The sequence below is a fragment of the Ixodes scapularis genome, unplaced genomic scaffold (assembly GCF_016920785.2).
Source record: "Ixodes scapularis isolate PalLabHiFi unplaced genomic scaffold, ASM1692078v2 PGA_scaffold6__148_contigs__length_123643588, whole genome shotgun sequence".
Taxonomy (NCBI): domain Eukaryota; kingdom Metazoa; phylum Arthropoda; class Arachnida; order Ixodida; family Ixodidae; genus Ixodes; species Ixodes scapularis.
Genome location: NW_024609881.1, coordinates 10,348,907 through 10,420,995, shown reverse-complemented (window position 1 = coordinate 10,420,995; position 72,089 = coordinate 10,348,907). Strand labels below are relative to the sequence as shown.

Sequence of the window (72,089 nt, the reverse complement as noted above, 5' to 3'; positions counted from 1 at the left end):
GAGCACCTTTTGGAGCAGCCAAAACAGTGTTTCAGAGCAGCAAAAAGTGGCTTTTGGTGCAGATATTCTTAGAAAAATAAAAATATTTGTTTTAAGTGCTGGATAAATGAAGGGCACTTTGCTCGCTGCAATAAACAAATTAAATGCCAATGACATGACACATTTTGCAATGCTTCAGTTAAATGATATATGTATATGTACCCGCTATAGATAAATAAGAACCATACGGCACATATTATATTTATTTGAAAATGACCAGCATAGTGGTAGTAAATACCAAAGCAAGAAGTTGACTAGAGTATTTATATAATATAATAAAGGGAAGCAGTCTCTGACTGATGAAACACGTAACTACTGCAGTGCAATGCGAAACTGTACACAAGAAAAAGGTCCAGTACGACTAGCGGGTGCTTTTCCTTTTGCTTTTCGAAACTTTCTGGAAAGCTGCTGAAAGCCTCGGTTTGCCTTTGGCAAGTAATGAATGTCCACTTTTAATGTCTCTTAAGAGACATTCAGATATCCCACAAGTGTACAGTGCTGTAGGCATTGCCGAGCAATTCCAAAAATCCGCTTGCCACCGTTTTACTGGTTCCCGATGTGCCAGATTTTCGTCAAAAGCAAGCAAATGTAAAGGAATGGATTGCAAGCATCCTGGCTCATGCCTCTGTGGTGCAATTATGTTCGCTTGCACGTGAGGGAAACTTCGGCAGCTTGCAGTTGCACGTGCATTGTGGTGCGAGCGGAGACTGCTGTTCCATCGAAACCAAAACCTTGCCACTCCACTCCGTCGCCAACTGGTTCCCAAAATGTAACGGTCCAGAATACGACAAAACACAGTCCAGTCTAGCGGCGCGTGCTTGCCAGGCCGGCAGGCGAGGTAAAAGCTAAACACACACAAAAAAAAAGAACCTGGACGCATCGATGCAAGACACTGCGAGTCAGGGTCAAAAAGTTCTTGGAGTGCTTTGTGCAACGACTGAACTCAAGACAAACAAGCGCGCTGTGCGGGTTCAGCGTGCAGACATTGCCTTTTTTGCTTTAGCTCACTTCTCTTCACCAACTTTCTTTCGCAGCAAACTTTTCATATACCAGGATCCCTCTCAAAAAAAAGCCCACCGAGAAAAACCTAGGTAATCAATACTTCGACACAGGTCTTTGGGTTAAGGAGGGTTTTTTGTAGTAGCGTATGATTTAAACAAGGACAGAAATGTTGATGACCTTGCAGCGGTCCTTACATTTCAGTTTAGAAAGCGCCATATCTGCAGCGACGTGGAGACGGCAACAACCGACGTCACGCAACCACGGTGACTGGTAGGCAGAGATCAAATATAGTTTCCCCACGGCCGATGCTTGCAGGAGCGAGTGGTTCAGGTCACAAAGTAACTCCCGCCGCGCAAAAACGTGGTTTCATTTCACAACATGACGGCACGGCTGGTACCCGGCACGCTAGCGTCGGAGCTTCCGCACACGCTTGCATCTATCGTTACAAAAATTTTAAAAAGACGCAAGACGACACCCAAGAGACGACGAGAGCAGGAAACGAAAGACGGAGGAAAACACCATGCAAGACCGAATGGATGATTAATGCAGGGTACTTTGAGTCGGGCAGCCGCTTGCGCCACCTAGCTCACGCAGGCTCAATTACGGTACTCAGTTTAGTTTCAGTTTTGAAAGGCGACCGAAATGGGTCCCTTGGTGCAGGCTTGGCGCAGATACCCATATTTCGGCAAAATGCAGCAGGACGTATCAGGATTACCCCCTTGGCGCAGTTTGACGCCGCAATCACATCACTGATCATTGCACCCTGACAGTGATCTGCCCTACTTGCTCTTCCCTAGAAAAACAAATATGGCTGTGCGAAACAATAGTGTGAAAGGTACGTGCTCAGCGGCATAACAAAATTTGTATAAGTAATCCGTTGAACTGGCTGCAATTAAAGTTTTCACAAAGCCGCCTTTAGGTGGGGCTTTAATTATATTCAAACTTCATGGGGGTAGATTTTAGGTAAGCTAAAAAAATCATCTTTTAGGCCAAAGTACAGGGAGCAAGCAAAAAGGTTAGAATCACCTGGTTGGCACTGGCACTCAATCGTGGTACCACACTCTTGATCTGCTGGATTTGCTTTTAAGCGTTTATCTGGAAGGAACTTCGATTCCTTTGCTTTATGTTGTGTCATCTGTGAAAAGGAGCGTCAGCTGGACGGTTTTTCCTCGGTGCATAAGAATTTTACAGCTTTGTTCGCTAGAACCTACACTCACAAAATTTGAGCATGATAAATGTACCACCAAAAGACAGTAAAAAGTTTAATGGCCCTCAAGTGAATTTTTTTAGGCCCGAATACAGCTTGGAGACACCATGTATATACTCAGATAAAAATTAAAAAAAAAATGCCTTAGGGTAAGTATTTTCTTGGCACACTTAATTTGGTCCAAATAAGCGCCACAGTAAAGGCTGAAGTGCATGTGAGCGATTGACAGAAAAAGCAACGGGAGCCGGTGAAGAGCAACGGAGATTTTTCACTGTCGCTTGCCGAATCGCTCGGTTTTCGAATTTCTAGAAATTTCTGGAAAGTCTGTGTCTGCAGTGCCGTCCGAAGGGAAGTTGGACGACGCGTGTATCACAGGAGAGCTCGTTAACCCCCCCCCCCCCCCCCCCCCCCGGCCTGAATTCACGCCGCTTGGCAGCGACAGAATGCGGCTGCTAATTACAAAACTATTAACCCACTTGGCCTCGTCGTACACGCCGCTTCGCGGCGTCCAGCCGGCGACACAAGCCACACTGTCCCCCATGCACCTCCAGAAAGGGAGTCGCATACCATTTTGTTCAGCAAGGTTTTTTCAACAACCTTAGTTTTTTTTTTGTTTTTCAGTGTTAACCGTAAAAAAAGAATGCAGTGTCTAGCGTTACGTTCGACAGATCCCAAAATAAAGATTAAAGTTATGTCTGACGTAACTTTACGTCAAAGATTCGAGTAACGTCCGACGTAACCCAATATGAAAATTAAAGTTATGTGCGGAATTCGAAATAAAAATTAAAGTTACAATCGATGTAACTTTACTCCAAGGTTTCGAGTTACGTCCGACGGAACTCGAAATAAAAAATGAAGTTACCCCCACCCGCTGCCCGTTTCGACCTGGATGAGTTTCGTACCGGCATAGGTCGTGGTGTCGGCACGGGTCCGTGCAATTACTACTGCGTGGTGCACGTTAAAGACTCCAGGTTAGCGATTGTACTCCACTGGCTAACTTTCTGATCTACAGCTAAGAGACAAGTCACCTGTGGAGGCGTACTAGCATCAAAACTGTCTAAACATACGAGCAACACGGTTTTTCTAGATCATGGCGCATATAGGTAGGTAGGAACGTATATTTAACTTTTTTGCAATAAGAAATGCTGCGGTGAAAGGGCTTTAGACACTTTAGACGAGACGATCGGCCTTCAATCTGTCATATGAACCACGAACCAACACTGATATCTCAGGCTCGCAGCATGCATGCTGCGGTTTCCATTTTGTTAATGTTTTTCTTTTCTTTTGATCGTCGCATCTAAGAAGTGGTTACATATCAACAAAAAAATCCTCTTAAAAAAAGAAATTGCTAAAAAAATAAGAAAGAAGAACGAAAAAAAGAGAAAAAGCCTATGTGACGGGCATACGTAGCCTCTACATACGAGGAACACACTCCAACCCCCTCAACGAACCTGGAGATACGGATAGAGCCGTGATTTTAACCAATTTACGAATGCTGCATCGGATGTAACGCAGAAGTAATTTATAGTATTTTTGTGTTTACGTCGTGTTTCGGCCACAAAGCGTAACATTCAATAAGGAAATAAGTTTACACTGGCTTAACACAACAACAAAAAAATATAACAACAACACAGATGTTTCGCCACCTATCCGGGTGGCATCATCAGTATGAACTGGCCCGGTGATGGGGAGAGTCAGACCAGTCGACTCTTATCTAACGAGTCCCCGTAAACGTCCGGTAGGGGGCCCCGGTCCGGTGGGGGTCACGGCGAATAAACCACGATTCCACGAACTTCCTCGGGCCCCAACGCTACTTGGAAGTTCGGAGAATCGTGGTTTATTCGCCGTGACCCCAGGGCGTGCAACAGAAACGGGGGCCTCCTACCGGACGTTTACGGGGACTTGTTGGATTAGAGTCGACTGGTTTGACTCTCCCCACCACCGGGCCAGTTGATACTGATGATGCCACCCGAATAGGTGGCGGAACGTCTGTGTTGTTGTTATATTTTTTGTTGTTGCGTTAAGCCAGCGTAAACGTATTTTATTATGACTACCCGTGGCTTTTGGAACACATTTGCACATTCAGTAAGGTTCCGTAGGTTACACAGGCCGTAACTTATTTCCACCGGACGTACAGTTTCCCTCAAAGTAAAACGGAGCGCCGGAGCGGCCATCGAATTGCATCGCCGCGCTATCTAGCAGCACCGGCTGCAACTGATAGGTGCCGTCTGCGCATCCGCGCATGCCGTTCACAGTGTCCTCCGTCTTTCTTGGTTGATCTTTGCATTATCGGGGTCTCGAGCTGCCAAACGCTGTTCGGATAAACACCGCTAGGTGTTCGGCTCACACGCGGAGATAACGCTGAGGGCAAGTGGGAAAGGGCCAGTGTTGTCGATGAGCACTGCCCCTTGTGCTATCAGGCGTCGATTTTAGAAAGATCTTTGCGCCGCTCGAACCACCGATAACGTGTAGGTTGGAAGAAGAAAACGGAGGCCCCGGCGGAAGGCACGATCGCATGCGCAGATGTAGCCTATCAGATCCAGCCGGCGGTGCTAGATAGCGCGGCGATGCAGTTCGGTCTCCGCTTCGGCACTCCGTTTTACTTTGAGGGGACCTGTAACTCAAAACCTTGACGTAAAGTTACTATGCTACAGCTTTGGAAAACTCGTTTTGACTATTCACTTTACACGAGACTTTTGGACGGCACTTGAAGGGGTGAGTGGAGTGCCATCGGATGGCACTTGAACGCTTTGCAAGGGTGCCGTCAGACGGTACTCTACACTACGTTCTAGAAAACGTCGCTCATCGCCTCGGTCGCTTGCTCCCATCGCTTTCATGCGGTTTGCCTCGTCGCGCGACTGACCGAGCGACAGCGAAGCGGGTCGCCGTCGCTTGTCTTGTCGCTCGCCTAATCGCTTGCATGCGGTTTATACGTTAAAGGAGCTGTGCAACACTTTCAGGGCTTTGCTTAAATAATTGTGGAAGCTGATGCCTGACACTTCTGCAATGAACAACAGCAAACAGATTTTGCCTGGATACCCTAGTTTTTATTTAAAAAAATGAAAAAAATCCAGGTTTTTGCCGCCTCTCAACTCGTGCATCGTCTTCCAGGTCACGTGCGCAGTGACGTCACTTGAGTAGGCACGGGGTTCCGGAAAAGTTCTCTCTTTAGAGCCGTCAGCGAGAACTCATCCGCTCGCGACCGCGTGCTGGCGGGCGCCCCGCGAAATATACGGTGAAAGGAGGAAAGTCTCATCCGAGTCCGGCCATACCCGTCCTTGCCCGTCCGGCGCTCTCCCCCTCCGGCTTCTGGCGGCTATTCGCGGTTTTGTTGACCTCGAATAGATGGCGTTACTAAAACTTTGTATAATAAAGTTTTGTTGATGATACCAGGGTTTTGACGCATGCATATGTATGCTGGAACGACAAGATTTATAGAAAAGTTACCTTTTATCGAGCAGTTATTAACACAACTTGCTATATTTTTTACAACTACCCAAGTGACGTCACGCCGCGTGTTTCTCATGGCCGCCGCTCGCGGCTGCAGGTCGGGAAATATTCTAAGTGTTGCCTCGCTATTACGCGGCGGAATCGGAACATTTAGATAAAAGAATGTGTATTTTCTGCCATTTGTGACACAGTGAAAAATACCAAAACCAGAAGATGCCAATTCTTTCAACGTTAAAATCGTTGCACAGCTCCTTTAAGAACCCTATTTATGCCGTCCCTTCAAACGGCCGTCGATCCCTTTGACCCACGCGGTAGTTACCCGATCTTCCCTTTATCGAGATCGGCACTTACCGCTGGCGTGCGCAGAGTCAAAACCAGTCCATCCGTATCGGCGCCCTCCTTTGCTCCTTGAAGTGCTTGAAATTTACCCCAGAAGGAAGATCTCAACAAACGAAGCTATCCACCAGGAGTCGCCAAAAATTGCAACATTGAGTCGGCCGTGAATACATTTACAAATATTTCCCGATTTTAGCATTTTATTTTGTTCAAACAAACTTGTAAACTTGATTATGAATATTCTTAATTTATTATATTTCAATTAGTTTTTGTCCAGTTTAGTTTGATTTCTTTCAAAACGGTAACTTAATACATTCGCCAGGAGGCTCGTTTTAATTCAGGAACGAAACCGAAACTAACCTTATTTTGGATTGACTTTTTCGTGCAGTAAGATAGGTTTAAATTTCGGTTTCTTTTCTACTTCAAGTCCCACCCAGTAGCTTTTCAGCCAAAGAAGTGGTTCGCGGAGACTTTATTTTGTGACATACGTGTCCGATCCAGACACTTCAAAATGTTTTTCGGGAGTTCAGTCCTTCCTACACCGACGAGATCCTCAGGATTGGACAAGATCCATATCATCTGCAGTTTCTGTTGTTCAGTGATGAGGTGACATTTCGGTATTGATGTCGCTGGCCTGTAATAAGGCGGAGCCTCCGGGGAAACAACGGGGGCGCGCGTTAACCCATCCGCCGCGCTGCGCTTTACGCCGCTTCGCGGCGACAGTCTGCGGCGGCTCATTACAAAAAATGTGAACCCACATGTGTGTGTGTATCGGCCCACACGGAAACGCCGCTTCGCGGCGCCCGACTATTCGCTAAAGCATCATTCGGTGAACCGCCCCCTCAGGAGACTCCGCCTTATTACAGGCCAGCGACATCAACACCGACATTTCACCTGGACGGGCAGGTGACAGAACTACCGCTATCGGAGTTCGACAAATCCGCACTGAACGCTCGAGAAAGCTTTGCAGTCGCCGAAGGTAACAGTCTGGCGCGGAATTTGGCGAGAGGGCGTCGTTGGCCCCTGTCACGATCCTTCTAGAACGTGGACGAAAGGAACCGAAGCACCCGCCGAGAAGAGATGACACGCAGCATGGTTGTGAGGGTGGACGATGACGACGATGACTGACCGGGGCGGCGTAAGCTCCACGGTGTTTATTGGCGCGGTGACCAATGTTACCCGCCGAGCCTGGCGGCTACAGACGGGTGGACTGGAGGGTGCGCTACATACTGTCACAGCCCCTTTTTTTTCAATGACAACGTAACATGGAAGCACCAAGATGATGCAGCATGAATTCCTTCCCGAGTTGGGAATACGGCACGCAGCGGAACGTATGCATATCTTTTTGCAGGATGGTGCGCAACCCCACTGATCGACGACTGTAGGCACGGGCTGGACAACACCTCCCCAAATTGCTATGGATGGGCCGGGGATTGCCGAACATGCCGTGGAAGCGCCCCGATCGCCAGACCTCACGATATCCGACTGTTTCGTTTGGGGGTTTGTGAAGTCCCAGGTGTACAAGGGCCGCATCCGCGCACTCGACGCCTTAAGCAGCGCATCGAGGCAGCGTTAGCTCTCATCACGTAAACGAGGTGCGAGCTGCTACATTCGGAGAGTACGTGACCAGGACTTGGCCTGTGCACTTGGCGCCTAGGAAGCCACGTTGAAGCCCTGGTTCCAACCGAATTCGAGCCGCATTGCCCTGCCTAGAACTGATCTGAAAACAGTCTACGGAACGAGCTCACGCCATCCCGTCAAGTGTACGGTTTATTTATTTTAATACCCTGACAAAGGCTCTTTTTAGGGCTGCCAAAAGCTGTCGTCATGGAGCCTGGCCACTCTTGACGCGCCTGCTTCCCCGTGTCTCTGAATGCCCATGCAGATTAGATTCTTTGTCTGTGCCCTCTTCTCTTCTCAGATATCGCTTACTTTATTACATAGAGTTCATACGCTTTATTACCTTCATCTTATGCAGTCCGGCGTCGTACACAATGTTACGTACACCTGTAAATCAATGAAAGGCTCACGTCACAACCACAAAAATGCAGAGCCAGCTGATGAAGCAACAAAACTTCTTCATTTACGACAAAAGAAAAGCATTATACAAATAAACAACTGAGCGAGCCTAACTTGAGTTTAAAAAAAAAGTCTACTAACAACCTGGAATTGTACCCAAACCGAGCGGAGCACCTGAGAAACGGTAAGTAAAACCGAAACTAACCAGAAAACCTTTGGCCGATTGAAGCGTCATCTGTGAGGTGCGGTCACAAACAGAGGCACAGTGTTGCCAGGTCTACTGATTTATCAGTAGATCTACTGATTTCGTTCCGGGTCTACGGATTCACTGAAAAACAAGAAAATCTACTGACTTTTTTTTAGTAAACATAATAAAAATTTATTATATGGCCCCTTCAGTTCCCAGTGCCGCCCATCAAAGGAAACTCATAATGTCCCAGAATTAAAAACGAAGCACTGGCTAGATGGCCCAGAAGCCCGTCCTATTCGAGTGACGTAGTCGTATATTCATCTATCTATCCACCCAGAGCAGGTTCGGCAGGTTCGACGGTGACATCCGGGCCAGAGCCATATATGGAGAGAGTTTGGCTAGTCTATGATCTCGCCGTAACGTCCCTCTCCCGAGTGAGCCAATCAGCCCGCGCCGCAGAGCGAGAGGTGTTTGCGCATGCGCCTGAACTCTCGGCTGCTCCTATACAATCTACTAGAATAGCTTCGAGTTGAGCGGAGAGAGCCGCAATTTTCTTTCATTCGTTCAGCGGAATGCATGGGATCGACATCCAAATTTCAGTTATTTTCTTTTATTTGGCAGGCTGTGGCAAGAAAATGATATATAGTCCTATTCCTCGGTGGCTTAAAAAGCTAACGAATGAAGTTTCGCCACGTTTGAACGCAAACTTTGGGTCAGGCGAAAAAGAAATAAGCCCGTAGCAGACAACGCGTAGCCTCAACAGTGCTCCGGACAAACAGCGTTGCTTCAAAAACCTTCCACAGCCCAGTGAGGAAAGATGGCAGCATGCAGAGGACTTCCATTGGACATGTTCGCGCGCACTTGCCGGAGCGTCTTGTTTCGGTTTTGTTTCAATAATAGCGACAGGTGGACGTCGCACTGTCGCCTTCATCTGTGATCCCAAAAGTGCCTCAGTCTCGATTCTAAAGAATAATCCTCGAAACAGTCAATAATGAATAAACAAAACATTTATGGTGTCATTTTAATTTGTCCTTCATATAAAGTTACTTGAGAACTGGTCTTGTTTTTTTCTTTCATTTTTATTTGTGTTTATTACCATGTTATTTGTTACTCTATACTATTTCTTTGAAGTGTGTATTAATGGAGATAGCAAAACATGGCAAAACACATATTTCGTGGAATCTACTGATTTTTGTGCAAATCTACTGACTTTTTGGGGATCAATCTGCCGACTTTTTTTTTTCTCCATCTGGCAACACTGCAGAGGCATTTCGTCTGCGGATAGCCCTGTTTGGTGTGGTGGAAACTCACCTTAGGGGGGAAGAGGTACCACCTCATGACCAAGACTTTGCGTAAGAGGGCTGCAACCGAACAACGGAGGACAGAAGAGGAGGGGGCATTGGGTGCCTCTGGATCAAAACGCAACAATGGACCAGAAGGACCCCTGAATGTAAAGAGCACATGTGGATGCTGGGAAAGCTGATGGGTAGACCGGTGGCCATAGCAGTGGTGTATTTTTGGTCAGGGAGCCAAGAAGAAATGAACCAGAAAATTTATGAATGCCTAATGCAAGACATACAAGAGCTGCAGGGGCAGCACGAGGTGATTGTGTTGGGGGACTTTAACGGACATCTGGAGGAGCTAGATGGAAAGATGGACGCCAATGGCAGGCGACTGATGAACCTAGCTAGACGAAACAACCTGGTGGTAAGCAACCTGGAGGAAAAATGTGAGGGAACCGTCACATGGACAGCAAGGGATCAATGCTCAAGCATAGACTATGGTCTACTCTCACCTGGAATATATGACAGGCTGACGAGCATGAAAATAGATGAGGATGGCTTGGGCAACCTGGGGAGCGACCACAACCGCCTCAGGTTGATCTTTGAGACACATGTGGACAGAACAGAAAAGGGGAAACAGGAACATAGAACAGGACACCCAACAGAGAGGGAGATAGAGAAGATAGCAACAGCACTGGAGGGCTTGAACTTACCTCTCAAGGGATATGAAGACATGGAAAATGCAATGAAAAAGGCCCTGAAGGAGCAGATCCGGTCACGACCCCGACGGAAGCGAAGACCGAAAGCTTGGTGGAACCACGAGGTGGACACGGCGGTGAAGAGAAGAAGAGAGGCGAGCCGATACCACCGCGGAATCGTAAAGAGGGGCAGGCGAGAGGAAGTCAACAGAGCCTGGGATCTCTTCAGAAGCTGCAAGCAGAAGGCAGCGGCATGTATCCAGGCCAGTATACAACGGTGTGATCGACGATTTATGGAGGAACTTCGAAAAGCGGGAAAGAGTGCACCACAGCGCTTCTGGAGGAGACTACGGTGGGAGGCCAGGTCAACGAACCACACCCAGATATTGAAACAGCCGGAAACCGGAGCAGAGAGGTTGGGTATACAATGCATCCCCCTCATAGAAGAATGGTATGGGAACATGATCGGGGCAGAAGAACCAATGTCTGTGGAGGGAGATCAGGAAATCCCTGATGTGGACGATAAGGACCAGGGGCCGCCGGCAGAGCTTAGAGTAAGACCCACAGATGGGGAGCTATCAAGAGCGGCACGGAGGACCGACGCAAAGACTGCAATGGGAAGAGACGAAATCCCCATGTCACTTATTCAGGGTCTGGGACCTAGAATGCGAGCCTTGGTGGCAGAAAACCTCACAGAGATCCTCGCGGATGCCCAAATACCGGAGACATGGAAAGAAACAAGAATGAAGCTCTTGTACAAGGGAAAAGGCGAAAAGGCTGATCTCGGTAACTACCGGCCGATTAGCATCACATCAGTGCTTTACAGAATGTGCACTCAGATTATCAGAACGAGACTGCAAAAATGGGCCGAGGAAACGGAAGTGCTGGGAGAGCTGCAAAACGGTTTTCGAACAGGAAGATGCATAGAAGACAACCTATTTGTGGTAACACAATGCATCGAAGTGGCAGTCCAGGAGGGCAGACCACTTTACGCAGCTTTCCTGGACATTTCCAAGGCATATGACACGGTGGACCGGAACATACTCTGGAGTCGACTTCGAGGGCTAGGAATAAACGAGGCAGATGTGAATCTGCTGCAGGCACTGTATGCTGGGGTCTCAGTGCGGATTGAGTGGGAGGGCCACATGACCAGGCGTCTACCAGTACCCAGGGGCCTGAGGCAAGGATGTCCACTATCCCCCTTGCTATTTATGTTGTATGTGGCACCGTTGGAGAAAGCGCTGGAGCAGTAAGGGTGTGGGCTTCGACCTATCATACAGAGTGGAGGGAGCCTGGAAGCGGCAGAGAATACCGGCCCTCATTTACGCCGATGATGTGGTGCTCCTTGCCGGCTCGCCTGAGGACCTCCAGGTGCTTCTGGACATATGCGGGGAGCTCGCCACGCATTTTAGACTCCGTTTCAACCAGAGGAAGAGTGCGGTCCTAGCCTGGGGAGACCGAGATGGACCGAATCGGGAACCAGAGGAACAACGGTGGCACCTGCAGGGAGGGAGGTTGACAAGACAAAACACAGTCAAATACTTGGGAGTGACCCTGACTGCGGAGCCCGACTACCTGAAGGTCCATGAACGAGAGAAGAGATTGGGAGCGATAAGGGGGAAAGGAGTCCTGGCGAAGAAGAGCACCTGGACGTTCAACAGGTTCGAGGTGGTGAGGGGTCTATGGAAGATGGCCATCGTTCCGGGACTCACGTACGCAAATGGCGTACTCGTCCTCTCATCGCAAACAAGGGCCTTCCTGGAGAGAAGACAGAGGGATGCGGGAAGAATGGCCTTGGCAGTTTCAAGAACAGCATTCAACGAGGGTGTCCAGGGGGACTTGGGCTGGTCGTCCTTCGAGGCCAGAGAAGCCAGCGCCAAGGCACTGTACGAGAGGAGAGAGCACAGACTCCCGGATGGGAATTGGGCCCACCGCACCCTGCGCTACATGATATACCGGGGAAGAGGCACCAAATGGATGCACCGCCTCCGAAGGCTGCGGGACCGCTATGGTTTCGAACCGATCTGTCTGGAGTCAGCGGGCGAGAGCCGGGAGGGCCCAGCGGCAATCAGAAAGGGCATCCGAGCAGTGGAGACGGAGAGATGGAGAGCGGGAGCGGCGGCGAAGCCGTCCCTCGCGATGTACTGCGCGGAGAAGGAGGCCATAGGGAAAGAGCCCTGGTACGACAACTCGACAGGCAGTGGACTCCTCGCAGAGGCCCGCATGGGCACATTACGGACCCGGGTGTGGAGGGCCAGGTTCACGGAGGGACAGGAGAGGACGTGCACACTCTGCGGGCAGACCGACGAGACGATGGAGCACCTAGTGCTGCAGTGCCGGCACATTGTACCGGTCCCAAGTACAGAGGTGCTACCTGTAGCACTCGGTTTCCGAATTGGTGCAGAACAAGGAGAGGAAGAACAAAAGAACGTTCGATCGGCGGTAGACGTGACGAAGAGGCGGCTGGAGGTCTGGTGGAGGGAGACGCATCGGCGGAGGGAATGCAACCGATCAGCGGAACATCAAGCGGAAGCGGAAGTTGCGGGAGGCGCGACAGGCTAGATCCAGTACTTGTTGCCAGAGATTGTTGCTGTTGATCACCCGAGACAAAGGGAAGAGCCGCAGACTCCAATCCAATCCAATCCAATGCTGCTTCCCTTGGCTGCTTCTCACGGACGGCGTCCCCTCATAGGCGAGAACAGTTTTTTACCTCTAACTTTTTATTCCGGTAATGGTTAGTGTTGATGTTTTCGTGTCTTGCTCGAACGGTTGGGGCTACATTTTGACTTAGTTGGAACTCCCCGCACTGTCTAGTTTATTTTTGCGGTGCGAAAAGCCGGTCGTAGCTCGAGCGAGCTCGGCTCGCTCATGTAGCGATTGTGCTTCTCTGTTCGGTTCCGAAAGACGCAGGTGAACATAACCAGTCTTCTTCATATGGCAACGACGACGGATGCACAGCTGTGACTCAACGAAAATGGAAACGCAGCGAAGCGCGATCCTCTGGCGGGGTGCACTGAATCGAGGGCGGCTACCGAGAAGCGCCCGCAGTGTGAACGTCGGTGGTCGCTTGTCGTAGGAGTCGCTCTTGGCACGGTGCTCTTGGCTGACCGACTACACGCTGTATAAATATCCACACACCCCAATTATTATGAGTCGCTCTCGCCACGCTCTCGTGACTGTCGCGAGTCGCCAGAGTGTTAGAAGGGAAGCAAGTCACCAGCAGTCGCCAGAAGGGAAAGCAAGTCGCCAGAAGGGAAAGCAAAGGAAGTTTCGCGGGCATTGGCCTTGTATGTGTCTTTGGTTAGGGGAGGGGGCCCTTTTTCACCCTTTTTTTTTTCACTGACCAGGGGGCGCGAGCCGCCGCCCATTTCGAGGGCTTGAGTTTTAACCGTGTTCCTTGATCCATCGCCCGTTTTGCATTATTTTCAGCAACAGCAGCAGCCTCGCGTGAAAGTGAAGTTGATTTCACGCTCGAAGACTTCACTAGTCAAGAAACAGGTACTGTTCGCAAGACTGAATCGTTAGGTGCGAGGCGGTAGCTTTGACATAAACTTCGCTAGTCCCTGCTTACGGCCGTAACACTGTTTCAACGTCGACTTGTCGCGCTTTTGCACCCGAGTAGCGTCCTTTGAAGCCGTGAAAACGTCGTGCTCACCTGCCCGTTTGAAGCAATAAACGGACTAATTAAAATTAAAAGGAGACTCGCAGGTAAACGAGTATTGGACGAGTGTCACGGCGCGAGGAGGGTATGTGTGTCAGTTCGACGTCCATTGCCTTGTTTGGCAGCGAGATTGCTTACATGTGTCGTTACGAAGCAAGATTATAATCACATTGATTAGATTGGCGGCTCGAGGGTTTCATGTTTCTTCCTAATAAAAATTCAGTTGTAAGTCAGCGCTTGTCGTGTACATTCCTCTCACTCGTCCTTCGGCTAAATTTTGCGCTTTTTAGGTTGTAGTGGATCAATGTAGCGATGCAGGCGAGTTGATTCGTGAACACAAACTGTTAGCAGCGCGCAAAAAATAGAGACAAAGGGAGGAATGGACTGGACGAGTGCCCAACTTCAACTGAACGTCTAATGAAACGCAGTGTCTAGCGTTACGTCCGACGGAACCCAGAAAAAAAAAAATAAGGCCGACTCACACAGGGCGTGCACGGGGCGTATTCTCGACGAATTTACTTACATTTCAGCGGGCGTAATCACGGCTTTTGGCGGGCGCTTTTTTCACAGAATGGAAGAGGGGAAGGTCGCCAAACCGCACGCGGCGCTTTTCGTCGATGTCTCCACGGCGTTTGGTGTAGTGTAGCCCGACTCTCGCCTTTCATGAAAGGAGGCAAAGTTTAGATCGGCTGCTATATTATTGCGTTCCACAAGGGGACAGAAATAAATGTTAATCAACCACGAAAGCCTAATTTGCTAACGACTGTTTCATAAATGTTCCTTGCAATCGGCAAGTTGCCAACAAGTCCCGGCAGGACGACGGCCGCGATCTCCGCTCAGAACCCTTCCTTTTATAATTGTTTCAACATCACACGCAACAGAGATAGTACTTTCTTCTGTCTCAGTCGTTCATTGCTCGTTCCAAAGAGATATCGCGATTTTGTACAGTTCGCCATAAACCGTCGAACACACCAAGTGAGCTCCCATTTCGGCGGCTTAGTCGAGCCAGTCTGCCATCCGCATAGCTAGTCAAGCCAATCCTGGAGCAACATCTGGCTGTCAACTCTGGAGCTGATTGGCTGGCACCACGCAGTACGCTTCCAGATACGCCACGCCGAAATACGCTGAAGCACCTAGATATGTCTCACCAGAGTCGCCGAATACGCGCATATTTACGCCGACCTCGAGGCGTCGTGGAAGCGCTCGTCCAGACACCGTCGACACGCCCGTAAAAGTTACGTCAACGTAACTTGACCTCAAGGTTTCGAGTTGCGTCCGGCGGAAATAAAAGTTAAAGTTGCGTCCCTGTGTAACCTACGCAACCTTATTTAATGTTACGCTTTACGGCCGATACATGACGTAAACACAAAACATATTGTGAATTATTACTCGTTAAGTCCGATGCAGCATTCGTTAATTGATTAAAATTGCGACTCCACCTCTACCTCTAGGTACAGATGCCCATCACATTATTATTGTTTTCTTTCTTCTATTTTCCCTTTCTTTAAGACAAATTTTTTTCTCTTTTAAGACGATTTCTTGCAACGCTTTCTGAGAATCATAGACATTCGGAGTAATTATTAAGAGAGATTGAATGGTAATGTGATACGAACATGCTGTTTACAGCAGTAGGGTTTCTGGCAGACTTGTTGAAAACTCTCACAATCTCCACGTGCCACTCAAGTCGCCATGCGCATTAGCTTTGGCAGTGTATTCTTCCAGGGTGTCTTAAATAAAGAGATGTTTCGAGAGGGCCGCCCTGGTACGAGAATGGCAATAGACCCTCGGCCTTTAGCCATATTAACTATGTTACCAGCCCGAGCCAGCAAGGGCTACAAGCAGGTGTAACAAACACTGCAAAAATAGCAAGAAGTGTTATCATATAAAAAAAAGAAATTCAATAAATTGTTTTAAAGGAGGGGAAAGAAAAGAAAGAAAGAAATGTATGTGACGGGCATCCAACCCACCCACCTTCAGCAGCCTCGATGTGCGAGGAACACGCTCCAGCCCTCCCAACAAAGCTGAACGTACGGATAGAGTTGAGATTTTAACCGATTCACGAATGCTGCATTGGGCGTAAGGCAGTAATAATTCACAATATTTTTGTATTTACGTCGTGCATCGGCGGTAAAGCGAAACATACGCATAGATTGCATGGGTTACACAGGACATAACTTTAGCTTTTATTTCGGGTTCCATCGGACGTAACTTTACTCTTTATTTCAAGTTCAGTCGGACATAACTTTACTCTTTATTTTGAGTTCGGCTGGACATAAATTTAATTTTTATTTTGAGTTCCGTTGGACGTAACTTGATTTTTATATTGAGCTACGTCGGACGTAACTCCGAACCTTGGGCTAAAGTTACTTTGGGCGTAACTTGAATTTTTATTTCGTGTTCTGTCGGACGTAACGCTAGACACTGCGTTAATAAAGAGAAAATACTGAGGTAAACAACCACACGGTAATAGCGTCAACACATGCTCAAAAAGTTATCTCTTGTGTAAACACAGCATTGTTTGACACAATTATCACCCTCCTTTCCTATCTTGTTGGCTTCCAGCAATTCTCTCGCTGTTTTATCAGCCCCTTTGCCCAAAATCGTGATGCTGCCAAACTTTGGCCGACACATACATTTGACGCAGTGTAAAGGAAGGTGGTAGACCGCAGCGAAAGTGCATGTTTGCATGCTCGATCATTTACAGACCAGCCAGTTTGGCCTATATATAGGGCTGTGCGGCTAAGTTTTGCCCCGCGTACGCAGCGCCACCCCTCCCCCTGGCACGGCGTGCCCATACTTGTTAGCGGCACGAGGAGCAGACGACGCGGGAGACTGGTGCGTTTGTCGTGCTGGCCTCGCGCTTCGTCAAAAAAGTACCGAATGCAAAAGGTACTGAAATGCCCCAGCATCGTATTAAACACAATTGTATTTGTCTCCTGAAAAGTTTTTTTTGGTTCCTTGGAGGTGATTCAAGAAAGATAGCCAGAAGCATGAATTGGCAGCTGTGCGAAGGACAGGGTTAATTTTGTTTCTCTGTCTTGTCGCATGAATCAATAATTTAGCTGCGCTTGCTTTTCACGTTAATGGCTGTTGACAAAATAAACTTGAATGTGCAGTTACCATTTTTCTAAAACAACTTTAAAGTTGAGAATTAAGCTCACTTTCCTTACCCGGTAAATTTGTTCCCCAATCTCAACAAGAGAAAGCGAGTAAGCGGCAAAAGACTCGAGGAAAAATTAGGCAGATAATCGTAGCCCCTATTAGCGACGAGATGTTTTGGTGGCTCCACCTCGCAGGCACCCTCATGTGACGGTGCCGGTAGGACGCAAGCAGACGACGCGCTATGTCGAAGCAGAGAGTGGCTATGTTTGTTTGCACCTCTTCCGATTAAAAATGAGTTATTTATTAAAGAAACGTGTGACGCTTTTGTGAGTGATCTTTCTAATGAATAACAGTGCCCCGAGGTTGCATTTTATATTAAAAGAACTTTAAAATGTTCAAAAACAAGCCTGGAACTTCACGTTACAGATTGTGCGGCGTGCGTCAAGGCTGTGCACAGTCTCGCTGATTCTTTTTTTTTTTCTTTTTCTTTTTTTTGAGTTTTGTGGAGGTTGGTGTAGAAAAAGGTTTTGCATTAACCAGAGTAAATGATGTGTTGTCTTCTCAGCTGTTTACGCACGCACAGTTGTGTTGCAAAGCACAGTGCACTTGTTTTAACTAATTGAGCTTGCCGATACCGACGCCTCTATCCAAGTGTTGCTCGACATTTGCTGGCACTTAGTTCCTTCCGCATCGAATACTTGGCAAAAATGTTTGTCACATCACGATTTCTGCTCGAAAGAAAAGCAGACATTTTCATAAATTCTTAAATAGTCTGACATGGTCCCGGCAAATTCAGGTGATTGATTCATTTCTTCTATTCAATTTTTACTAAGACTTACTTACAAATTTAAAATCGCTCGCTGAGAAGCGCATTACGCATTATGCACATTTGGATCAGCAAATTTAAACACACAAACGGTAGTAATGCATAGCAGGTGTACAGCTTATTTTTTGGGACGCTGAAGTGTCACTGAGTTACAAGATTTAAGACCGATCGTGAAGGGGTCTCGCACGTTTCGTGTCGACCGGGGGAATAAGTAGGGGTTTAGTTCAAACGACTCCGGAAGCCAGGAGCCGCTTCTTCCTGCCAGTTGTTCTGAGGAAATGTTTGTTTGTGGGTTACAAAGCTAAAAAAAAAGGAATCGGCTTGGAACTAATAAGAGACCAGCGCTCAGAAAACACATTGGAACCAACAGGATACATGGAGTCGCTTTCACTGAAGTGTTTACTACACACGCAAGAGGTCCTCGAATTTCACTTTCCTGTTTTCATATTGATGAGGCATCTTTTCTCATTTTTATTTTGTTTGAACCACAATAAAAAGAAACAAAAAAACACTGTTTTCGCAGCGGTATACATTTCAGTGGGGTAAAGCACTGGATATTGTATTTTCATCGTCCAGTTTTTTGTGCTGGTGCAGAGAACAGCACACCACCAGCCGAGCGCTTCGAGACCACAGCGCCAAACTTCTTTCCAGTTTCCAGTTAGCACGACTGCGCGTGAAAATGGTTTCTAGCTTTGGTAAAATGTCCTACTACAGATATCACTTCACCCAATAAGTGCAACTTGCGATACAGGCTTTGCCGCGTGTTACCCAAACAGCGCATGAAGTGACGTACCGTGGCATCCGATTGATCTGCGCGGTTAGTCCCAGTTTGTTTTGCTAGTGACGTCACAAATGATGATGATTGCTAGAGGAGTGCTCCCTCTAATTCCCATCACGTCGCCAATTCTGTGCTGATTTGAGCGCATAGTTGAAAAGAGATCTACACTGATGGCTACACTCTAGATTTTTTTTATACATTATTAAAAGGATGTTGTTAACCTACAACAGTCATAATTATTTTCCAATGAATTCTAGAACATTAGACCCTAGGACGTTCCTTGGTCGTCCATTAAGAATGTGTTGGCAATGTTAGATGTATAAATTGAAAGCAACGTAAAGCGGATGGGCATGTCCAATGCCTATAACTAAACATTCAGGGCTGAAATTCAAAATGAAATGAACTTTGCTGGCAGAGAGAGTGAAGTAATATTGTCGATCCTTTCCTGGCACAAAGACTCAAGATATATTAAATTTAATTGTACCTAAACAGCAAACAAAAAAAATAGTGACCCAAAAAATCTTACTGTAGTTAACCGCAACAGTGTTCAAAATTGTCATCCTGCGGTCACATAAAAATTAAGTCGAAAAAGGGCAGTGTTTTGTGACGCAAATGCAAGTTGATTGGAGGTCACTTTCTTCACTAACAAAATTATAAGTGGGTTACTAACACACATACATGTATTGCGATTCTACCACTTTAGCAGCAGCGGCAGATGCGTGCAGACAGAGCAAGGAATCTCAGTGGTAAATTGAGTTTTTTTTAAATTTTAGAGCACAGCTCTTTGGCGCCCGTTTCCGGCTTAAGCGGCGTCGCCGTCGGCGTAACCGCGCGTAACCCTCGTGAGGATTACGAGGGTTACTCTCGCGAGGATTACGAGGGTAACCCTCGTGATCCTCGTGACAGTAACCACAATCGTAAACCTCGTAACACTCAGGAGGGTTACGAGGGTTACTCTCACGAGGGTTACCCTCACAAGGGTTGCTGGCGTTATGAGATGAGAGTTACCCTCACAAGGGTCACGAGGGTTACCCTCTTGAGGGTCAGGAGGGCTACCCCCTTGAGGTCACGTGACCCCCCCCTGAGGCCACGTCACCTCAGGGAGTCAACTGTTCCTCAGTACCCTACCATCCTATCCCTCAGTACCCTTCCATCCTCCTTCTCAAGAGCTCAGCTCTAATCCGGCGTTACAGGGAGTTGTAAACAGCTTTCATTTTTTTGTTTGACCCGCTTAAAAGACCTGGAAACATATGAGTGGTGGCGTTATTGATGTCCTGTTTCGTCTTTTTTTTTATTAAAACTTAACCCAATGAACAGTTCTTCAATAGAGAGGAAGCCTCAACTCGGTGCTCGCCATTGCAACTGGCAGCACGATGGGACGGGCGAACGGCTAATTAAGGCAAATTTGTGCCACGGCACTGCGCCACTGGTATTGCTCCAGCGTGCCCCCTGGCCCGTCCAGCCAAATGGTCCCATACTCGGCCGCAGGTCAGCAGAATACGATAGACCACCCCGACTATGCACTCAACATACTTATTGCTGTGATTTAGGAACATTTGTTGCCCCTCCCACCTCTGTCAGCCACTCTGGGGCATAGTTGCAACATCTTGCTAGGCGCCGAAGAGACAAACCGAAAATTGTTGGGCTCTGTCCGGTGCCTGAAACCGTAGGACGTGAGGGGGAACGGGTCCTTATGCCACTTAACTTCGCTGCCTTTGTTCGAGGCCGGGGACCATAGAACGTCGGGGGATCAGACCTTAAGGTACATGAAAATTGTCCGGCTTTGTCCCGAACCGGAGCCTGTAGGGCATGAGCGGGAACGGGTCCTTAATGCCACTTAACTACACTGCTTTGTTCGTGGGCGGGGCCCAGAGAACCTAGGCCTAACACAGATAATGAACGTGCGACTAAGAGCTTCCATAAGGTGTTAACTGTGCGGTCGGAAAAAGTTTCTTCTAGGGCCTTGTCCAAGGCGAGGTAAATCCTTCGTCAAGATGCAGACCTCCCAGTATTATCGGTTGAAGTCTCCGGTGAACAGAGAAAAGCTCGACGAGCGATTAAACTTTATTGTCGTCGTTCAATCAACGAAGGAAAGACGACGGAACAGGGAAGTATGTCACTGTGGGTCCGTTCTGGGACCTCTACTCTTTTCAATATATATTAATGACTGGCATTTTGCGCTTTCTTCTTCAATCAAACTCTTTGCTGATGACTGTTCTAGTTATGAAGTAATACCTAATGACTGACTTACTAAAACTACATGACCTAGATTCCATACTAGACTGGTGTTAACTCTGGTCAGTGGAGCTCAATATTAACAAATGTAAAATAATGTGTATAACATGTAAAGCCAACTTCAATTTTGCTGATAGTATTAATAACACACCCCTAGAACTTGTAAAGTGATACAAGTATCTGGGCATAATTTTAAGTTCTGACCTTTCTTGGAAACTTCATAAAGAAAGTTTCCAAGGAACTTTCTTTATGAAGTTTCTTGGAAACTTCATAAAGAAGTTTCCAAGAAACTTCATAAAGAAGTTTCCAAGAAACTTCATAAAGGAAGTTTCTTCCTTTATGAAGTTTTTTCATAAAGGAAGACACAACTTCTATCTCGCCCGGCATCATTAAAACTATTCCTTTATAAAACACTAGTTAGGTTCAAGTCGGAGTATGCAGCTTCCATCTGGGATCCCTTTACCCTTTACCTCCTTGATTCACTTGAAGGTATTCTGAACAGAGCTGCACACTTCATAACAGCCAATTTTAAATGCACCGCAAGAGCAACATCAATGAAAGATAGTTTGTTAATCCCGAGCCTCGCACATCGTCGCATAGTCTCTCGTATTTGTTGTTTTCATAAAATCTATCACCATAATCCTCAGCTTAAATCACAACTAATCATCCGCCCCCCCACTTAGTTTCAGCGCGCCTTGACCATCGTCATAAAGTCGGTGTCTTATTTCGCCGCTCTCACATTTATTATGACTCTTTTATTCCCAGAACTTCCAAAGACTGGAACCGCTTACCCACATCACTCACATCAATTAATAACCTTGCACTTTTTGTGCATCTATTGCCAATTTCAAGTTCCCCATTCTTTAAGTATTGTATATTTTGTTCCATTGATATTATCATTACTATTTTTCTCACTCCTCTATCTAATGCCTTGTGCCCTAAAAGTAAAAAAAAAGAAAATAATAATCCAGTGATGAAAATGCTGTGCCAGTTGTGCCATGAACAAAAGTCTGCTGCATCTTGCGGCAAAATGCCATTTTTGCCAAGATTTGCGTCACACTTGTGCCAGGATAGGCTTAAACCAACCAAAAGAAAAATTTCATTATTGGTTGACCCTAATATTAATAGAAGTAGAGGGAAAGGAAAATTGTACAATTATGACTTTCACGGCGTTTCAAGTCACCGTATAGTTTGTTTGGTCTTAGGTCAGAGCACAGTCGAAGGATAGAAAACATTGGTTTAGCCGACGAAAGAACACAAACAAGGAGATGACAAATGCCATGATGTCGTGCTTTGATGCTGCTAATCAACTGGACAGAGCTGTTGATGCTGGGCATCAACGACTCTGACTGATTGATCGCTGACATCGTCTGAATTTCCAGACGCTTTCATCTGTATCGGGAACTGAGAGTCCTGAGAAAACTTTTCAGAATAAAAGAATAGCCGATTGTGGCTACTGTGAGAAAAAACCAGGGCCTTGTACTCCTGATGATATCACTTGATAATCCTATCTGCCAAATGCCTCCGTTCTGTGGATGCAAAGTACCGTAACACTTGCGCCGTTGACGTCAACCTTTACTGCCTCCCACCGGCATGCACGCAACGTGCTTCACCGCTTGGCACCGAAGTGCTAGGAGCAGCGGCTGACCTGGGGGAGTGCCTGGCTTAGCGCGATAGGCACCCAAATTATGCTCAGGGTTGTTACAGGTCAACCTTTTTTGTCCTCATTTTAAATTAATCTCTAATGATAAAAAAAAATGAGGAGTGAAAGGGGGAGAGAAGAAAAACCGGCCTATATATATTTGAATAAATAAGCTAGTCACGGTAGTTTCTGTGCCGCTGTCGATCGAAAGAGCAGCAAACTTTGACGTAACTCTGGTTTCTACGCCGCTAAAGAGTAGTTTCACCTTTAAAGTGCAAGTGTAGGCCTTTATATTATTTATGGGCAGTTGTTTTTTCAGTGTATGATATTAAAATCTTGTGTTTGACAGGTTTATTGAACGTAGACGCATTTATATTGCTAGACGTGTTAGCGGATATGATGGTTCTTCCTGGAATTTTACAAAAATATTTACAGGCTAAGGAAACTACCCAGTGTAAAATGGAGAGGAGAAAGAGGATTGATTCCAATGAAGTATTGCGTTACGATTCACTTTTCAACCATTTTTAATACCCATTGTAAATGAAACCTATTCTGACTAGAGCCTTATTTAAGAGGACTGTGTACCCTTTCTAATCACAAACAATAAGTAATATGCTTGAATATCAGAGAGGACCTCTTGACCACCATCCTAAATGAACTGATGTAGTGATGCAATCACTTTTTCATTCTCAAGTGATGTGGCGTCTGCTCCAAAAGCATCGGTGGCTGCTCCAAACCAATATTTTGCCTGCTACAGAACCTGCTACGAAAAGGTCAAATACTGCTTTCATCACTGATGGTGGCAGACCTTTCTAGAGTTGCCTTTAGACATCAGGCAATGCCCCCCTTAACTAGCTTCAAGTGACCAGAATCAAAAGGCAAGAGTCCCTTCTTAGTGCGAGAAAAATAGTCAACACACATGGCCCTGAGTGAACTTCAATTCGAGGTCAAGAAACGGCAAGAATATGCCGTCTTGGTGTTTGTGTGTAGACTTTAGTCATCCTGATAGCCACATCCCACTAGAGCGACAAACAGCAAGAAACGACAGCGACATACGATAACGAGCAACAGGCGACACCGACAGACAGCCTGTTCGTCGGAGTCCGCTGTCCCACCTGGCAGACACGATGCAGAACACGGGGACAAGGAAACTTGTTTCCTAGTGGGACTAAAGTTGTCAACAAAACACTTCAAAATACACAGACAAACAGTCTGGCAACGCGGTTTTCGTGCTTTGCTCTCGAGGCGTAAAACGCGCCTACAAACACAGTGAAAGTTGAAACAATTACTTTATTTCTTCATTAAAACTTCCGCTTCTCTTCATTTGCCGTTGGCGACTTTCCACAAGCAGTCGTGACAATCGACACCAAACGTTTTCTGAACTAGAATCCCCGAATCGTTCCTTTCTTTGGGTCATTCGAGGCATTCTAGGTGAGCGTCAGAGAATTTCACGCCAATTTTGAAGATGTTTGTAACTTCATATTCGAGTGATCGAGGGCAGGCGTTTTTCGGGGGACGATACGGCATCCCGATTATCACAGAATGTAATGACAAGTCTCTCGTCTGGTGGAATGGCTTGCCGCAGAACGTCGTGTTTTAGTTCGTGGTGAGCGGTCTTTCTTTGGTCAGTCCTCTAACATAAGTGTTTTTATCCTGATGCAGGGGTGTAAACCTTGACATCTTGACGCACCACCTAGCGCACCAAGCTTTTGCCAGCAAAACCAGCCACAGCAGATTCCCTTTTGCAACACGACCGCCAGTAAGCAAGCGGTGCCCGCGGCCACCAAGGGCAATCGAGGGTCTGGAACTGCGGGAACAATCACTGGCCGCTAAGGACATCTCTGAAGGTCGAGCGGCGGAGCAAGCCACGGGTGGAAGGAAAGAAAAGGGTAGAACGGCGGGAAGAGAGGAAACAGAAGGTACCGTCGTCAATAGTTTCTTGGTGCTTGTCGGCGTTTGTCACCCACTTTCAGCATCTTTCCCGATTTCAACTTTTGCATCTCGATGCCTTGCCTGTGGACTGAAATGAATGCTGCAAACTTTGTCTCTGTTGTCCGGAACTCATGGTTGTATCCCTGTGCCTACGTTTCTGAAAACAAACAGTGACAACGTGTCAACAAAATACTCAGAATCTGTGTACTACGTACAAAGCATTTTCTTATTCCTTTTCCTTTTGAGGAAATATATATGTGGCAGGCATTGCTGTCACATCAGCTGCCATTGTGATGGCCTTGCTGCTCAGGGTACAACCTTCTGCAATATTCCTTTCGCACCACCAAATTCATTGTTTCCTGCAAGAACAAGTGTGGAGTGACCACCGGCATGGTGCAGCGACGTCATATGGAAGCCCTGAAACAATTTATGGGCTTTTTTTACTTCAAAATTAAGCTAAGCTATACATTGGCGAGCGCTCGATGTCCTCGCGAATGTAGTGCTAGTGTTCCAAACCAGATTTTAAAGTTTCAGAACCAACTGTTATCTAACTAAAAAGTTGCATGTGATCTTCTGAAGTTTTCAATGGGAAAGTGACGGAAAACATGGAGCTGAATGACGGCGATAACCGAGAATGGGTCCTGTTTTTTCGTCTATATAACATAACTTTTTAATAAGATAAGAGTTCTGAAACCCTGGCATCTGTTTCGAACCACTAGAGCTATTTAGGCAGAGACAGGGTGCTCGGCAATGCATCATTTTTTTCTGTGGTGAAAGAGAAGAGCGTAGATTCTTTCGGGGAGACACTGTTAATACGATTATAAGCTGCAGTGATGAGGGTTTGCCTGGTTTTCATTTCAGGTTCAAAAATGTTGAACACTCGTCGATGAAGCTTGGATCATACATTTTACATGTATGAATGCACTGTAACATGTTCCCTCCTGCTTGCATCAGACCTGGTGCAATGATGGCAGTGTTGCATCTTCCAAAGTATATATTGCTCCAGTGCAAACTATATATGATTGCTCCTGGGGCGTAGGCAGAGGGGGGGTTCGGGGGGTCGAAACCGCCTCCGAAATGCCAAAGCTACCCCCCCCCCCTCCCCGCAGGGCCCGCTCGCCTTCCTGCTCACGCAGTCAGTTTTGCGCGAGGCACGGAGCAACGGGGGAGCGCGGACCATCTCCAACTTGTTTGCTTTTGGGAAAATTGTTTGTGGGGCAGAAAATGTTCAAATTAATAAAATATGCATTATTGCTTAATTCATGTTTGTTCAATGGGATGCGGAACCTGATCTCAGATAGATAGAGAACGGCTATTTTGAAACATTTGTGGTGTGAAGGGTGGTAATTTCAAGGCAAAGTATAACAAACTATTTTTCACTGAAATACACAGTTCAATCAAACCCAAAGTGAACATAATAAAACGAACCCACGGTGATAATATAAAACAATGTCAGTGATGTAAGGAATAATAAATCAATTGTAAAAAAACATTGCACTGTAAGCAACGGGTGGCGCTGCGCTCATGTGCACATTTGGTGATCAGAATTACATGCTTTCAAATAGAAATTGCAGCGAATAAAAAGGCAACTGTGACTAGTTGTATTAGTAAGCAATTTACAGCTTCTCTGTAAATTGCTTTCCAAGTACCCAAACATTAAAATGCAGCCGCCTGCGTTCACGGAAAAAAATATCCAGGACGTCCTCCGCTTGAAGTTTAATGTCGTGGTGAACATTCAAAAGCGCTATACTTAATGCGTTTCAGCTTAGGTCCAGACGCAGCCGATGCTAAAAGCGCGAGCTCCGGGCTTTCAGCGTCCCTGGCAAGCACGCGCGTTCGTGCGGTGCAAGCACTGTTCAGGGCCACATACTCGTGCTTGTAGCAGGCATGTAGCCAGAATTTTGTTTTCGGGGGGGGGGGGGGGGGGGGGGCGCCCATGACAAAATACTGTACGAGGGGGAGGGGGGAGAGGAGGTCCCAGCAAAATGGATGATTTCGGGGGGGACCCAGGCCCCATGGGCCTCCCCCCTGGCTACGTGCCTGGCCTTGTAGCATCGGCTGCGTCTGGACTTAAGCTGAAACGAAGTATAGACCGAGCAGTCGCTCATTCGAAGTGGATGCTCCCAGTTATGTTTTCAACCGTCGTAGTGAAGAGAGTGAGCACTCAGGTTCCGCTGTTGTTAAGGGCAGAGTCTCTAGGATCGTGAGGAGACGATGGGCGTTCTGAAATAGGGCCTTTGGACAGGGCGACCGCGTATATACTGCAGACGTGACGGGCGCTTCACGTCTCTTCCTCTTGCATTGGACGCCTAAAATTTCCCTATTTTTTGTGAATTTTTCCTCACTTTACGAAAATCGTCGCTCACGGATGCGACGAAGTCCGTCTTGCTTTCTGCATTGTATGTCGAGGTGGAGTCCCATGCAATTCCTTATGAGATTAATCTCTTCGTTGCACGGAACATCAGAAACTCCGAAGAGACAAGCCTTCATATTCTCACTACGCATAGGTGCAAAGGTAGTCAAGTTCCTTTCCACGTTTGACGTGTAGTTTCTGTGTGTTACGTCATGCCATTTCTCTGAGTGACGGAACGACGAGTTCGGACTGATGACTTCTTACTCCGAGGATATGCTGCTGCTGCCTTTGGACCACGCTACAAGATAAAGCGGCCTAGCAAATAAACCTTTAACTTATAATAGATTTTGGTTGTGTGATTGCTCAGAATTGCCTTTGCCCTAGATTTGGGCCCCTAGTGTTTGTGCGTGGTCTGTTGTTCCAATTTTCCTGCTTCAAGATTTTTTTTTTCTGCTTATTTTTTTTTGAAAGCTATCCTTGTGTTTTGTCTGGCCTTCACGCGTTGGTAATGCAGTGCTACCTCAAAAAGCGGAGGGAGTTTTGTGCTGCGAGGACCGCAAGTACGACGATGGTAGAACATCGAGCCATCACGCCCATATTCCTGTAAATGAAGCCTGCTCTGTTTTGACAAATGACAATGCAGCTTTACCCGTTTTATCTAACAGCGCTGCCTGAGCGTCCGTGTTGGCGAGCTCACCCTGCGTCATTGAGGGGGGGAAGGGAGGGGGGGAAGGAATGCCGTTGAACCCCTCCCGAAATATAATCCTGGCTACGCCACTGGATTGCTCAATGTGTTAAGGGGAGATGCGGGTCGAATAATGGCAATCTTTTGCAAAACAACCGATTTTGGGGTTTTATGGTGTTAATTTTTGTAATATTTATATTTCATTAAAAAATAGTAAGGATCGGTTTTAAGCGAAATGAGTCAAATAAGTACTTTAAAAACTGGCAACCCATGACTGCATAAATTTCAGCCATTTTTGCGTGCGCTGTTCTTTAAATGGTTTTCTCTGCTCCATTGCAGTCTTCTGTAGCTTCAATTTTTTGCATTAAATTATAAATTATTTTTTCCTTTGTGGAAGATTGGCACTATGCATCTACTGTAACATTCAAACACATTTTTCTCTCTCTAATTTTAGGGCATTTTACAAACAAGAATTTTTGTTTTTAATATTCTCCTATACAACCAAATTTGCCTGCATATGCTTTAGAATATATGGATTACAACTTTCTAGGTTTGAATAGAATGTATATATTTTATATTTATAAAAACATTGAGAAACCTTTGTTATCCCTTTGAAAGTGGTGTTTTCAAAGTTTTCAAGTAGTTTAAAATCGAATAGGTCTAGCACACAATATTTTTGTTGTTTATTACATGCAGTGGTTTAAAAGGAACAAATGAGTGTTTTTTTACTAGGCTCTTTTATTTCTGTGCCTTGCCCCACATATGTCCAAGACCTTGGCTTTTTCCGCATGTTCAAAGCAACCAATGCATAAAGAACAACCTTTATCAAAACTGATGCATGATTCTCAAGCAGTATAAACTGAAAGTTTAATTCAAATATTTTAAATTTTAAATAGTAAAAAAATAGTTTTCCCTGGTGCATGTTCCACGTTGAGCAAGACTCAAAACTTTCTGGAAAGAGGAACATGGCGGCTTTCCCGAATGGGTGGATCTGACGGTCCTGTGGTTCAACGAATTTCAAACAAATTTAGCATTAATATAGGGACATCTAATGCAGTAATGTGATTGCTGTGCCATTTGTGCCCACCCTCGCAAAAGTGCTTACCCTGCTACATCCTGCTACGCTTTACCAAAATGTGAGGAATTTGCACCAACGTTGCGCCTAAACTTAATTTCACTTAAATAATACTCAAAATATAATAGCTCTGGCCGCGCTGCACTGGCGGACGGTTGCGATATGGTTATGCGAGTTTTCAGAACTTTTGATTATTGTCTCAACTAATGTACTATTCGATCGCATTTCGTATGAAGGACTAACAGTATTTGGAAGTTCCGGAATTATTCTCATATTCGTCGTCTGTTTTGCTGGAAGGTTAGTTAGTCTTGTCGAGTGCACTCTCACCACATACTGGTGTACTGCAGAGAAGCAAAACCTGCGGAGTAGTCATCGCCAGAGCCGTGTATAGAGAGAGTTTGTTCAATGGGAGGCGCGGGCAGAGCCAGGGCGTGCACCAGATGCGGAAAGAGGGCTTGACATGCTTTCTTGGCCAACCAGAGGCCGAAAAGAATCCCCTAGCGGTGGTAGCGAGAAACAGTTTTAATCATTTTATTAAGCGCGTAAGAGTTAAATGTAGTAACCCTTCATGGTTGAACATAGAGTGCACGTGATGTTTCGATCATGATCGTGCAGAAAGATGAAAGGAACAAATGTGCCACTCAACTCTATTTTGCTCGGACAGTGTGTGACCGCTTGGATGGCAGACTCCCAACCCTCGGGGCCTGGCGTATGGATCATGTCGATCGTTCCACTAGTCGCACTCTTCCACCATGATTTTGGATGACCGTGTTTCAAACGTCAGGTGGTAACGGCTGCCACCTATTACTAGGCACGGAGGCATTTCCTTTCCTCATCCATTCATCATAGTTATCAGGAAATGACCAAATACTTGGTGTCTCTTGTGTATTACTCTCATAGGTGTCTGAGTAGCTTGTGTGCTCACTTTGTTCTTAATTACTGTCATTGCTCATTGCATCAGGTTCCTAGCATCTCAAGTGGTCCCGTGCGTCCCTCTTGATCTTGCGAGACTCCCTACGAACCTGACCTTGGGCAGCGATTGGAATGGAACCGATTCAGTCCTCAAGTCGCGGTGAGTTATGTTTGTTTTTACCTCTTTTATAAACAGAGGACAGTGAGGGTGTCTAGACTACAAGCGGTCATATTCTAAAGCAGTGTGTCTTGTACAGATGTCCACAGCCTCCTTGGAGTCTGTGCCAATTCGGAGATCCTCCACCAGGAGAGCAAAAGGCCCAGATGAAGGTGTGCAGGGTGATTCGGTTTTTCTTTGAGGGGAGGGAGGCAAGCAGCGAAATTGAATTTGAGGAGAGGTCAATGTCAGCGGCGAATTGACTTTGGGCAAGCTAAATGTCGGGCTCCTATACTTGAAGAGTGTGCAGAAAGAAGACGGGAAGCAGGATGTTTACTAGGTACTGAGCTAATGTCAGAAAAGAATGAAGAGGACAAAGTTAAAAGGGCAGTGAAGGAAGCTGAAAGAGATATGAGAGAGTTGAGATTGGAAAAGAAGCCTTCTATGCAGAAACATTTGGATTAAGAAAACTCAACTTTTTTCACAATTCAAAAATAAGTTTGCTGTGTGTGGCAAAGACGGGTACTGAGAGCCGGAACTTATAGATCAAGATCTGAGGAGACAGATATGAATTGTACAGTCGGGAGCAAAAGTTTGCAGGGCACGGGAGCGCGTGCCGAAATGCATCGCCGTGCCGTGCAACGGCGCTCCGCCGCATTAAAAAGCCACGCTTTGCACGTGCGCGCCCTTCGTGCTGGCAGTCATGTCTCTTTCGCTTGTTTCTGTCCGACTCACTCCCGATAACCGGAGTCGGCGCCAGGGGCGCAAGTTGCCGTTTCGCTGGCTGTCATGCCTCGCGTCCTTTCCAACTGCCTCAGCAGCCGCGCTGGGTGACGGAGCGCCTGGTTACCCCCCCCCCCCCCCCCTCTTTCTCCTACGCGACCTCCATGACAAAGCGCGGTGGCTGAGGCGGCTGAGGCAGACGCACAGCATGACAACCAGCGAAGCGCTAACTCGCGCCCCTGGCGCCGACTCCTGTTATCAGGAGTGCGTCAAAAAGAAACGAGCGAAAAAGACATGATTGCGGGCACGAAAGACGCGCATGTGAAAAGCGCGTCTCCTTAATGCGGCGGCGCGCCGTCGGACGGCGCGGCGATGCATTTCGGCACGCGCTCCCGTGCCCCGCAAACTTTTGCTCCCGACTGTACACTATGGGGACAGGCAAAGGTTACAGCCTAGCATTGTAGGTATGAGTCTTCTACATACCGAGAGTAAGTCAGTCTTTTTTGTTGCTTTGGAATTAGAGGGGTTGAAGAAGGAATAAGTGGTTTCCAAAAGATTAAGCGAACTAAGAGTGCTGGAGAAATGGTAAAAACGGCTTAGGAAGATGAAAAAAAAAAAAAAAAATTAAACACGAACCAACTTTAGTTATAATTTAGGCAGAGTGGCTCAAGGGTTTGCTCGAATCGAAGTCCTCTGTCCCAGTTTATCCATGCACCCAATATCAAGGAAGGCTGTTAAGTTGAGAATCCTTACATTTAAATTTCACACAATGCTGTCTTGTTGGTTTCCAATAGCCCGTCTCCCATTTCCGGCTGGTTTTCTCTGAAACTGGAGAAAACAGGGTGGCACTGTCAACTGGTAATGGTAAACGTTACCCAGGGAGCCACTGGGCTGATGACCATTGCGATGAAAAAGGCAGAGCTTGCCACCTCTGTCGAGCATCATTGGCATTCGTGGTGCTCAAAGTGGGGCAAGTGTGCCATGCTATCATGAGTGGCACTTGAGTGCATTGCCCTGTGACCCAACAATGAGGTAGAAGGGCTTGGAGCATCTTGAAGTTTATTTTTGCCCTCTGGCACCAAGTATGTGACATAACAAGGGTTCAGATTTTTTAAGTTTATTTCTGAGTGAAACTGGAGTGTGTTGTTCTGGGTTTTTTTTCTACCTGAAATCCAGAGGTTTCTGGAGATTTAATTCATTGTCTACAAAATTCAGAGTTTTCATTTTAATGTGAAACATACTTCGGGTAGTTGCTCCGGATTTCGTGAAGCCGTGGCCCACGATAGGAATATCCTAATACATATTCTCTTTCTGCAGTAAGCATTGTGTATTGGATTCTTTTGAAGAATTTAATTTATTATCCTCGTCTTTCTGCACATGTCATGTATTTCCCTTCAGATCTGTCCTATGATCACAGTCTTTTATGGCATACTCTGCAACCAGGGTTTGGCACTTCCAAACAGCAAACGAAAAATCATGTTTTCGCTTACTCAACAGCGGCATATTTTCGAATATCGTCCCCCCCGTGTCGGTCTCAAGTCGTTATGTGAACTTCATAAGGAAACTTATTGATGATAATAAAAAAATATAGGGTGACCTAAGTCGGCAGGCTTGGTCTAAAAGCTCGGTCCGCGTTGTCGCCCGCCGTTCACCCAGGCAAGTTGCTTGGCCCTATTTTTTTACAGAAAGGGAGCTACGCTTTCTAATTTGACAAAAAAAAACCGACGTGTGAAATACACCTTTGACGAAAAGTTTAGATTGCTACGTGCAGGTTTCGATTTTTACGGTTTATTTTAGACCAAGCCTGGTGAGTGTTCACCCTATATTTAATTACTGACTGAAGACCTGACAACAGAAATATAGGCCCGATAAACCTTAATGGTACAGATCATACGTAAATGAACACCCAAAATATCTGAAAGATGTTCCACAAATCTTTGCCAGCATTTTTTTATCCTTGACAGGCACGTGTATAAGTGATTTGGGAGAGCCTTAAACAAATTTCTGATTTTGAAGCTGATTTAAATAACTTTGTCCCTGATTCTTGGATGCGGGCCGTTCGTCGAAAGATATTTCGTTAAAAAGGTAACCTTAAGCAGGGGAATTCGTCACAAAGGACAATTCGTCATAAGGCAATTCGTCACAGGGACAACATGTCAAAAACCGGAGATGACGTTTGAAGATCTTGTTGCCCACGTACTAGCCTTTTTAGCGTTCGGTCGGTTTTGTTATTCAGCTTCTGTGTAGCGTCCTGTCTAGAAAGTTAAGTCATTTGTTTTCTTTTAAGATGATAGATATTTTACTTCACCTTGGAAGCATAGAATATAGAATTTTCTGGTCTCCTCTGTAATCCACCTCCACGTTTTCTCAGCGCATGCGTGACACAGACAGGTGCATGACCGAAATGTTTGCCATCCCTTTTTTTTCATTGGTGACAGATGTGCCAAAATTGTGGTGGACGAGACGTAAGTTTTCAGCATCTATTAGAAATCAGTAAAAGTCTAATTTCTTGTGTCAAGAAGAAAGTAATTAAATAAAAAAGGGAGTTGCTGGTAATTGTATGCACTTGGAAGAACTACGATAATACAGTAAAACCTCGTTATAACAAAGTTTAAGGAGCGGTCGTAGTTATTTCGTTATAACCATTAGTTTGTTATAGCCAATGTCCATTTCTCCATACTATTAGCAAGCAAGGGGAATTATGATTGCTTTGTTATATCCATTAGTTTGTTATATCCCATTTTGTTATAACGAGGTTTTACTGTATACCAAAGAAGTGTTCGCCCTACTTTCACTGAAAGCTCGGTTAATCTAATCAAATCGGTAAAAACCAAGATGGATGTCAATGGAGATCTTCGAAGGTACGGAGGGTGACGGAATCGGAGAGAGCACATTTATTTTCACATTATGGATGATGGGGACCCCCCTCATCATTTATCCTGTAAAAATAAATTAAGCAGTTCCTATTCATTGTCACTGAACACAGACGACTCTTCTGACTTCTGAGTCATTGCAGAATAGGGGTCAATGCTCCCATCACAAGTAGTTTTTCCCTTTCGATCGCAAGAAAGCAGATATTTCCGTCATAGCCACTGCCGGTCTTGTGGCTGCTGCATTGGGGTGAATACTTTCAGTTGATGCAGGCGCTTTGGAGAGAGTGGGTGCTTAACGTATGCTTTGCAGAATTCCCAAGTTTGGGAGATGTTAATAGTGGGCGCTTCTGCGGTATTTTACGGTATGCTCGATAAACATCAGAAAAAGATATTAGAAATATCTGTTAACATTTTGACGAATTGTCATAGTGCACTATGTGACGAATAGCCCTGCTACCAGTTGACGGGGGACGAATTGTCATTAGGCAAACGGTCCTACAGCCGTTCCTGACACATGCATAACTTCTCAAATATATAGAAGTATGCTGTTGCCTCTTTTATGTGATAAACATCAATTATATTACATTAAGGTGGCAATTTGGACCAGTTTCATGATCGAAGATAGGCGCCGAAAGAACAGGGACAAGAAGAGACGTAAACACTGGCGGCAGTGTTTACGTCTCTCCTTGTCCTCGTTTTTTCGGCGCCTATCTTCGATCAATTTTATGTATGTTTGTGTGAGGGCTGGACAAGAACAAAGTACACAGGGGCATGTGGCAGAACTATGACAATTACGGACACATACCATGAAAAAGTGACTAATTAAGTAGCTGCCGTGTCGAGTAGAGCATTAAATACTGCTTTGTTCTTTTTGACAGAAAATCACAGATCAGCAAAGGGGATATTATTCTGCAAATTGAATTTACTGGCGTCTTGTCAGGCACAAACCTAAACAGGCAGGCTCTGTTGTTAATCTTTTATAAGATAATGTTCACTTAGACACACGCTTTTTTAGGCCAGACTCGATCTGAGTACGAAGGTGTGTACAGATTATAGTGAACAATTTGGATCACTCCTTTCTGCATAATTCTTTGCCTGCGTCCCATTGCTGAGTGTTTAGGAAAGCGGGAGTTGGGATTGCCGCTCAATGTTTCTATAAAAGTTAGACTGAAAGGGCTCGCCCTATGACTTTCCTGACATTTTGAAAATATTATTCCTTTTAGCTTAGTTGTGTCGTCATCATAAATATTGTTCAACTTATTTCGTAAACTATATCACGCTATATGGCAGCGAGGTGCCTTCTTAGTGATTTTAAGCACTGTAAATAATTCCTTAGTTCAAGAGCACAACTACTATCCAACTTTTAATACTGCGACACAGAGTTGTACCAATTGCGTGTATTTTTGTCAACCTACCACACTTCGTGACACCCTTTCAATTCAGGTAAAATAGATGTGACTGAAATAAACAAATGGATGTTGAGTCATATAAACACAACGTTTAAAATGTTAATCCAGATTTTTTTTTTACTGAGGCGTAAAAATTAAGTAACACAATTTCCTATTTTTGATACCTGAGAGTAAAAGTAGATTTTACGAACGATAAAAAAGGAAACTATACACATAGTTACTCGTATCACGGTGAAAATAAAAGCTTTTGCCCAAACAATGCGGAATAATTCTCAATTTAGCGGTCCGAACCGGTTTAAACCATTGTCTTTGCTCGTTGCGGAACTGAACCGAAAGCAGTCAACCCGAATGCGAAGCACCAAGAAGCATGCTGCAAGTGTAGTTACATGCACTGCATGTGCTGGAGTCTGCAGCGGTAGCTGTTTTAAAGCAAAAACCTAAAACAAATGCACCATCTTTTTGCACATTTGGGAACTCCTTATTTTGGTCATTTACTTCAAATCTTTTATACGGGGAAGGCGAGCACGTGGGGCATCTTCATCTACATTTCCAGCATTCTCGTTGATTCTAGGCTAATTTAGCAATACATCTATCACTGTGCCTCGTGTCTCTATTTTGTTCTACCTGTCGATCCTTGCACAGCTTCCACACTGGATGACCTGCACTTTGGAAGCTATGCTAGGTTCCACAATGCAGCAAAGAATAGTTGACTCCGAGTCTAGACCTTTCCAGCGGCAGTCTCGAACGAAGCGATTTACAGCGCGCGTCCCTGGGTTTGAGAGTGGACGTCAGTGTTGCCTGATTGCGCTGGTTTGTGGGTTTTCTCCTCAGTAGGCAAAGACACAATTCCGGACGCTGTTGGCAGCAAAATTGCCTCTTTTATTTTTTGTTTTGTATTCTACGGCGAAGAGAATTTCTCGGAGTTTCGAGAAAGCATTGCACTATTTTTGGGAACAAAAACAAGCAAATGAAAGCTGTTTTTGGCGACTCTGTACGCCACAGAGCAAATGCAACTGGAACGTTCGTTTCATTTTATGTTGATCTTTTTAATGGCACCATACATTCAGCCGTGTCAATCTACAAAGGTCTTAACTGGCCAAAATATTTGACCACACCACAGGATAGCCGAACTGCAAGGGTATTCCCCGCTCACAGCATGAAATTCAACGAGTCTTGTCAATCAAACAATATATATTGTACGTACTTCATGGAGCCACGTTATCCGAACAGGATTTGAGAAAGGACTCTAATAACACAGCATATCAAATATATAAAGTCGACGATAATAACTTCATGATGATTGGACGGAATGCGGCTTGTCCGGGGTACGTTTTGAAGAGTGATGCTTTTTTACACAGCACTAAAGGAGATGAACGAACGTGTCTATTCAGTCCCCATACCTCGGACACTATCAGCTACTTCTTGCCAAGACCGGGAACAGAGCTGGGAAGGCTTTTCGAAGATTATCGCAATGGAAATAATCCTCAAAGTACATCGCTCGCTCTCTTTGTTTGTTTCCAGCGAAGAAGAAGGTCGAGCAGGGTACGAGCCCTTGCATTTTCTGGTTTTCAAAGTTGAAGGTAACACAAAACACGCAAGCATCCTGAACAGGCAAATAAAGTAAAAACTTCCAAGAAAAGCCAGCGAGCTCCGAATGCACAATGCAGGGGGGAGTTGCGCTGACCGGGTTTCGCCAGCTCAGGCGGGTGGCAGAAATTTTTGGCTGATAGGGGTCGCTCGAGTCGCAAAATGGCTGTGGCCAGAGAGCTCTTGTTGCAAAGGTCTATAGATGCAACAATTAGGTCTTGTAAATATTGGGCACTTGACTATCGAAGTATACCGTATTTACTCGCACAATGAATGCACTCGCGTAATGAACGCACCCCCCAAGTCGGTTCTCAAAATTTCGACTTTTTTTTTTTTCACTCGCGTAATAAACGCACCCCCAACTCGGACGTCCCAATTTTGACCGCCTCCCCCCGCTCGCGAAATGGACGCACTTTTCTATCCTGGTGCAGCGAGGTCGCGAATGCATGGGCAGCGTGGGCGAACAAAACGCCTTGCAAAAGGCGTTAAAAAAATTCGCAAAGATCCAACGGAAGTAAGAAGAAAAAACATGGAGAGTTGCTTTTTTTTTTTTGCATGTGCAGGTCTGGACTTTGGGTTTGCGCGCCGCTGCGCGCAAGGAGGTAAGAAAGAGAAGCGGAGAAGCGCTCTAAGCGAACGAAACAGCTTGCGAAAGGCAGCTAAAAGAAAAAAAAACAACACGGAACTAAGAAAAAACGAAAACAAAAAGCTTTTTTTTTTCTTTTTTGCACAGCGCAGTTTGGGTATTGGGGGTCCTGCGCCGCGCGCAAGGAGGTAAGAAAGAGGAGCGGAGAAGCCCTCTAAGCAAACAAAACAACTTGCGAAAGGCGGCAAAAAAAAAAAAAACAACCCGCGGAACTGAGAAACAAACAAAAGAAAAAGAGGAGCTTTTTTTTCTAGCTTTTTTTTTTTTTTGCACAGCGCAGTTTGGTTACAGGGGTTCGTGCGTCACGTGCTGCCCGCAAGGAGGTAAGAAAGATAAGCCGAGAGCGCTCGCCAAAGCAAACAAAACAGCTTGCAAAAGGTGGGGTAAAAAAAATACCCAAGGAACTAAGAAAAAAAACAACCAAGAGGAGTGTTTTTTTTTTGTTTTTTTTTTTTACAGCTTAGTTTGGTTAAGGGGTCGGGCGCCGCGCAAAGAGATAAAAAGTTACTTTGATTTTTCAGGATAAAAGGTCCGCTTATTATGCGAGTAAATACGGACGCAAAAATTTTACTTTGCGTAGTGAACGCCCCCCTCAACTTTGCATCGATTTTTCGGAAAAAAAAGTGTGTTCATTCTGCGAGTAAATACGGTATGTCACTGCATTGTGAACTACATGCTTGTACCTTGAAAAAGGTTTAACAGCGCTCGAAACGTTTGCAAGGACGAATTGACAGCTGGCAAACCTAAATTTACGGCGGACATTGCGTTCACTCTCATTATAGCTGACAGTGTTACTCCAAATGTTGCGCATTTGTTTACTTTCCAGCAAGTTCTAGACCTGCCTTTTTTGTGTGTTCGCAGCTTGCCTTCAACTTGGCAAGAAATATTTCTTATCCACTGGTTCTGAACTTGGTTATAAGATTGGAGCGGGGTCTGTGACCAGACGTGTTAACGCACCACAGCTCAGATAACGTGGATGAAAGCTCGTGCCGCAGAAAACAGGGATCTGGGGTTTAATGCCCGTCTCTGCAAATTTCTATCTGGATGAGCGTTGCACCGGCGTGTGGTCGTGTGTCGCCACTGTGCGATGCATGTTAAGGACCCCAGGCTGCAGTGATACTATACTGGCAGAAATTCTGATTTACAGTGGAGACGACAGACACCGATTGGGGCTAACTAACCTACCGTTCACTCAACGTTCAACACGGTTACAGTTACAGGAGTGTCGGGGTAAACGGCGTGGCTTCAGTGAGACTGCGTCTTTGGAGCCTGATCCTATCCAACACTTCCTATGGAACTGAATCAAACTTCAAGTCTAAGTTTATCGTTTCCACCTTTTTAATAAACGTTTTCTATAGCTTTGCTAAGGCCGGTCGTAGTCTAGAGCAGCTCTTGTCCAGCTAATCCTAAACTTCTAGGATCCGTGCTAATTCTGAGATCTTCCGTTAGACAGGCGTCCTCAGTAGGCTCCCAACAGAGTTCCTTTATAGGTAGCCATAGTTATGAGTCTGTTTTTCATGTGCCTCTGCACCGCTATTTGCCGAGATCAATCATGTGAGGAGCAAAGAATCCTGCGCCATGTAGGAAAGTCGGTTCGCCGACGTTTCACGCACGTGCGCCGTTGTATGTTACCCCGCTTTTGCCTCCTCCTCCTCCTTCCCGGTTTTCCAAGCACGGCAATGTGTGTGGCGCCTCTATTTGCCGAATTCAATCATGTCACCGGTCGCAATTGACGGAGCACAGCTCCTACACACGTGAGAAGGGGCTCTACCTCATCACTTATGACTTCAAGATGGCTGAACGCGCAACTCTGGCTCCTGTAGGGATACTATACAGAAAGTTCAAATCCCAGAAAAAGGTGTGCATGGTGAAAAGCGTTAGGCTTGAAGAAGACGAAAGCGGCAAACTACGAGTTTTATAGGAGGTTCATGGCAGTGGTGAGTGAATGTTGGGCAAGTTAAGTTCCTTTACATTGTATTCCAGGAACTTTTGGCCGCCTTGACAGTGTTCGAAAATCCTTTCCAATTTGTGTATTCGTTGCATGCTTTTAAGACGCAACATCTTGGTAAAGTTTTGTTTTGTAATTTAATCGGCATTTTGTGGTGTTCCGCGTGCCCGGTGATTAGGAAGATTCCATAGTGGTGTGTGGTTGACTGCACGGCTTTGATTCTAAGATCTCCACGAATTAAAGGACTTTGCAGGCCTTGGCTGTCGAGCATAGCACTGGGCTTAGTTGTGGCCATTCACTTCGAATATGCATCGAATTCACGCAAGCACTAGGAATCCTCTCCTTTTTTATATATATCTAGGTTGCACACACCTGACTCTTCCAGTGAGTAGAGAAACTGACATGTAAAGATTCATTGAAAGAATAATTTGTCTACCACTTCCAAACGTTCAGACAATAAAAATTTAAATAAATTTACATTTTAGTTTGAGGAATATGCTGCCTTAGGTGCCATACATTAAAAGTTGCTGACTGTTTTTAAACATTTATTAATACAATAAAATATATTTTTTCTTAACACAAAATGTTTTTACTTGAATTAGATTGTTGGCGCTTGCACGTTCTTGACCAGACAGCTTATGTGACGGTCTTGAACAAACACCACCCGAAAAACCCAGACACTTACAAAAAAAAAAAAAAAAGAGTAAACTTTGGGACTAAGTACTTGGAGAGAACTCAGGATTGGGATCTTTCAGCGAAGAACTAAACCTGGAAATTCACAAGGTGGCACTTTGCCTGAGATAACCTGAGAGCCGCAAGAGCTTTCTCTTTTATGCCTTGCAATAAAGTGTCTACACGAAGCAAGAAATGAGAAATAGCATAAAACTATTGGAACTGTTGTGTTTCCAAAGACATTTATTCAACTGCCCGCACTTTGTCATTGCTCATGCTAAGTCAACTCTTAAGTGCCGTGTGCATAAGATTATGCACGGCCACCGCCCCCGCGCTCGCAGCTCCCCCTGGACACCTCATCTTTCGTCTCTTTTTAAACTGGAATGTACTCAGCAAGTAACTTTGAGCCATTAACAGCAAGTAATTGTTTGTTTAGAAGAGTTTGTCGCGTTTTTTTTTTTTTTTCACTGTTCTATCAGTCTCCGAGGCTTGCACCGATCTTGTACGGGATACTGTCGCTCTCATTCACCCTCATCTGCATCCATCAGCGTTTTAGCATCTTGGGTTGTACGGCGGCTTCTGGGGCTCAGGACTGGGGAGGGTAGCTGCCGCCTGCGCTGTCTTCAAGTGCGCTGTCTGTCGAAGCCGCGGCAGACACCTCTGTCGCTTCGTCTGGACGCTGCTCGGAAGGTCCGTAGTCTTGCGAAGGTGCTCAGAGCAACTGATCCTGATGTCTTTGACACACCTGACCCGGGGAGACTTGTGCCTTAAAAGACACTGGACCAGTCTTGGCAGTGACTGTTCTTGGCTGCCACTTGTGACCGGTTTGATAGTCTCTGGCATAGACATGGTCTCGTGTAGTAAAAGCCTGCACTTGTCCTGGGTGTTGCCGCTGTTGGCAGCAGTGTGCATTGTCCACACAGTCTGCAACTGATGGTTTCAGGAGGTCCAGTCTGGTGCGGAGACTCCGCTGTAGCATTAACTGGGCCCGGGACTGCCTTATTGTCGGGTGCAGGATGTTCCTGTACTACAGAAGAAAACGTGACAACCTTGTACGGAGTATTTGTCCCAAAGTTGCTTTCTGTAGGTAGTTTTTCATTTTCTAAACAAACTGTTCAGCTAATCTATTTGTAGCAGGATGGTAAGGTGCCGACGTGACCTGGGCTATACAATTGTTCTTTAAGAAAGCTCGAAATTCCTCAGACACGGACTGGTGCCCATTGTGAGAAACCATGGTTGTTTGCGAGCCAAAAACGTGTAAAGCACTCTTGTGCACACTGGATGATGGCCTTCGACGTTGTATTCTCTTAGACGAACACCTCTGGTCTTTTGGAGTGAGCATTCACTAGGACGAAGAACATTTTTCCCATGAAAGGTTCCGGCAGGTCCACATGTAGCCTCTCCCATGGATGCGTCGGCCATGTCCAAGGGTGTAGGGGAACAGCTGACGGGTTGTTTCGGTGCAGCAGACACACGGTACACCCTCCGATTTCCCTCTCGTTGTCCTTATCAATCGATGCCCACCAGATATAACTCCTAGTCATTTCCTTAGTGCGCTCAATGCCAAAATGGACCCTATGAGTTCTTCTAAGACCCTTTTCTGCAGAGTCTTTTAAATCCACACCCGTAGACCCCACATGACACATCTTTGATGGAGTGAAAGCTCTTTATGGTGTACACGAAAGGGCACATACTCTGGATCGATTGGCTTGTGTTCTGCGCCCCAACCATGCTTTACTCTTTCCATGATCCGACTGAGGAGAGAGCCTCTGGATGTCGCCCGTGCAATGTCTTTGCATTTAAGAGGGACATTGTCGAAGTACTCGCAGTAGAAGGCGTCAGTTTCGTCGGCAGCGTCGGTGTTGGTGTCGTCTGTTGCTTTTGGCAGTCTCGACAAGCAATCTGCGTTAGCATTTTCCTCGGAAGACCGGTCGACATTGGTGTAGCAGTGTGCGGCTAACTGACAGGCCCATCTCTGAAGCCTCGCTGCTGTCATCCTAAGAATTCCGGTCGTTGGGCCTAGGATTTTCTATGAGGGAGCATGGCCTGTGATCAGCCTGAAGTGATAGCCATACAAATAGTAGTCAATCTCCTTATTCCAAATATGATAGCTAGGCCTTCTTTTTCTAACTGGGAATAATTCCTTTCATGCTCATTCAGGGTCCTGGAAGCAAAAGCTACTGGCCGCTCTGTTCCATCTTCAAGCACATGGAACAGGACTGCACTTACTCCATACATGCCGATGCATCGCATGCAAATATAATGGGTGGACGTGGGTCAAAATAGGACTGGTGCTGACGTCACAAGTTCCTTCAGAGAATCAAAGGAGTCCTGACAATCTGTGCTCCATTCCCATGCTGCATCCTTCTGCAGTAGACAATTCAGAGAGTACAGGGTAGTTGCCAAGTTCGGCACAAATTTGCCATAGTAGTTACCAAGCCCAAGGAATGAACGCAACTCTGCCTTGTTCTTTGGAGTGAATGCATCTCTAAGTGCTGCTACTTTATCCTCCATGGTTCGTAGACCATCCTTACTGATCACATGACCGAGGTATGTAACTTTCGTTTGAAAGAATTTGCACTTTTCTTTCTGAAGATGCATTCCTTTTTCTTGTAATCGTGTTAAGACCGCTTTTAAGTTTTCAAGATGCTCACCCTTCATTCTGCCCATCACCAGGATGTCGTCCAGGTATCTGTGGTAACCCTTGCAGCACTTGATCCATGGTTCTTCGAAAGATGGAGTGTGCAGACACTATGCTTAAGGGAAGACAGTTCACTAGGAACAGCCCCAACTGGGTGTTGATGGTGAGGTACTATCTTGCTTTAGGATGCATTTCCATCTGTAGGTAGGCTTTTAAGAGGTCCAGTTTTGAGAAAAACTTCCCTCCTGCCAACGTTGCAAATATCTCTTCCATCCTGGGGACTGGATAGTTGTTGACCTCGAAGCACGGGCCGATTGTCAGCTTGTGGTTGCCGCGGATTCTTATGTCTCCCTTTTTTTTTGACAACCGGCACAATGGACGACGCATACTCACTGCTATCCACCAGGGTTAGGATCCCTGCATTTCAAAGCCATCAGTTCTTTAGAGACAGCTGCCTTCAGGGCGTGGGGCACTGGTCCTGGCTTGAGGAACTTTAGAGTGTACCCACTTGTTAGCTTGAGTTGAGCTTCAAACCCCTGGAGACGGCCCAGATCATCTGAGAACACCTGAGCAAAGTCCTTCAAAAGCCAAACGACTTGTTCCTTGTTCCCCTTCTCCAAGCACTGGACAGCCTTGACACTAGACCAGTCGAGCCTCAGCACTTCCAGCTAGTCATGTCCCAAAAGTGGGGGACCCTTGAAGTCCACAATCTGCAGCAGCAACTTGTGAACTTGGTCCTGGTTCTCCACTTCTACCTGTGACTCACCTTCCAGCTTTACCTTGTTGGCCATAAATGCTCGAAGAACAACTCCACTTTGGGCCTTTGTTCAGGACATCCTTGATCTTCTCTGGAAGCGCCGCTCCCCCCAAGACGGTAACGCTGTCCATGCAAATGGCATCGTCCTTCATTGTGACGGTAACGCTGTCCATGACGGTAACGCTGTCCATGCAAGAAGGTAACGCTGTCCAGACGGTAACGCTGTCCATGCAAATGGCATCTCCCTTCATCAGAAGTGCAAGGCCTTTTCGGAGTCGTGGAACCATCCTGGGGGCACACTAGACGGCTGTGCAAGATCCTGAAATCAGAATACTGGAGACAGATACGACTGTATTTGGACTGGCTCCGTATCATCATACTGGGAGGACAGGAGGACTACCATGCCAAGCGCCGCTTTGAAGATTACAAAAGATTGGCGTCGCAAACAACGGAGTTCATCTGGCAACAGACGCGAATGCAGCTTCCGCCAAAAAAGAAGAGCGATGCCATTTGCATGGACAGCGTTACCGTCTTGGGGAGAGCGGCGCTTCCAGAGAAGATCAAGAATGTCCTGAACAAAGGACCGAAGTACAGCTTCGAACCGTCAACATCTCGACCAGAACTGCTGGCCATGGTACGAAGAGTAGCGAACAGCGCTGGGGAACAGAACAGGGAGCGTGCTATTGGTGACGGTGTGGACTGCCTGAAAGAATCCGTGAGTCGACGCCCTAAGGCAAAACCACCTTTCAAGAAGGTTGTAGATTTTTTCAAGCTCAACGAACTCTCGCTTGTGCAGGCCGATAAGGAAGGGGGATTTGTTGTAATGTCGAAGGGCCAATTCCAGGAAAAAGCATTGAGAGCAATAGATAAGAACTTCAAAGAAGTTAAGTTTCGACAAAAGTCTCAAAAATCAGCGGCTGTTGAGTTGCTAAAGGGTCTGAACCTCGACATGTTAAGGAAAGCCGTAGACAAAGCAGAAAGTGGAATTTTGGAAATTTTTTTCGCGGGAAAAACACACAAGGCTGAGTGTCCTTTCCGAGCCATTGTGTCAGAAAAGAACACTTGGCAGGTTCAGATCAGTCGGTTCTTACAGCGCCATTTGGACACTCTTGCGCTAAAAGACCCTTTTTTGGTGCAAAGCTCGCTAGAAATAGTCAATGAACTTAGAGAAGGTTTTCAGAATGCTGTCACAGCAATATCTGTGGATGTTGAGGACTTATATTATTCCGTTCCTCACGATGGACTTCTCAAGGCTGTTCGGGATAAGATCAACGAGTCTGGAGAAATTAGATTTGAAAGTTCCGCGGGCGTTAGCAGCGATCATTTTTTAGAGCTGCTAGTCTTTTATCTTCAGTCGACTGCCGTCAGTTTTGACGAGAGATATTTTGTACAAAAGTCTGGTGTGTGCCTTGGGTCGACAGTTGCCCCTTGTTTTGTGTAACATTTTTTTGGCATCACTGGACCGGCAAATTTCAGATAGACTTGCAGATTTTCATGTTTTAAAGACGTATAGATACGTAGATGACTATTTTTTAATTTTGGATACAGACTCGGGTTTGGAAAAAACGGTTGAGAAGATTGTCGGACTGTTTAGGGAGGTGTCAGGCGGACTTAATTTTACCTGGGAATTGCCTGTGAATAACTGCATTCAGTTTTTAGACATTTTGATCCTTTTTTCTGAAGAACATGTCTGTTGGCAGTATTGTCCGCGCACTAAGAAAAGCCTGGTGTTGTTTGAAAGTGCTCACTCTAAATTGGTAAAGAGGGGTATAGCCTTGACATGTCTAAGTGCGGCTCTGGAAAAAAGTTGCAACCACCAGATGGAAATCAGTTTTGAACGACAATCAAAAAGGTTAACAGACGCGGGGTACCCCCCTAATCTAATCTCTAGTTGTTGTGAGAGCCTTCTTCAAAAGCTAAAAAGAAGTAAAAAAGGCAGCGAGGCACGTTAAGAAAAGAAACGAGTGCAAGTCATTCCGTACATGCATACCCTATCTCATAATCTAAAAAAGGTAGCGGGTAGATACGACATTAACGTGGTTTTTTCTGCACCGTGTAAACTTGCCAGGACATGTCCGATGTTGACAAGGCAGAAAAAGGCACCGTGCTCCAAGAAACACGCGGTGCAATATACTGCGTGCGTCGCCAATGTGGTGTACGAGATTCCGTTTAGTTGTGGCAGAGTCTACATTGGGCTGACTGGGCGCTGCTTCAATGATAGAGCACGTGAACATAATTTGTGTGTGCGCAACAATGCGGGGGGCCATCTCGCTGACCATTGTGGGCGATGTGGATGTAAACCTGACCTGACTGGCACAAAGTTTTTAAGAAAGGCAAAGGAAAAAACGGAAAGAGAGATTATAGAGGCATTCTACATAAAAAAGAAAGGAAACAATTGCGTCAGCGCTCCGTCTTTGTTTTTGCTCCAGAGTGAGATGGTGTTTCTGGAAGGTTGGCTCTGATTGTCGCGATTGAATCCGATGTGGTTTGGGCAATGTGTATATATAGGTGACAATGGTGTTAATAAAAACCAGTTGAGAGTGAAGCGCCTGTCCTGTCGTCCGTGTTTCTTTATGGTCCTCGTTTGTTCGCGCTTTTTAACCTTTTATCCACTTCTTCCCTTGACCAGGTTAGGGAACCTTTTCTTGTACAGGTATAGTGGGAGTAAAGACACAGCCCCCCTGGTGTCTATTTCCATCGTCAGGGGAATCGTGTTCACTTTCACTGTTAGTTCCAGCGGCCTTAAACGTGTCCCACGAAGCTCGAAGATCTCGACCTCGTCTTTCGTGTGGACGTATAGCGTCTTTACTCTTTCCCTTGATTTCTCCGGCATCATGTAGGTGCTCCGCGGTACTGAGAAGCTGCTGGCCCGGACTGCTTGATCAGGGTGTCCGCGTTTTCCGCACTTGCGACAATCTAAGCCTTTCCGCCTGCAGTTAGTTGCTCTCTGACTCCTAAGTTCGCAGTGCTTGCATTCGGGCTTGTCCCGCTTCAGCTTGAGCACTTTGGCGTCCGCACTCTGGCCATGTAAAACATGTGTGTTTGCTGAGGCGGCTTCCATTGGCCACTGCGATTTCGAGCGCCTTCTTAAACGTCATGCCAGCTTCCGACAACGGCCGCTTTTGAATGGAGTCCCTGATGATACCTTCGTTCAAGCTGCCACCAAATTCACTTGTCTGCACCAGCTTCTTCATTTGGCTACAAACTTGAAGATACTTTCATTCTCGTTTTGGTTTCTTTTGGGCAAACGGAAGCGTTCCGCGATGACGAGTCTTCGGCAACAGGTGCTCTCGCAATACTGATACCAGCTTGATGTATGACTTACCAGCTGGGATGTCCGAAGCCACTAAACTCTTTAACAGGGTGTACGTCTTCGTGCCAATGAAGCTTAGTAACGCTGCTACTTGCCTTTCTGGTTTGACGTCGTTGGCGACGAAAGACTGGTTGAGTTGCTCAATGTAGGTTCGCCAGTCCGTGCCTGCTTGTTGAACGGTTCAGTTTGACCGAGGGTCGCCATGGTGTCGCGGCGTCACCAGCAACTATTGCGGCGGGCGATCCTTCGACGAGGCCCGCGTGGCTGAACACTCGTCACCAGTTGTTGCGAGTTTGAAGACCTGCCGAGTCAACTCAAAGTGCCGTGCTCACAAATTTTTGCACGAACACCGCTCCCGCGCTTGTAATGTCCTCGGACACCACAGGTGCCTCTCAATTTTATTATTTGTGCACATTGTCATGCACGGCGACATGTGTCGGCATAGTATGTTCCGGGAGTTTTGCGTGATCGGCAGGAGGCTGGACACAAATCTTGTTTCCTTGTCTTATTATCAGTGTTCTAGAATCTTGAGCAGCCTTTTCAAGTCTGCATCTGAGACGTCTCCACGTGAATATCATCCTTGAATTTGCCGTGGTAGGCTGCCATTGCAATCATGATATTGCCACTCGTCGAAAAACATGCACTGTTTGCTCTTTGGCGGGCGCAAGCACGCAAGGGTAATTCCAGCACATCTTCTCGATTTCAGGGTTACGACGGTTTTTAGTGAAGGAAGTGTTCCTGAATTACGAGGTGTCAGTTTTTATCAATGCATTCTGCAGTTTTGTAGATATCCTCAGTTTCTAAGTGAGAGTTAAAAAAAGGGAAATGAACTGTTTCTCTCTACCTGCACCTCCTGACGGTATAACAGGTTTAATCCACTATAGTAATATAAAAAGGTGAGGGCCGTAATTTGCCAAACATTTCTTCAGTTCTTAGAGCCAATTAAAAAGAAAAACAGGGAGGCAGCTGAACCTTGGCATTGGAACGAACTTGGAGAATCTTGCGGGCATATATGATTATTTTTGTTTCGTTTTGTTTTTTCCTTGGTGTTGGGTTATTAATTGTTGTTCCGCTTGGTCCTGCCTCTTGTCTTCGGTGTTCTTGACGACGAGGAAGTTGTCTTGTCCTTGTTTAAAACTTTCGTACTGGAATATATAAGAAAATGATTTGGAAACAATTTAAAAATCTTATTCTCTTGTGATGATTTTCTTTTTAAGATTCATTATGTATATCTGTGTATCTTGGTATTCTCATGTATGTTTTCATTTTATTGATTTGTCTTTCTCCTTAATTTTATGTTGTTTTCTTTTTTGGGGGGGGAGGGGGAGGGAGCAGAGATAATTTTATTTCTTCATTGTTTTTCATTTTTTTAAGGATTATTTTTTACAATGCAAGATTATTTTTTTTGTTTTGTTTTGAGATTGGAAGTTATGAGGTTGTGTCTTGAAACCGACACTAAATATTTAGTTGTTTTTATCAGCAACTGTTCTTTTTGTACGTTGTTAGTTGTTGGTGATCGGTCTTGAGGTGCTGTAATGAGAGATGAACCTCTCTTCTTTTTCACTGTCTGTCTTGGTTGTCATTCCTGAACACTGTTGATTTGAGAGTAGATGATTTTTTGTTCCAGTTTCGTTATAGATACTCTCATTATTTTTGGTGAGAAGCCCAGAACCTGGAACTGGTCTTAGGTCCTCCTCACCTGTCGTTTGTGGTCTTCTCTGTTGATGGCTGTTTGTCGTGATTGGTTAAAGGAAGCCCAGGGAAGGAAACTGGCTCACTCCCCCTGATCTTGTTGTGGGCCTTCCAATTGCCATCAGTTGTTGTGTTGGTTCAAGATGGTAAACTAGGAGAAACTCCGAGCCAGGAACTAGTCCACGGCTCTCCTAACTAAAGATGAAGTCTTTTATGAGATGGCATGTTTTGATTTTTGATCTAAGAAGCCAAGGAAGCCCGGAGAATGGAGCTGGTCCAAACCCCCCTATCCACCACTTTTGGGTCTTCCAAGGCCATTGACAGTGTGCATATTTGCAGTTTGGTGTTTAAAGATAACTATTGGTTGTCTTTTTTCTTGGATTCCGTTCTTGTTTGGGGTAAAAGTTAGTTTGTAAGAAATGTTCTTTATAGTAGTTTTTGTTTTTCTCTTGAGATTGATATCTTCCATTCTCAAGTTTGTTATAAATACATATATATATATATGGGCGGTGTCATTTGGTTTTAGGCAACATGGTGCATTCATTTTTCATTTTGCTTCAAATTCTTATATTTTGTGCCACATGTTCCAAGAAGAACAATCCTTTTTTATTTTAATTTCCTCACATGTTTAGTTTCTGAGAAACAAAATCTCAAAGAAGCGGGAAAGAACAACGAGGTTTTACTGATTGCCATGTGTGGTGTTTTTGAATCACTCTCAATCTCAAAATATTCAAAAGAGGGCGTCTATATTTTTTCAGTGTGATATATATGCAAGTAGGTAAATTGACATTATAACTACTATTTATTATTCGTCGCTACAATGTTTGTAAAAATCCCCAAACATGCCTCTGTGAACAACTGTGACCTAAATTACGGATTTATTTTTTGAATCGACTATGTTTAGTTTTGTTTTTGAAATAATACCACACGTAGAACCTTTCATTGCCTTCCAAATTAAGCAAAGTTTGTGTCTTTATAATGTACGAGTACTGAGAAGTAAGTTATGAAACAGATGTTTTCACATTTCGTTCAGTTTCATCAGCTGTATATATAAAAAAAAAATTTATATTTTTAATTTTTTTTTGCGTTGCGTTTTTTTTACACCCTTCTTTTAACCAGCATACATTCTGTTAGAGGTATATGCACTAGTTTTGAGTTTTAAGCCTCTAAATATCCTAAAAAAAGAGCAAATGCTGATGGTGGGTTTATGGGTTTTAGCTGTTGTAGCAATTGTGGGTTTATTTACATGATGAGAGAAGTATGCCACTGGCTAACCTAGGGCTTGCTTCATCGCGGCTCAGTCCAGTCAATCGCGCTCAGTGTTCTGTCACAAACTCTCCGCGCGGTCCTTCCGCGAGATCTCGTCTTCTGCCTTTTTCTCCGAGTTACCACAGCTGTATATTTTATTCTCTATTATAATAATCTAAGGGACGTTTAATAGATAATCATATAAAAGACATTGATGTCGTGAGGCATATAATAAGTTTGCAATTCCAAACATCTAAACACTATAAATTTCGCAACTGCCGAAACCGGGTTTTTAGAGAATTTCCGCCGGTGGCTTTATTGGAGAGGCTTCAAGCCTAAACCCTATGCGCTACATAATCTATACTGCGTTAGAAACATCAAAGTGTAATATTGTAAAACATTAGAGTAAAATACACTTCCTATTGGAAACCTAAATTTTTAAATGCAAAATTTTATATTTTTAATGCGAAATTCATATTGGCAACAGAACAATCATTTTTTAGCATAGTTAGAGGCTTAAAACTCAAAACTAGTGCATATACCTCTAACGAAATGTATTCTGGGTAAAAGAAGGGTGTGAAGAGAATGCGACGCGAAAAAAAGAAAAAAGTTGAAAATGTTTTGTTTTTTATACAGCGTGCTGAAATTGAACAAAAAGTAAAAACCTTCTCTGTTTCATAATTTATTTCTCAGTACTCGTACATGATGAAGGCACAAACTTTGCTTAATTTGGAAGGCAAAGAAAGGTTTTATGCGTGGTATTATTTTAAAAGCAATACTGAACATAATCGACACAAAAAAAAATCCGCAGTTTTGGTCAGTCTTTTGCGGAGGCATGTTTGGGGATTTTTACAAAGATTGGATCGACGAATAATATATAGTGGTTATAATGTCGTTTTACCTAGTTGCATATATATCACACTGAAAGAACATAGACACTTTCTTTTGAATACTTTGAGATTGAGGGTTATTCAAATACGCCACACACAACAATCGTCAAAACCTCATCATTCTTTCCCGTTTATTTGAGATTTTTTTTCTCAGAAACTAAACATGTCAGTACATTAAAATAAAAAAAGGATTGTTCTTCTTGGAACATGCGCCACGAAATATAAAAATTTGAGCCAGAATAAAAAATTTGACTGCACTTGGTTGCTTGAATCTAAATGAAACTGCCCATATATATATATACACACAGACACATGCACATACATATCTAAATCTCTATATTTATATACTATGGAATGTTGTCTCAAATATGTTTAACTAACGCCTTCAAAGTATTTATACAAGTTTTAGAGTTGAGTAGCTTTTGACAAATATTCAAGTTTATGTGTGAAACTAAAAGTTTTTGAATATTTGGCTTTGTTAGATGTCATGTAGTAAAGTAATGATCCATACTAGCACAAGTTGTCCACAGGGACAAGGATTGTGGTTGTGTATATTAAATACACAGCCACACTACTAGTAGATATCCTGTCTCAAAGTTTTGTCTCGAGGGGGTCTACGGCGAGACCGAACTACCGGCTCGAGCTGATGGCAACCCTTGTAATCAACTGCATGCCCATCATGTTAAGCAGTTTGTAGTGCATTACCACAAAAAGGGTGACTGGCCTAGTTTAAAGAGCAGTTTCAATCAGTCAGGTAAGATGCTGCTGCTGGTTTACTGCTTATCATTGCAGATATCAAACATTTGTAGCAAATATTATTACACAATCAAAGTTCCTGGCCGAAAAGAGTTTGCCACGTCGAACGCAGGCGTCAAAACGAGCCCCCACTTTTTTTTCTGAGAAGAACTACAATCTTAGTGGTGTGCAATGCATGTTGTGGAAGCGTTGTGAAAGCTAATCAAAATCTCGCACTGAGCAAGAACGGACTAAGCTATGGCCTCCAGTGAATGCCACCTTCGGCACCACAATGCACTTGAGCGAGCAGGGAGTCAAATATCTTCATGCGCGATCGCCGAAGAGCACTTAGAAACTACGGCTGCAAAAACATAACATAGCAATCAGAAATCGCCTGCCGGAAGGGCTAAAAATTGAGCGAAAAGACAGTTGGAAGCGGGAGTATGAATAAGAAACCTCCTTAACCCTTTCATGGTCACATTTTTTTTCCAAGGGCGCACCCCCGTGGTCGGATTTTTTTACTCGGTATGATAGCAAAGAGAATTCACAAGTTTATTGTAGCATAAAAAAAATGTAAGACTTAAAATAAATAGTAACACACACTTCAAAAGATCTGCGGCACGCTCACTCGAGGTAGAACAAAACAAAAATGACTAAAAATTTCGAATTGTCAACTTTCTAGTATTTCTTCAAAGTGTGGTAGTCCTTGAAGCAGGGTTCCACACACAGGCCCTTGTCACAGGTGGCGCTCATGAACCTTGTGTCCTTTCTTTGCTTCGGTCTGCGAGCTCTGTTGGCACACACGTGGCATCTTCGTTAAGTGCGGCTGTCTTTCGCCGATGTTTGTGGCACCCTCTCGAGGAAGTGTCGGGCTGTCAGCCTCGTTGGGTTGTCTCCGCTGGGCCTTCCACTCTTCCGCCTCTCAATATGATGCTCCTCAGCGAGCTGGTATACGACTCTTCTTCTGAACTCGGCGAACGTGATCTTGGAGGCACTCTTTTCACGGTGAAGAAGGAATGCATTCAACAAAGACATGTCCAGAAGGTGAAAAAAAAAACTTCTTGTACCACTTCAGCGTCTTCCTGATGCTTTCAGTGAAGCTCAGCTCCATGTCTACTTTGTCCACAAGTCCCATCTTCTGGTTGTACTCGAGTACGCATGCTGGCTTTTTCTGCGGAGTGCCTGTTCTTCTGTCCACCTTGCCAGTGTCCTCAAGATGAGCTCCATGCATTGAGGTCAACATATGCACTTCCCTTTTGTCACACCACTTCAGTGCCAGAAGTGTATCGGCATGAAATGACTACTTCTCCCCCTTCTCATCTTTTTTTTTTTTGAACTTGGGAAGTCCCTTTCTGTTCTGTCGAACTGTTCCGCAAGCATTGGTTTGCTTTCCTTGAAGATATTGGAAAAGCGCCGGACTGGTGTACCAGTTGTCTACGAAAAGAGAATGCCCCTTTGCCCCTTTCCGAGATAGTGGTTGAGCAACTCGAGGACAACTGAGCCCGAAAATCCCACCTCCTTCATCATCGTCATTGTCGTGGAAGCTCCAGTATATACGATGAACCTCAAGATGTGCCAGGTCATCACGTCGCACAGAACAAACATCTTCACTCCAAAATGGTGCCTTTTTGAAGGGAGGTACTGGTGAAATGACAGACGTCCTCTCCAGGGCATCATCGACTCATCGATACAGAGATCTTGGTACGGGACCAGGAGACTCGCAAACTTTGCCTGAAGTGTCTCCATGAGTGGCCTCATTTTTCTTAGTCTATCTGCTGCTTCAGTGCTGGCACTGAAATGAAGCACTCTCAGCAAAAGGCAGAAGCGATTTACTAAGAAAAGCCTTGAAAGAAAGGGGGTCTCAGTCATTGGGTCAATGGTCCAGTAATCCCTCGCAGCATTTTTTCGGCTGAGCCCCATCAGCAGAACAGCTGCCAGAAAGCAGTAGATCTCAGCGAGACCAACGTCTGCTGATGCTTTCAGTCGCGATTTCCGTGCGAGGGCGGGCTGTGCGATCAGCTGGTGCGCGTAGTCATTTGTCTCATCTGCAATCAAAGACATAACTCCCTCGTCGAAGTAGAGTTTGAAATAATCTGCTTCTTTCGCATCTGGCTGGAGTAGAGTGCTTGCAGGCTGTCTGGAATGAGACGTGTCAAATGGAAATATAGATGGGGAGAAGTCTTCACCTTTTTTCCAGTCGGTTTCGTTTTGACACGCCCGCTTCCGAAACGGTCCAGCAGACGGTACGGCTGTGTTGGATTCCGATTCCGAGCTGGTTTGCAGTTTTTCGTCGGATGTCGAGCTGTCGTCCGACTCAAAATCCGAGAAGGGTTCAAAATCTTAATCCGAAGAGCCATCGCTCCAATCTCCGCTACCTCTGGAGCAGCTGGCACGCGCAGTCATCTCGAAAGCTATCGCGTGCACAGAGCGTCCAGTTTCGCAGTTTCGAAAGCCGCTCCAAAACAAACACGACGGGAGATATGCGGTCGTAGTTCCCTACAACCCTATGAGATGGCAGCACGTCCCCGCGAGCGCGCCTGTTCATGCAGAGGCAGGAATTTTCGAATGAGCGGTCGCGAACGAAAATGTACGTCAGCAACCATGTGGGACGCACCCGCACTAACGTGCGGGTATGTCAGTGACCATGAAAGGGTTAAAAACTGATCAGGGCACAAGGTTGCTGGGCAAACAGCCAACCCGCTGAATACCCGCTGAGTTGCTGGTATTAGCATTTGACCAGCTTGAACGGTCACGACACGCAGACAGATAACGTAGTGACGGACCTGGTTTCCAATGCGCTGTTGCATAGGGACACAACTTTCAGCAGAGGCCAAATGGGCAACTGTGCTTATACTTGGCCTAGTATGATTTTGGTACTCATTGATCCATAGTCTATCCTTTTGACATACTTTTTCCTATTCTACTTAAAGAAAAACTATAGAGATGCGCTGCCGACTCTTGCTCATTGAAACATACACAAAGGGCAGTCCGATTGGAAGTACTCTTAGGCCCAGAAAGTTTTGCCTTTGTTTAATTATATAAGAATACCATGTTTACATGTTTGGTCAAAAATCTGGATGGATAGAAGGATGCGTATTAACAGCTCTTCCCTTTATAACGGGCATTAGGTTGTGCCACCGAAATTAAAAACATAGAAATATGTGATTCTGCCCCTTTTGGTCAATGCATTTCTGTAAATATCACCAGGCCGGGGGGTGACTGCTGGGATGACCTTTGAAGGACAAATGCAAAGGAAAAAGAAATGCTTGTTTTAAACAGCCTAGATAGAAAAAGAATGTCAGAAAACAAATTTACAGCTAAGAAAAAAAATGTAGATCTATATTTCCGATGTGAAACAAATTTGTAGCTGACGCCCTCAGGAGCCGCCGCTGATCACGTGGTAGACCTGTGCGCCGCCGCGCTACACCGCTGACGCGCGCTGAGTGTTGTGCGCCGCTGGTTAAATGCGTCTCCACGCCGCTGCCGCAGCCACCGGAAGGGAACACTCCGGCGTGCCTCCACCGTTATTTCTGACCGGCACGCATGTTTATCACGTGGTGCTTGAGCTCTTTCTTCCTTTGGGCTCTAAAAGTTATTATTAATATTTGTTCTTTCCTGTACTTCAACTGAAGATTAATAAGTAACTTTTAGAGACCATAAGAAGCTTCCGAAGCAGTCCAAGCCACACGCGATAAATAGCGGCCAGTCACGCGATAAATAGCGGCCACTTTTCCGGGGGTGCCCGCGGGCGCTAACTACAAATTTGTTTCATGCCGTAAATATAGATGTAAAAATTTTCCTTGTTTGTTGTAAATTAGTTTTATTTATGTATTTACGACTTCCTTTTCCTATCCAGGCTGTTTAAATTTTTCTTCCTTTGCTTGTGTTTTTTAAGGAATTGGGCAAAACAAACAAGAAACGCGCACCCCCTTTTCTTTCCCCCATCGAGGGAGTCGCCAATCTTTAGTTGGCGTCGCTCCAACACCAGACCCACTGGGGCACAGGGTTGAGACCCTGCTCCAGAGACACGAGGGAGGGAGTCTCAATCTTCCTCCTGTCCCCCATCTGTGCTACTTAGTTCTTCGTTCAGTTTTCCCCAGATAATTTCTACCGGTACTCTAACCTCCTAATTATTGCGTCTACTTTACTGTAATCCACACTTCCACCTTCTGCAGTGAAACTCGGGGCACCCGGTATGTCTGTCGCCCCTTTGGGAATGGCAGCTCTAAGCTTTTACATTTTAGAATTGCAAGTTCAAATGTTTCCCTCTTCTTTGCATATAGGGCACATTTTATCTGCATCTCCAAATCTAGCCCTGTACGTGTCTTTTGCTGCCCTGTATTTATCTCCTTAAAAGGGCTCTGGCAGGTGAAAAATATTTTTTTAATCTGAAATTACTTGAAACAATTTTTCAACTTTTTCCTCATTAAGTTCTCTCCTTAACTCACAAATCGCGTATTGTACCAAACAGTTCAAGAAGACGGAAAAAAGGGAAACCCTTCTTGCTGGGATTCTCGTTTGTGTACCTGGACCACCGCCATTCTCCTCCTAGAAGACTAGGCTGTCGCTTAGAACTTGGAACAAAAGTTGCTTTCCGCAATCCATTCACCCCGAAGCAGACAGTGCTGTGGAAGCTACGTGCTCGTTTGGCCAGCCACACTTTTGCCACTTGATCACGCGCCCTCGCGCATACCCACCTGAGAACGAGGTCACCTGATGCAAGGGAGGCAGCTGATTGGTCCGGCAAGCGCACAGCTTCCACTGCAGTGTTAGCTTAAAGGTGAAGGGGATAAGTGAGGTCCAGTGTCGCGTGACGTGCGTTTGGGCCGGGTGGCGCACTTCAGGTACCGTGGATGTTTCACATTGAAAAAGCAGAGAGCTTTCGAGGGGAAGGAGGTACGAAATAGTCTTCAGTATTTTCAGATTTTCGTACTAAAAGTCAGGCTTTTGACTTTCTACCTTTTTTATTTTTGTCCACTAAACGATATGCTATCAGTAAAATCCCAATCTAAATTCATTTATCCTGGCCTAAATTTTGTTTCATGGGCCCTTTAAAACCGATGCCTGGACATTACCCTCCAGATTCAGAAGTTCGGAACTAAGTAATGTAAATGACTTAATTTTCATGAGGACCTAATTATCGCAAATTTCTCGAATCGTCTACAATTCGCGAAAAGTAAGTCCTGCGAACAATTCCAGTAATATGTAAACACATTGGAATCTAGATTGAGATCCCACCGCTTCCCAAAAATTAAAACCCACGAATTATTCCAAAACTTCAGCTTTGACCTAAATCGCAAAATATTAAGCCCCCGATAAACAAGTTGTCAGTATTTGTTAAGTAAAAAAACAACTTCCCGAAGCCAAACTTAAAGTTTCTGCATGACCCGCAGCAGTGCAGTGGCAACAAAGATGGAGTTGTCCTGCAACTCGAGCTTTTCACACGCCTCCGAATCATCCCGACCTGAAGTGTCGTGTCGCCTGCATTCCGTGATCAATCACTCTTTTCCGTGCCTGCATCTGCCGCCCATTGCTGTAAGCAGACAACGCTTCACTTTCGAGTTTGAGGTTCTTTGGGCCCTTTCAGTGATCTCAAGTTCTTTGAAACGGTGTGAGGTCGAAGAGGACGCACAGTGGACTTTTGTGAGCGACATGAAGGGCCTCGTTGTGCCGGTTCTCCTGAAAGACTGGAGACTCCCCTTAATGGTGCCAGCTGCAAATGAGTGCTTCTGTGAATCGAACTCTAAATTGGAGCAAATTATTAAACAGGACAGCTGCATCTGGATCTTGGTTGGGCTTTCCTTGTGTCAATACATATGGTATTTTCTTGTAGGTGATGGAGCCAGATGGTTAGGGGAAGCCAGCTGCCCCCTGAAAGTCACCGAGGACATCTGGTTTGGTTGCTGTTCCTGCACCTATGTCACCAGAGATCAGCATGCAATTTTGAGCCATCTGGCTGCCCATGGTGATGAACAATCCAAGTGCCAGCTTCCTCCCATGTTTGATGGCTCGTCCCAAGTGCTCGGCAACACTCGGAACCACAAGAGTGAAAAGCCGTTTAAGTGCAAGCTTTGCTCCCAAGAGTTTGCTTATAATTCCCTTCTGACCTGTCATAATCGAACACATGCTGGTGAAAAACAATTTAAGTGCATGCAATGCCCCAAAGCCTTCACTTGGAGGAAAAGTCTGATGTACCACAATCGAACACACACAGGTAAAAAGCCATTTAAATGCAAGCTTTGTCCCAAAGAGTTTGCTTCTAATTCCCTCCTGACTTTACATAATCATTTGCACACTGGTGAAAAGCCATTTAGATGCATGAGGTGCACCAAAGCCTTTGCTAAAAAATCTTCTCTGCGAAGACATAATCGAATGCACACCGGTGAAAAGCCATTCAAGTGCAAGTGGTGCTCCAAAGCCTTTGCTGAGAGTAGCAGGTTGACCTACCACAATCGTATGCACACAGGTGAAAAGCCACATAAGTGCAATCAGTGCCCCAAAGCCTTTGCTCAAAGTTCCTCTCTGAGATATCATAATCGAACACACACTGGTGAAAAGCCATTCAAGTGCAAGCAGTGCCCCTTAGCCTTTGTTTATAGTAGCAGTCTGACTTACCACAACAGAGCACACACAGGTGAAAAGCCATTTAAGTGCAAGCAGTGCCCCAAAGCCTTTGCTCAAATTTCTTCTCTGAGATATCATAATCGAACACACACTGGTGAAAAGCCATTCAAGAGTAAGAAATGCCCTCAAGCCTTTGCTCTAAATTCTTCTCTGCAAAGACATAATCGAACACACACAGGTGAAAAGCCATTTGAGTGCAAGCTGTGCCCCCAAGCCTTTGCTCGAAATTCCGATCTTCAAAGCCATAATCGAACGCACACTGGTGAAAAGCCATTTAAGTGCAAGCAGTGCCCCCGAGCCTTTGCTCGAAATTCTGCTCTGAGAAATCATAAACACACACTGGTGAAAAGCCATTTAAGTGCAATCAGTGCCCCTTAGCCTTTGCTCAAAATTCCTCTCTACAAAACCATAATCGAACACATACAGGTGAAAAGTCATTTAAGTGCAAGCAGTGCCCCCAAAGCCTTCTCTCATAATGCTAGTCTGATCCACTATTATCGAAAACAGTCTTTAACGGGAAACGAGGGTCTTTAACTTTTTCTAAATTTTTTATTTATCGTGCCGAAATTTAGGATATTGATGTATTTCTCAATGGTGATTTCAAATACCCAATTAGTTTTCAGATAGCTTTACTACAGGTTTTCCCGCTCATTTTAATCCAAGCGACGACCAATTTAATCCCGGAAAAATTTCCCCGCTAAATCTAACGGAAAATTTTCCTTACCAAATCTTGCGGAAAACTTTTCCCGCTAAATTTAGCGGAAAAATTTCTCCGCTAAATATAGCGGAAAATATTCCCCGCTATATTTAGCGGAAAAATTTGCCCGCTAAATCTAGCAGAAAATTTTCCCCACCAAATTTAGCTGAAACTTTTCCCTGCTAAATCTAACGGAAAATTTTCCCCGCTATATTTAGCAGAAAAATTTCTCCGCGAGATATACCGGAAAATTTTCGCGGCTAAATTTAGTGGAAAATTTTTTCCGCTAAATTTGAAGGAAAATTTTTCTTGGTAATTTTAGTGCAAAAAATTTCCCTGCTAAATCTAGCGGAAAATTGTCCCCACTAAATGTAGCGAAAAATTTTTCCCGCTAAATTTAGAAGAAAATATTCCCCACTAAATCTAACGGACAATTTCCCTGCTATATTTAGCAGAAAAATTTCCCCGCTAAATTTAGCAAAAACTTTTTTCCACCAAATCTAGAACAAAATTTTCCCCGCTAATTGTAGCGGATAATTTTCCCCGTTAAATTTAGCGAAAAATTTTCTCCGCTAGGTCTACCAGAAAATTTTTTTTGTTATATTTAGTGGCAAAATTTCCCCGCTAAATCTAGCGGAAAAATTTTCTCGGTAAATTTAGCGGAACATTTTTCCCGCTGAATCTAAGGGAAAATTTTCTCCGTTAAATATAGCGGGAAAAATTTTTCGCTAGATCTGGCAGGAAAAATTTTCCGCAAAATTTAGCGGGGAAACTTTTCCGCTAGACTTGGTGGGAAAAATTTTTCGCTAAACTTAGCGGGGAAACTTTTTCGCTAGATTTATCGGGAAAATTTTCCCGCTAAAGTTAGCGAGCAAATATTCCCGCTAAAATTAACGGGGGAAATTTTCCGCTAGAGTTAGCAGGAAAAATTTGCGCTAAATTTAGCAGAGTAAATTTTCCGCTAGATTTAGCGGGGAAATTTACCCATCATGCACCGCGTGGTTACGCTGAAGGCGACGGCGACGCCGCTCAAGCCGGAAAGGGGTGCTAAAGAACTGTGCTCTAAAAAGAGTAACCAACATATCAATTGAGCCTCGTCAATAGTGGGACTAGTAACACAGAACCTTCGCGAAGGTTCTGTGGTGAAGATTGTGGAGTGTATATAAGAGGGTGACCGAATAAACTTGTCTTTAGCTGTGTTAGAGACGTATCCTCGACTGTTCCTTTTTCTTCTACTTTGAAACTTCCTCTTTTCCTGCCTCAGTCTCAGGCTAACATCAGAATGGTTAATTTCCACCAGCTCGCCTGCGCACTCACTACAATATCATCGTTTACAATGACTTACCTGGCAAACTCTCCGTTGGAGGCTGTCCAAGCTTTTCCGACCGATCCGGTGTAGCCATTGTCTTCGTTGCTGAAGATTTTCTTTTCTCGTCGTAACGGCAAAATGTTTCTTCCTTTTCGCAATGCTGTTTGTACAATGCACAGCGCAGCATGATGGCATCGCGTTGCTGCAAAAATTGTAAAAAAACAAAGAAACTTTCGGTGTGGTTGTAGGCAATGGAGCCACCGATGGCGCCGGTTTCTAGCAGACCACCGAATGGCGCGGGATCATGGGAAAGCGACGGTCACGTGTCGTTCCCAATCCAACTGAAGCGAGGGGAAAGAGAACTTTCGAGAGAGAAAGGGCATGGGCGGGGAAAAATTTCTTCTCCCCATTTCAGCCAGTGGTTTGCCCTACCTTTCAGTATATGGGGGCTTTACTTTATCTGTATGAACCAGATCAAAGTGCCGCCGTGCCGCGTGGAAGTGACGGAAGGGCGCCAGCACCGGTTGCTATTATACGCCTCGCAAGTGGGCTCATTTTCGTCTTCTGCGCATGAGAAAGGAAGTAGCGGTGACGTCAGAACGCCGAGCCCTGATTGGCTGATCCCGACCCCCTATCTGAGCGTCGTCTGCTCCTTTGCAACGTCGTCTGCGTCTGTCTTACCTTTCCTGCGACTTTCGGAAGTGCAGGTCTTTACGAGCGAGCTCGACTTGGCCTTTCAGAGAGGGCAGACGAAATAACTCGAGCGGTACGTTGTTTTTGTCTAAAGGCCCGTTCACACTCTTGCGACCGAGTACGACTGAGAGAGGCGAGATCTCTTACAACTTCTTAAATGTTTCTAGAATGAGGGAACACACTAACGAGGTAGGAACACACTGACATTGTGGCGCCATCTATGCGGTGACCCTAGAACTGCATTTCACAAAAGCGAAGGTTTTGCGGGATTTCCGAGGTCAAATGTGCGTAATACCCATAGAAAGGCTCGTTTATAACATTGACAAAAGCTTTTCGAGCCAAAAAAGAAAGGATATTGCGCGAGAAATAAAAAAAAATATGCCGGACCGCCGAGTTTACACTGCTTCCCAATAGATGGTGCCAGTGTGTTTTCTGGTTTAAGAAGTTTTAAGGAACCCAGGTTTAAGAGGTCGCAAGCAGTCGCAAGAGTGTGAACGGGCCTTAACAACTAGCAGACGCGCATCAAGGAGGGAAGTCAAAGGACTCACTGGCAAGGTGTCCCGAGGCGCCGAGGTTTGTTTGCTAAAAACCGAGAGTGAGCTTAGTTCCCTCCCAAATACTTTTCCCCTCCTTTCGTGTGCGGCGAGACCCCTCATTCTTCAACGGCGTCGGCGGGTTGGCGTCGGCGGGACCATGAAATGACTTTTTTACTTTTTCCAGATAACTTTTACATTAAACCGTCAATGTTCACTGAATGCCGAACAGGCATCCGTTTTCGTCTCGGTTTATTAACTTCTACACAAAAAATTAATGAAATATCGACTTTTTCTTGACCGCAAAACAAGCCGTGACGTACGCTATTTCCGGAACCGGAACTTCTCTCGGCAGTAGGAGATGGGAGCATTAGCGGCGACGAGTTGGGGTGCGCCGGTAGGTTTTACTGCGCCGATGTCACCGATGTATTTTCTGAATCGGCGCCTCTCATCGCCGCATCGCAGCTGAGCGAAGTTCAACGAGATATGTTGCGCTACAGCGACAGCATGGGACTAGTCCCATACACCGGTATGCCTGTTGAGAAGTGCAGCGAGTCTTCCGGTGAAGACTCCAGAAGTCAACCCAACTGTCATTGTTGGCAAAAGGCGGCCAGTGTCAGTCGTTTGCAAAGCGACGTAGATGGAAACAAATTGCCGCGGCGTTTTTCGCGGTCTCGGAGATGCAGGAGCGAGCCGACGTTAAAAAAGATACGTTTGAACTACGAGTGTCAGCAAGAGCCACGTAAATACCTGTTAACACTCGGAGCGGACGCGCGCGTTTGATGGAAGTGCTGGATCGCTAGGTTGGACATTTGAGAAAAGATACATGGAAGTGACGTAATGCAAAGGAGGAGCGTATCCTAGCAACACTCACGTGGCGGCTCTGCCTACTTTGACGCCGCTACGTCATCGCAAACTTGACACCCGTCACCCGTTTCAGCGACGTCCGGAGCCAACCACCGACGAGCGGAAGTAGCTACGCATTCCCTGGGGCGTCCCTACGTGCGGGATACGGGGTAGGATTTACTACGACGCGGGGAGCAGTTCCTGCGTTTAGCGAAGGAACGGCAACCAATCCTGTGCGTCGCTGGCCGTCGCATCTGTTACTAGTACAGGTAAAAGTATTGAAAAACAATCAAAACCGTTTGGGCGTTGTTAAAACAAACCGCTTTTTTGTACCCTTTTGCAATACATTTAAGAATTAATTGGAGAGAAAGTTGTTCTAATATTATGCGGGATGTGCGCTACGCGCCTTCTTCAAACCAAAATGTCGAACCACGAGGAGCCGGGTGTGCCGGGGGCAGCGGAGGGGTCGGCGGAACCAACGGGGAGCGCGCGAGTGACGGCTGCTTTAGTCAGAAACAATTTTTTTATCTTTCGAGAACTTGCTATTGCTGTGCTCAAATAAGAATGTTTGGCGCAACATCTGTGATAATTCTTTCAAAGTGGTCCGGTGTTTATATGGTGGTATGCTAGTCAGAGAATATATATATATTTTTTTCCTTTCGAATAAGACCAGAGTGTTCAACAAGATATCTGTGATATATACTTAAGATTGCCCAATTGCTTACATGGTTCCAGTCGATGCTCAGTTTTACTTCCAAGAATGAAATATTACATTCCATGTTATCACACTTTTATTCATGAAGTCACAGGTTTTTCTTTAAGAAATAAAGCAATTTTCAAAACAAACTACATGTGCACTGTCTTGAGATAACACAATCACCTAACTTTGATGAAGTACCATAAAAGAGATAATAAAATGGAGCAGAAGGCAAGACGCTTTGAAGCATTTGTAAAATGAAACAATGTCCATGACAACAATATCCCTGGTTCAAGCAGCAACTAAGAAAGCAATCTCTGCAAAAGCAAGCATTTCTTTCTAGAGGTAGTCTAAATTACTTCTGAGTTCTTTGCAGGGGCAATCCAGATGATTTGTTGGTCTGGCAACTAAACCTCCGAACCTTTTCTGTCACTGTCGACTGCATCTCGTGCCTTCTGCTCATAAGAATAAAAAAAAGGCTGTATCGATTTCACCGCGATGCACTCGACACGTATCCGGAGGCAGCACGCTGGCTGTGCGACGAACTTCACAAGGTGTAGGAGCTGAAGAGAGTATGTAGCTTGTGGACGGCCATGACTATGGAGCAGGAAGCCAAGTGTGCACTTTACGGCTTCCACGCGTAGGGCTTCACTGAGGGCAAGGATGTGACGGGGTCCTTGGTGGTCAGGACCTCAGTCGTGGTGGCGAGAGGTTCCCTGTCGCTGGCGGCGTCCGTGCTGGGCACCACCGCAGCGAGGGCGCTGAGGGGCTTCCCGACGGTGTCCCTGGTGGTCGGGACTACCGTCATGGCGGCGGACCCCTTGCGTGTGGCGCTCCGCACGGGCACGTCTGCGGCGGGTTCCGAACCGGGTGACAAGGCGCTGCCTCAGAGCCTTCCCCCTGTCCGAGAGGCCAACCGGAAGGCCGACCGGAGGGCCGGCAGGAGCCAGCCTCTCGGGAGCCGACGCTGACCTCTCCGAGCTCGGCTCAGAACCGTCCGAGCTCGGCTCAGACTCCAACTCTGACTCGTCAGGGTCGGAGTCTGACTCCGGTGCTGGCTCGCTCGATGCAAGGCAGATGTTGTGGAGCACTGCACATGCCGAAATAATGGCGTTGGCTGTTGAAGGGGGGTAATACAGAGCCCGGTGCCTTTGCAGACACCGGAAACTGTTTTTCAACAGCCCGATGCAGCGCTCCACAACAGACCTGATCGAGGAATGCGCCTTATTAAACCGGCCGCAAGCGGTGGAGGTCGCGTGGTTCTCGGGGACAGGGGTGGTGAGCCAAGGATCCGAGGGGTAGCCGCTGTCACCTGCACATGTAGAGGATGGAACATATTACATTCTTTACTTTTTAGAATAAAAGGCAAGAAAACAGCTGTGTGCAACTATGTCAATTATAATGTAACTTAAGTGTGTTAATATTTCTGCACTACAGTATCAGTTTACATTATGATTAATTAGCACCAGCTTGCCTGCAAACTCCCTGTTATTTCATGTAACTATGTGTTTTCCTGGTGGGTTGTATGGGATGTGTGCACGATTCCTTAGGGGTGCTGTGTTGTATGCAAGTGCATTATTAGGCCCTTGCATCCGACAGATAAAAGCTCTGTTGCTTTTGGGAGTGTGGCCGTGATCTTAGGCACGGGCAGAGCAGAACACGCTGACCTTGTCTTTGGCAAGCAAGGGGATAAGGCGCCAGTTCGACGAACCTCTTTCCTAATCCTCAGTGGAGTTGGAGATGGGGAAAAAAGAGGGGGTGGTTAGATTGGAAAGGAGTCAGGTCCTGTTGGGACACGGAGGGTCTAATAGGAGGAGCTATATAGGCAGACCGAAGAAGAAGGGTCAAGGAAAAGAATCCAGTGTGTGGGACAGAGACGACCCGAGGACAGATTTGGCAAGCCCCAAGTGGCCAAGGAGGAATTGATCCCATTCTGTACAAACTGACGACCGTCAAAGCGACCAGGCGAGCCCCCAGGGATCAGCGAAAGAGCTCCAACTTCATGCAAAAACCAACCAGCAAGAGGGTACAGGCAGACAGTAACAGTGAGTGGGCCGAACCGGACAGCGACTCGCACTGCGGTCCCATTCCTTGCATAGTCTATCACTGTCGTGAGATTGGTGTAGAGTGGCTTTCGTAGCCTGCAGAGTGTGAGAGTTATGTGGACATAAACAGAGATTATTGGCCAAACTTTGGGTGTTGTCTCACTTCAAGGAGTTCCAGCAACTGTGTCTGTGTGCCTCACAACAAGCACAGTACGTGTGGTACTGTGGCTTTCAAGCAGTGGGAGCCACCGTGTGCGTAAGGAATGAATTAATATGCTCACCAAGCAGAAACCGGCCGTCGCGTGGCACCTGCCCTTGCTCGAGTTGGTTTCGGAGCCAGGAAAATTGCCACACGAAGGAGTCGTGCACCGACCCGGGATACCGTGGGTCGATGCACATTATCCGGCAGTCGGCGTCACACACCTGAAAGTGAGAGAGATATTGACATGTAATTACCTGAATCCACAAGTAGTAGATTGTACTTATGGTTCACAAAGCAGTCGCAATTTCAGAACCTTTTAAGTTATTTTGTCTGACACATGCATGTCAACACACCTTCCTGGATGCAAGGTACAACTAACTACCTTGAAACAAAAATAATGTGTTTTTTTTTTTACGGAAGCTTGCACGTTTTAACAGACAAATATTATTTTTGGGAGAAGAGTCTCACGGCTCACATGCTACGTAGAGCACACGCTCGCGCAGTCGTGAGACCCCACAGCCCGCAGTCATAAAACGGCATACTTAAACGGTATCGGCAATGCGTTTTTTTTTTTTCTACAGATTTGGGGCGCGTTTTGACAACGTAACATGAGTGTACTTACCACCATCACGTTGAGGGCGTAGAAGTACTTGCGGCACCAGTACGCCGCCTTCGTGACGGTGGGGTCGTTCTTGGACGGGCCGACGATGGAGACCATGGTCCCGTCCACGCAGCCGATGACGCCGGGTATCCTGCCGAGCAGCCTGAAGCCCTTCTCCGCGTCGAACCTCTCGCTCGGCGTCTCGGGGAAGTGGATCCAGCCACGCTGGACCCCGAGACGACGCACGATAGCGACGGACACGGCGCGGACCGCAACGCTGACTGTCTTTTGGTCCCGCGCTGCGTGTTCGTCGCTCGCCACCATAGGAAGCGAGCAAGCCGGCCGTGTCGCGGCGGTCGCCTATTGTTCGCCGGGACCTGGCGGTAGTCGCCGCAGGAGCATCGGGCAGCAATGGCGACGAACAGCACGGCGGACAGTGTCCCCGTCGTGATTACGCCGGAATTTAAGGCAGTTACGAGTTCGGAAAGTTCCCTCGGAAGCCGGTGCCGCCGGCTCAGAATCATCGCGAAGTAATAGCAACGAACAGCACAGAGGACAGTGGGCGACTAAGAGTCCGGAAAGCTTCTTCGGTAGCCGGTGCAGAATCATCGGGGGGAAGCAGTGGCGATTAGCAGCACAGCGGACAGTGTTCCCGGGGTGATTACGACGGGGTTTAAGGCGGTTACGAATCCAGAAAGCTGCTTCCGTGGTGCCAATATGACTAAGAGAAAACTGTTTCATGAATCTGGCCACGTGTGCGACGTGAAGGAGGTCCGTTTCGACGGACATGTGGATGTCACGGAGCGCCGTACTCTGCAAACAAAATTAAGCGCGCCCGCAAAAAATTTTTGTTGGCGTTGAGTGGACTGCGGTAATTGTGTACGTTTATTTCTGAATCAGCTTGACAATAACTGGGCGATTTTTTTTCGCGCCGTTCCGCGATTCTCTTTACTATCTTCCTGTAGGCTGATGGAAACATCCAACGGTGGTAGGCTTAGGAGGGCGACCGCATTCCGCTTCTCGATTCAGGTGATGTATTTGCTGAATACTTCAGAGTTTCCCGTCGGTGTCGATGCTGTTCTATTGTCGCTAGAAGAGAAAAAAAGTTAATTGTATTATACGTCAGCAGCTTAAACAAAGCACGAACTGGAAGGTAAGAAACACCACTAACCTGAATGGACGCACACGTCGTACCCAGGTCGCGCAGTACTCCGCCTCGTACGGCTTCGAAGGGACGATGTAGTACGTCGTGCCGTGCGCGATCTTGCCGACCACGCAGCAATTGTTGCGGCTTTCTTGGTGAGGAATAGCCATCTCAGAAATTACAGCGCTAACCCACTACAACGCACAACCAATGCAGCGACTGGCAGAAGATGCCCGATGCAACGGACCCGTTTGCCGCTAGGGGCGCCCTGGTCGGAGCTTGAATTAGATCCGCACGGTTCCTATGCCTTGGAAGCTCCCCGTGCCGTAGAAGTGCAGTGCACACAACACTTGAAGCTCCACAGTCATGACCGTACACGAGGTACGCACTCTCCTCACCTCCGGTTCCTCGCGAAGTTCGTCGCACAACCACCGCACCACGATCTTGGGCAGGCGGTATTGCTTCCAAAAGATCTCCGCGAGCTCGAATGCATCGCGGTGTTCCCGATACAGCCTTTCTGGCGAAAAAAAAAGCTCTATTAAAGAAAAAGACGAATTGACGAGACGGCGACGCCTCGCCGCCGAACACATGCTGCCAATGACACCTAGTTCCGAGCAAGTACCTTTTGAAACGTACTCGGTACAAAACGAAACGTCATTTTGTTGTCACGTCCGGTAGCCGACTCCGCCCAGTTTTGCCGACTCCGCCCACATTTTTCTAGGGAAATTACGTCACTTTTGTTTCCAACCAATCAGACGTGATGACGTCACTTCCGTGTACTAAAAAAAGGTACATGTACAATGTCGAACCTAGCTATCCTGTATTCGCGCAGTTGGTAAGCGCTTCGGGACCGATCTTTTACGATTGCAACTCGATACTGACGCGACACTCGGCAAAGAAAAGTTGGACCGGTATTGCACGTATACCTCTCATGAACTGTTACAGCTCGACAGTGACGTGCAGTCTGTCAGGATAAAAATGGCATACCAATAACAAAGTGTACATACCGTGTTACGAAGGTAATCCATACAGCGTTTATTTCAGCTCTATATCACACAAAACAAGAAGAGAGAATCGACGAGGGTCCCTTTTCGACGAGTGTTCGTCAACACTGCCTCGGAAAACAAGGGGAAGAGATTGACCTCACCTCTTAACGTAAAATTGAGGTCAGCGATCAAACTATTATACGGGAAGGGTCCACAAGGGTAGCGCGGGCATATTCCATTCAGCACGCCAGCCGGTCGCAGGCAGACAGACGGTCTTGCGACGAAGCAACGCTGCGCCGAGTCGGAGTGCCTGCTAGGCCTATATTCTGAGAGCTTCGTCGGAGCGCGATTCGCGGCTGTTGTCGCTCTTCTCGTGTGTTTGTGGATCCAAAGTTCTTGTTCGTCGTGGTCTGTTTTAAGTACATTTTTTTCTTGCTGCTTGAAGTCGGCACGCGCGAGATGAACACGTAGAAAAATAAACGTTCAGTCAGTCAGAGTTTTGAGAGGAAGGAAACCAAAGGAAATAATTGTTCTGGAGTCGGCCCTGCCAGCCCTGCCCTAGTGCGCACGCGCAGTAGTTGCTTCGTTTACCACACGATAGATGGCGCTTGGCTCTCAGCGTTATCAAATTTGGCAATTTTCGCCACACATCTCTAATTATGCTACAAAATGTGGGTCTGAATATTATTTAACAAAACTTTGAGGAAACATTCGCCGGCTATTTATTGTTTACGAACGCGGTGCTGGTGAGGTAGGCTCTTACCCAATAGGCGACGTGGATTCGGCTGACGTGCTCCATTTCTGCGGATGCATCGTAGTGAAAAGGCAGAGCTTTCGAAGGAAAGAAGTCGCAAAAGAGTCCAGTTTTCTTTTAAAAGTTCTATAGCAAATAATTTTTTTTGGCTCCCTAGTTTTGTGTTTTTGTGTTTCTTTTCACACCTTTTACGACGTACGATGGATGAAATTAGATTTTAAAATCATTTCATGGTCCCTTTAACGTCGTCTGCTTTACGTCTGCTAGGCAAAGCGATAGCTGCTTTACCTTTCCTGTGTCTGTCGGAGATTCACTGCTTTTTCACCGGCGAGATTCACCGTTGCCTCGGAAAACGAGGAGATGACAAGAGGAAGAGATTGACCTCTTAATCTAAAATTGAGGTCAGCGATCAAAGTATAATACGGGAAGGGTTCACAAGGGTCGCGGGCGCATATTCCATTCAGCACGCCAGCCGGTCGTGGGCAGACGGTCGCCGAGTCGCGGAGTGCCTGCTAGGCCTAACTGCCGAGCTCGCTTGGTCGCGTTTGGTGGAATCGTGGCCGTTGGAGCTTTTTCCGAGTGTTCGTGGATCCAGCGTTCTTGTTCGTCGTGGTCTGTTTCAAGTACTTTTTACTTTTTTCTTGCTGCTTGAAGTCGGGACGCGTGAGAAGCGCACGTAGAAAAATAAACGCCCGTGGGTCGTCGCGACCGCGACGCTGTCGGCCATGCTGATTTGATTGTAAGAAGTGCGTAAGACAGCTTCGGAGCTGTCGTAGGATTTTTTCGTAACCTGCGCAAAACTTACGAAAATTTCGTTTCGTGAATACGAATTTATTCTTAAGTTTTGTCTTACGCACGTTTTTGGCGTAAGGTCGTTTCGTGAATCTGGCCTCTGCACTTCCGAAAGTCGCAGGAAAGGTAAGACAGACGCAGACGACGTTGCGAGCAGACGACGCTCAGATAGGGGGTTGCGATTAGCCAATCAGGGCTCGGCGTTCTGACGTCACCGCTACCCCATGCGCAAGAAGCAGACGAACTTGCCCTCCGCATACTGCCGCGTGGCGCCCATTTTCATCGCTTTTGTGTCCCCTGCTTAAGAGGGGGCGCACCTCAGAGCCCCATCGAGAATACATGAGGTTTTTCACCAACTTAGAAAAATGCTCACATAATAACGGCTGCGCGGATCTTCTTGAAAATTTCGACTTTAAAGACATTGAGTCATTATCGAGATATTAAGCGGAACAAATGTTTTATTATAAGTTTAATTATATTAAAAAATCATGAAAATGTTCAAAATTGGCTAATTCGGCACTCTTGCGTTCGGAGCGAATTTACAAAATTATCTAACTGCAAACATAAAAAGTGTTTCGCTTAATGTCTTCTAAATAACGGAATCGAATAATATCCAAATTATTAATGTAAGCCGATCTGTTTTGTAACTATAGTCGGTTGCAAGCTAAGAAAAAACCGGAAATGCCTTTCAGAGGAAAATGTAATCCTACGCCGAGAAACGCCAGCCAATCGTTTTCATGACGTCACGATTCCGTGGACCAATCGCAATCCTTTTGAAAAAAAAAAAAAAAAAAAGCTCAACATGGCTGCTGGCCTTAGCAACGCGACGCTCGTTTCTCGTGACAATTATTCTGCTTTTTTGCACCGTGTTTTACGTGCCCGAGGTTACGCCACGAAATCTTAATGGTATCGGCTTGCGTTTGCAGCAGTTTTTGCGCGACAACGTGAGAATCCAGCGACGCTATCGCCAGCGAAAATTTCGAAGCGGGCGCGAGGCTTAGCACTGCTGAGAGGCATGTTAGACGGTTTGTTAGACAGTATCTTGGACAGAAAATGAATTGGGAAGACGGTACATTGGACACGACTTTCTTTCTTTACTAAACAGCTATTTCGTTGACAAAACCGTATTCTAACTTATTTAAATGTCCTGAATGAATTAAATAAATATTGTAGTAGTTTAAGACACGTTTCCTGGAGGAAGAAAAAGCAACGTTGCTAGCGAACTACTTTCTCGACGGCGGAGGCACTTCAGATGGGTGCAATGCGCTTGTGGGTGGAGCTAAAAGATTATTCTCAGGTTGCATCCGACTATACAGCAAATATAAACCAAGGTGTCGGTGCTTGTTTTCGTTGTTTTTAAGGTACCTCTTTCTCCCGTGCGGTGGCGCTCGCTGTCCACGAAATGCGAAATCGTCCGTTCGGAGATCGGCACAGTGCGAGGTGTTCTTCCGCGGCCGTATTCCGCGCCCGTACCCTGTTTCATTCTGCACGCCGAGGCGTCAGTGTGCGTGTCTCGCTTTCCTAGTTCTCGGTGGGTAGGTCTCCGTGTTTTCGCACGTGGCAAATTCACCTTGGAGCTATGGGTCGAAGACAACCGTCCTGTGGCAAGCGGACCGCGAGGTGTTCCAAAAAAAGCCCGTTTTTAAGAGAAAAAAAAAAGTAAAAACAAGCACAACGCATTGACGGACCGCGAGGTTGTGGAACACCTCGCGGTCCGTCAATGCGTTGTGCTTGTTTGTACTTTTTTTTTTTTTTTTTTTTTTTTAAGGGCTTTTTTTTTTTGACGCAAAGTTTTATTTTATCGTTATCCTTCACACAAACGTCCTACGGTTTTGGGGTCGGGGATGAAGCGTGCACAAAGTAGATCGTTCTTTGTCTCCTTTTTATTTTTCACGGACGTCCTGTGACCTCCGTGCGGTTCGTGGTCACCGCAATCTAACGCGGGGAAGAACGGGTAGCCTGCTCTGGTAGTCAGGGTACTCCTAGGGGAGGGTGATAACTCGCTGTACTTCCGGAAATTCACATATTGCCCAAAAAGGTGACATGGGTAATGATTAGGGTGTTTTTTCCGGTGTTCATTTTTGAGCAAAAATCGGTGCATGTTTTTCGGTGCTTATTTTTTAATCACCAGTGTATTATGGTTGAACGTCTCGTGATGACGCTAAAAAGCGTTGATAACCAAAGAAAAATGCGATTGGACAAGAACATTTCAAATTTCCAATTCTATTCACATATCTCATACGCTCTTCTCGTGGGAGCATATATCCTGACGAAAAATGCCCAAGTCATTGAGCTGTGAACGCATACTCAGTGTACAATCTTTCGGCCTAGAGAGGCATTGCGCACGCTCGAACGCGCTTCACAGCCCAGTAGACGAAGTTGGTGGCACCCAAAAGGCGAGTTTTTGAATGGTCTGTAGTAGGCGAAAGAAACAAATAACAATCAACGCATATCAGTTCTCCAAGCGAAGAGGCGCGTTTCTAAGGTCAATGGTTCCGGACGGCACTAACGTTGTTGGCGTTGTCTTCCAAGAACCACACCGACCTCTGAATAAGCACTGGAAGGATGGAGGATCGACGAGATAAAATGCTTCACAAACTTCTACAGAGGAGGCGTTTCGAAGGAACTAGCCGTCGCTAGGCGGGGACAGTCACCCACTGGAGTGTTTTGCCTTTACCCAGGCCGAATATTTCCAACCATCGGAGTTTTTCGGTTCTAACCAATTTTGTATTTTCGTCACCGGCGGATGTTTATCAACTCGGAATATCGAAGTTTGTCATGAAAATTATGACTTTTTTTTTTCTTGGTTAATAGAGGTGATTGGTTGAGTTCCAAGCTTCGCATTATCAAAATAACAAACATCGGAATGTTAAACACCGGATAATTAAGTTGCTAAAAGGCCAAAGCGCCGGAAGGCAACCCTGAACTGCAACAATATTTATTTACTCCGACTTCGAAACGTATTTCTGTAAGGGAAACTGGGTTAGGGCAAGAAAGAAGGGAGAATGGAAGGGCTGGGAAGGGAAAGGTAGTTCGGATGAATAGAGTGAGGAGAATAGGGAGTTTCAGCGGATCGTTTCCGCGTCATCCGCCCTGGGACCTTGAACTACGCAGAAAAGACTGGAGGCGTGCATGCTCAGTTGCGGCGCCTTCTTTGGGGATTCCGATACGGAGGAGAAAAACGGCCTGCTAAATCTCGCTATCTCCAAAGCTGACTGGTAACGCCACGCAGAGGTAACGGCGGCCGAACGGTCCGGGCGTAGCAAATCAACCCCCTTTCGAGATACGCTCATGAAGGTGGAGCTTATCATGTTTGCAGCGACGCATAGCAAACGCCTCAACGATCGCGATTCCTTTAAACCCTGACCTACGCAAATGATAATCTACAACGCGGTCAAAAGCGATGTCTTGGGCACCCCGATAAGTCGTTTTTGTTCGCACTGCGGATTA

At 45.9% G+C, this 72,089-nt stretch overlaps 1 protein-coding gene across 1 annotated transcript; it reads left to right on the top strand.

Annotated features, from left to right (window-relative positions):
• The first annotated feature begins 29,692 nt into the window (after positions 1-29,692).
• On the top strand, positions 29,693-57,804 carry LOC115331570 (zinc finger protein 525-like). Its single transcript, XM_040221507.2, has 2 exons — positions 29,693-29,755; positions 56,550-57,804. The coding sequence occupies exon 2, from the start codon at positions 56,714-56,716 to the stop codon at positions 57,716-57,718; it is 1,005 nt and encodes a 334-aa protein (XP_040077441.1). The 5' UTR covers positions 29,693-29,755; positions 56,550-56,713; the 3' UTR covers positions 57,719-57,804.
• Positions 57,805-72,089: the final 14,285 nt, after the last annotated feature.

Bases quoted from the DNA above. Each gene is read 5' to 3' on its own strand.
- LOC115331570 (XM_040221507.2), top strand. From the start codon at position 56,714: ATGTTTGATGGCTCGTCCCAAGTGCTCGGCAACACTCGGAACCACAAG.